The sequence below is a fragment of the Brachyhypopomus gauderio genome, chromosome 4, assembly GCF_052324685.1.
Source record: "Brachyhypopomus gauderio isolate BG-103 chromosome 4, BGAUD_0.2, whole genome shotgun sequence".
NCBI classification, from domain to species: Eukaryota; Metazoa; Chordata; class Actinopteri; order Gymnotiformes; family Hypopomidae; genus Brachyhypopomus; species Brachyhypopomus gauderio.
This window is the reverse complement of record NC_135214.1, coordinates 33,166,826-33,238,914: the sequence shown is the minus strand read 5'-3', so window position 1 is coordinate 33,238,914 and position 72,089 is coordinate 33,166,826. Positions and strand designations below refer to the sequence as shown.

At 44.8% G+C, this 72,089-nt stretch overlaps 1 protein-coding gene across 1 annotated transcript; it reads right to left on the bottom strand.

The window, feature by feature from the left end:
• Nucleotides 1-24,288: 24,288 nt before the first annotated feature.
• Nucleotides 24,289-71,637, bottom strand: tbc1d22b (TBC1 domain family, member 22B). The gene is made up of 14 exons (XM_077001281.1): nucleotides 71,316-71,637; nucleotides 64,299-64,377; nucleotides 55,843-55,899; nucleotides 55,147-55,505; nucleotides 54,771-54,938; nucleotides 51,400-51,470; nucleotides 44,636-44,764; nucleotides 43,160-43,225; nucleotides 40,154-40,268; nucleotides 36,301-36,407; nucleotides 33,782-33,857; nucleotides 30,970-31,097; nucleotides 25,614-25,709; nucleotides 24,289-24,808 (listed from the first exon to the last, which is right to left on the bottom strand). The coding sequence occupies exons 1-14, from the start codon at nucleotides 71,635-71,637 to the stop codon at nucleotides 24,680-24,682; spliced, it is 1,902 nt and encodes a 633-aa protein (XP_076857396.1). The 3' UTR covers nucleotides 24,289-24,679.
• Between the last annotated feature and the right edge of the window lie 452 nt (nucleotides 71,638-72,089).

Here is a 72,089-nt window from a genome sequence, read left to right as displayed (position 1 = left end):
CCGGATTTTCTGGGACAAGCTGTTTTTTTTTCTGATCTCCGCTGCATACCGTCAGCCCGCATCAGCTGGCCCAGTCCGCGGCCCGGTCCAACTCGTTCATGTGTTTACAGGCTCAGTCCGCGGCCGCGCAGGTTAGTCTGACTGGAGCGGGGGAGGTAATAACACCGTTAAACAGCAGCGTGACTACGGGCCGGGGCCGCAGTGCGCGGCAGTGGCTCCTCCACGGGCCGAGTTAAACCACCGGCGGCCCACTAACCCATCGGCCCACCGGGGAAATCCCCGGTAGTAATGTATGCCAGTCCGCCCCTGTGTGTGTGTATTTTGCTTGCTTCAAGAGTATTATCACAAGTCTCATCTTTCTGTCTGTCCGTTTGTTTTCATTATATTTTTTCTCTCGCAAAACGCGAAATCTCTGTGGGCTCTGTATGGACATCCTGCACGGTTGGGTTCACCTCTCTAATATGCACCGACAGCCTTCAAATTGTTTAATACTGGTAATGAGGACAGAGAGAGAGAGAGAGACAGAGCCAAAGACAGATGTAGAGAGAGTTGGGGGGGGAGTGTAAATTCCTTTAATTCTACACAAAAAACACAAAAACCCTTTAACACTTCCATGACTGAAATTTTTAGATCGTGAGGATATGACCCCTCCCTCTTATCTACCATCAGTGGGCACGTTTCCAGCCTCCAAGCACCTAAACCCAGAGATCAAGCCAAGAGTGTAACACCAGGAGTGAGCAGTAAGAACACACAAGCTAATCAACGCTGGCAGTACACAATAAAGGAAAGCAGATCTGTCTACAGAAAAGTTTCAGGCTCTTATAGTTTAAGATCCTGCAGCAGAAAGAGCCTCAGACCGTCTGCATATTGAAAAGATTAAACCCGTTTGTTTCTTTCCAAATGGAAATCTTCACTCAGCTTATTTTTCTTTTTTGAAGTCACATGACAAAGCAAAGGACAAGAATCACTGTTTGTGTGATCATTTGCATCAATTGACAGATGGATGGACACACACACACACGCACACACACACACACACACACACACACACACACGCACACACACACACACACACACACACACACACACACACACACACACGCACACACACGCACACACACGCACACTAAAAAGGAGCTATGAATAAATACATCCCTATATTTTTCACTTCACTGAGCATTTTTCATCCCCTGATTGTATAGCTGAGCTACTTCCAGACCTGCTGCTCATCCTACAGACACCTGTACACACCCACTGACACCTACAGACACCACACCTGTACACACCCACTGACACCTACAGACACCTGTACACACCCACTGACACCTACAGACACCACGCCTGTACACACCCACTGACACCTACAGACACCACACCTGTACACACCCACTGACACCTACAGACACCACGTCTGTACACACCCACTGACACCTACAGACACCACGCCTGTACACACCCACTGACACCTACAGACACCACGCCTGTACACACCCACTGACACCTACAGACACCATGCCTGTACACACCTACTGATGCCTACAGACACCACGCCTGTACACACCCACTGATGCCTACAGACACCACGCCTGTACACACCCACTGATGCCTATAGACACCACGCCTGTACACACCCACTAACACCTACAGACACCACGCCTGTACACACCCACTCACACCTACAGACACCACACCTGTACACACCCACTGACACCTACAGACACCACACCTGTACACACCTACTAAGACCTGCCTAGCCCAGGAAGCTTAACACATGACACAGTCAACAATGGTTCTCTCGAAGGAAATGTCACCTTTGAACTGTGCCCAGGCCACTGAGCATCCACTGACCACAGCAGAAGTGAGAGTTCATAGCCATGTGGCAGAAAGATGTCCTTTAGCCCATGGTACTCTGTCTGTCTCTGTCCCTGTAAAGACAATATGAAACCATGCTCTATCCTGGGCCTTAGTGCTTGGATTACTGACTTACAAACAGTCAATTATAACAATAATCAAGAACGATTTGGGTAGGGGGCAATTTGGAAAGACTTTGCTGGATAGACTGTATTTTGTTTTAATATGATTACTTCAGGTGGTGATTATCTTTCATTTTGTTAAGTTTTGCTTCACCTTAACTTCAGTGAATTGCCAATAGGGAAAACTGACATGTGTCAATGTAATCGGAAATTAAAAAATTGTCCTGGGAGCTTGTGCTAATAAACTCATGATGTTCCCTGGGCTCCTATGATGAATGCAGCTGCGTTTGGTGTGGACACTGGGAGTGTGTAAGAGCTTAGCCAAGCCATTCAGTGGCATCCAGAGCATTTTTCGTGTATTGGATTCTGGGTAGAGTTAGCGTTATGCACAAAGCAACAAACTGCCACTGTGAATGGCCAAAGATAAGATCACCGATTGTGGGTGTGGGTGTGGGTGTGTGTGTGGGTGAATGTGTGTGTGTATGGGTGTGGGTTTGGGTGGGTGTGTGTGTGTGGGTGTGTGTGTGCTAATAAATCCTGTCTTCTCCTTCTGCATCCAATGCTTCATTCTCAGCCTCTTGTCACTTAGGAAGAGGACGAGATCTTTGCAGGCCGTGTATATCACGGCTCTTTGTGTTAGCCTGGACGCGCGCGCATGGCGTGGAAGGTTTCTCCGCTCTTACACAGCTGCCATCAAACATTTAACACATTTACATTCAATCATAAGAAGCAAAACACCTCAACATCTCAGTTCTAATATGGTTCCCTGAATGTCCTGTTAGCTGCCTGTACCATGAGTGACATGTGTATCGACTTCTACTGACTTCGTTTTGATCACAGAGCAGATATTAGCAGCACACTTTTAATTACTTAAAAAAATTATTTTGTGGAACACACCATTGAAGGTGGAGGAGAATGACTGAACTAACATCCTGCAGGACTTCCAGATACAGACTGACAAATGGCTAACCAACTGGACATGGTAGTGAAGGACAAACATCAGAAGAGGGCCCTAGTGATAGAAGTAGCAAACCCAAGTGACAGAAACATCAGAAACAAGGAACACGAAAATCTCAAGAAACACCACACACTGCAAAAAGCGCTAGAAATGTGGATGGTGAAGGCAGCAGTGGTTCCCATGGTAATCGGGGCACTAAGGGCTGTGACTCCCAGACCGGGAGAGGGACTCCAACATCGCAGAATAACAACCAAGATCTCTACTGAAAAGAGTCCGAGGAACAGCTCAGACACCACACAGGGCCTGAACTTGAAGAAAAAAGGGTGTGTGTGTGTGTGTGTGTGTGTGTGTGTGTGTGTGTGCGCGCGCGTGTGTGGGGTGGGGAGATTAAAAGTCCTCACCAGGATTTTGCTCAAGCTTGCTAGATTTTCTAATTAGCAATCCAGGTAAAATTAGTGGAATCAACACAATCCAGGAAGCCTGAGCAAAATTCTGGTGAGGACTTTTAATCGCGGCACCTGGAATTGACAGCACTAATATATATATATATTAGTATATATATATATAGTGGGGAACCGTCAGGGCCCTCTACGCCCTCTCAGAGGCCCTAAAATATTCTTAAAACATAAATATATATAATATAATTTATCCAATTTTAATTTATCTACTTACAGTTTGACAATCGACATCTAAACAATTACAAAAATATAAGCAAATAAATTCATGCGTGTCTATTCAATCTGTGGTTGAAGGTGAGGGGTTAAGTGGAAGCCTGTGAGACTGTGTCTCCCCCTATCAGGACTGTGATGCCCGCTGTTTGTTTACAGAGGGCCTGGCAGTTATAATTCAGCGCAATACCAGTTTCAAATGACAGTAAAATTGACCAATCATATCTTCCCTCCTAGTGGGCGGGCTTAACTGTATGATAATTTCCGCCCGCTGTGGCGGAAAAAAAAAATATATATATATATATATATATATATATTGGTGAACACACACACACACACACACACACACGCGCACACACACACACACGTATACATATATACATACACCTGATTAAATGCATGTTCTTAATAGTAAAAAAAGACAAAAAAGACTTTATAAGGTATTATACTTAAGGTATTATACTTCATTAATTCATTTTAAACACACACACACATACACACACACACAATTTTCGATTCTACCTATTTAAAATTCTCATCAGTTCCTCGCTCTAAAAGTGCTCTACATGTGTGTGAGTGTCTTCACTGGAGAAGCATCATAGGTGCTGCATCAGGAAGCTGGTTAACAGAACACAGAGCATGCAAAGATCAACAGATATAGCATAGTTACTATAGTTACTATATATAGCATAGTTACTCCAAATAATATAAAATTTGTTGATTAGAGTACAACAGCACAGTTCTTTAATTGTTTTGGCATCACACACACACGGGCCACTTTTTCAGGTACACCTGTTCCACTGATTATTAATGCAAAAATATAATTAACCAATCACATTGCAGCAACTGAATGCATATAGGCATGTAGCCTATGTAGACGTTCAAGCGCTATAATGGGGGACAAAGAGCATATTTAAGTGACTGTGAACATGGTCGTTGGTAGTAGATGAGTTACTCCATGTGTCTCAGTAACTGCTCATCTGCTGGGATGTTCCCATACAACCATCTCCAGGGTTTATAGAGAGTGGTCTGAAAAAGAGAACACATCCAGTGTGCTGCAGCTCTCTGGGCAAAAATGCATTGTTGATGTCAGAGGTCAGAGGAGAATGGCTGGACTGGTTCAAGCTGATAGAAAAGCAACAGCAATTCCAGTAACAACTCATTACAACGGAGGTGTGCAGGAGAGCATCTCCAACACTCACAGCATGTTGAATTGTGAAGCAGATGGACTACAGCAGAAGACCACACCGGGTGCCACTCCTGTCAGCTAACTGGCAACCGAGACTACAATTCACATAGACTCCCCAAAAATTGGATACAAGAAGATTGGGGAAATGTTGCCTGTACTGATGAGTTGCAGTTCCTGATGTGACATTTGGATGGTAGCATCAGAATCTGGTGTAAACAATATGAAGGCATGGATCCATTCAGCCTTGCATCAACAGTTCAGGTTTGTGGTGGTGTAATGGTGGTGGTGGTATACCGGTGGTGGTGGTGGTGGTGTAATGATGGTGGTGGTTTAATAGTGGTAGTATACTGGTGTTGGTGGTGTAATGGTGGTTTAATGATGGTGGCTTGTGTAATGATGCAGGGGATATTTTTTTGCCACATTGTGGACTCCTTAACCCCAAGCAAGCATTGTTTAAAAGTCACATCCTACCTGAGACCATTCCCTTTACTCAAACTGGTTTCTTGAACACGACAATAGGTTCACTGTACACAAATGGCCTCCACAATCACCAGATCTCATTCCAGTAAATCCACTTTTGGGATGTGGTGGATCAGGAGATCCACATTGTGGATGTGTAGTCAACAAATCTGTAGCAACTGCACAGAGTCGTCAGTCAATATGGGCCAAAACCTCTGGGGACGTTTTGGGAAGCATTGAAGTGAGAGAGAGAGAGAGAGAGAGTCAACATAACACAGTCAAAGGAGTGATCAGTGAAAGGTTTCCAGAGAAACAGGATGTTTCAGCCACAGGTAATGAAGAACCTCTGTCCAAAATGTCCTGTTTCTCTGGAAACCTTGGGTACTTCACTAAAATCACACACACACACACACACACACACACACACACACACACACACACACACACACACACACACAACTATTTCACATCACCCGCCCTTTTTTGAAACATATTTTCATAAATGAAACCAGTAGAAACAAGACTACCATCAGTGAATTACCTTTCCAGTACACAGAATTTACTGAAAAAGGACCACTAGCCCATTGTTACTATGACAACAGGTGTACCTAATCAGCTGGCAAGTTGTTTTATATTTCCTTGAAGAAGAAGAAAGAGAAATTCTTTCATCTGTCCACTGGACGCGACCCACAACAGACGGTGCCTTAGTAGGTCACGTCCACACTCCCTACCAGGTGACCCTCATAAAGCACCGTTGCCTGGATACATGTCCTGGTGTGGCATGACAACAAGAACCTGGATAACTAAAGCTCCAACACTTCTAGAAGAAACTCTATAACAGGACCTGCAGGACATGAATGCATGTCCTGTTCTTTCTGCTTAACTCTAATGGTTGTTGTGGAAATCCTAGTGAACGATAAGACTGACAAGCAGGACTCTGAAGCTGAACCGTGACATAATTATGCAGTGATGGGCAAAGTCCATCTGAGTCCATGCCAGCGGCCCCTGTTCACAGTGTACATACAATTACCCGACGACTGTACTTAGTAGTGTACGCAGGAGAGGAGTTGGTGATTTAGCTGGTCTGGTTAGCACTGGCCCTCAGCTGGAGCGTTGGAGGGGTTTTCACGTCCCTCTTCCGTTTGGTCTAAACACCTGCCTCAGTTCTCCGGGTCATTACTAAGCTTTTTATGAACTAGCGCAGATTAATCCAGACATTCTAATATGAGCCATTTTAGCAAACTGAAGAGAATCTAGTTTTGTAGTGCAGATGTAAATGGAATTCAGCCCAATCTGTGGAACTTTAGATTTTTAACTGAACAGACCCTGAACACACAGTCCTGCAGGCTTTCACCAGTCTGCACAGGTAAATTAGCAACATTTGCCAATGTAAAATGTTTAGGAACTCTCATCATATGGCTCATATCTTTTATGATATTTATTGCCCAGCAATTTATAGAGCTATAATAACATTAATTCCACATTTATATAGCATGTATATTTAAACAACTAAAGCAGGTTTGTAGATTGCAGCAACTGACAAATGCCCTGAGAACATTTGCTACATGCTATAAATGTAGATGTAAATGTATATAACCATAATAACAATCTAATCCTATTAAAGCCCCGTATACTTCTTTGCAAACGTGCAATGTGTTTTCCTCGCACTGTTGTAGGTTGTACACTGTTGCAATTACCTGCAAAGAGCACAAACCTGTCTCAACAAAAATGATTGCAGTGAGTAGCCTGTGTATGACATGTTGAGAGGAGAGGAAGGGGGAGGGGGGAGGGAGAGCAGGAGAATAGAGGAGAAGGAAAAGGAGGAGAGGAGAAAGAGCAGGAGGAGAAAGGCTGGACCTAACAGCCTTCGTCATTCAAGCTGTTAGGTTCAGCAGAATCAGATAATTCATCCCAAAGCACAGGAAGCACATAGGCCAACATTAATCCCTAAAGTACAGGTAGTATACAGGCCAACATTAATCCCTAAAGTACAGGTAGTATACAGACCAACATCTAACCCTGAAGTACAGGTAGTATACAGGCCAATAATTATCCTCAAAGCACAGGTAGTATACAGGCCAGCATTAATCTCTAAAGCACAGGTAGTATAAAGGCCAACATTAATCCCTAAAGCACAGGTAGTATAAAGGCCAATAATTATCCTCAAAGCACAGGTAGTATACAGGCCAACATTAATCATCAAAGCACAGGTAGTATACAGGCACTACACAGCTGTTTATAAAGCCAACCTCACAACGCCTCCACTCTTACAGTGTGGGGCAGCGCTGATTCATATCATCAGTACAACCAGCAAAAGAACTCTTGTTGGTGAAGATTAAATTAATATGTAAAGCCCCTCACTGATCCCATACCAGGGCACCGAGCCTGCCTCCATCATGGACCTGATGTGATCTGTTGCTTTTCCAATGTGCCATGGAGAGATAATGTTTCAGAAAGTGCTGGAACTGTGCTGGACAGATCCAGATAAAATGGCCATCACTTCACTCTGGGAGAAGGATGGGGCTCCTCCACAGACAAGACTTCCTACATATCACATCCCAATACACACTGATGCGTGTACCCTCCACACACACACACACACACACACACACACACACACACACACACACACACACACACACACACACACACACACTCCTTGGAGTAGTACTCAAAAAATGAACATTTTTGCACATTTTCATATTCTGATTTATATTTCACCTGATGTAATTCATCAATAAATATTAAAGACCAACATGATCTGAAATATCACACTCCAAACACACGCACACACACGTGCTTAAAACAGTAAGCCTTCCACAAACCCTCCTTGAGTCTTGATCTGACATTCTCCAGCCCAGCAGAGCTGTAGTTGATCCTTGTGCTGTTTGCACCACCGACACCACTGCGGGGCGGTTCGACAGCGCCTCCGCACTGCAGGACTCTGTGGTCCTTCGTGTTTTAGCTGCACACTTATTTTACCGCAAGTCTCTTCATTTACAAATCCCATAGCAGGTGGAGAGAGAGAGAGAGAGAGAGGGAGAGAGAGAGAGAGAGAGAGAGAGAGAGAGAGAGAGAGAGAGAGAGAGAGAGAGAGAGAGAGAGAGAGAGAGTGTGTGTGTACTGGGAGTCAACATGAACATTCCTGGTTTTGGAACAGTGAAACGTGCGCGGATCCTAGCGTGTAATTGCGTCTGTTCGGGGCATGACTCTGTGCGCGTGTCTCCAGCCTCGTGCTCCTCTCGTTCCAGAATGTTCTCTCGTGCCCGCGGGCTTGTTTTATTCAGGCATCTCGGTGACGGCTCAGTCACCGCTGATGGCCACAACAGCGCGGTGGAGCAGGTTGGAGACACGCCCTCTCAGCTCAGTTTCTGAGCTGCAGCCAATGGGGAGTCTTTTCTTAGACCAGCCTTCCCACTCCCAGTAACAGCGGGCGTCTCACGCGCAACAAAACGGACCCACGTTGCAGCTTTTTAATTATTCAAAGCTACACGCGTCTCCAAAACTATTACAGCGCATCAACGACAGCGAGAAAATTAAGGCGTGGAGCCTGCCGTGCGCGCGATCAAATCCCACACTTATCTGCCACTGCCAGGACCAATACCAGAGCGCCAAATGAAAAGTGTGGAGGTTGCTAAGCAACGTGCCGATCGCGGCGATAAAGACGCGCTGCAGCAGCCAGCGAGGACCCGAACTCTGTTCGCGCGCGCGCGACACGGCAAAGCCCCCGCGAGCCACGGGTCTTCATCGCGCACAGGCGGTCACGTGGCAAGAGAGCCGCGCGGAAAACGCTCGAGGCTCCGAGCGTCGTCTGTGGTGACGTGATTAGCGCTGTTTCTGCGGCGGGTACGTGGAGCCTCAAGGCGCCTCCATCCTAACGAGGTTGCAGAGTGGTTGTATGCTAGAACAGTTTTAAAATAACACATTTAATTGTGGGTCTATCTTAAGTTATGGCAGTTCTTTATCCAAAAACATATTTGAGCGTTTTTTATCAAATCAATAATCTAACTAGTTTTTATGTGGTGTTTGACTGGGCCACCAGTGGATCCGATGTCATGAACTCTCCTTACAACTAAAAACCGAGAGCTACGCTGCTGCGAAATCCACCCACTCAAACTCCAGCAAAAGGAAAATGGAACAGTTCTATGAAAAATCTTATTTTTCAGAAATTTGCCCTTGCCCAAGATGTAGTTGAGCGAAGGAGTAAGTGAAAATCTGAGTCAAGACAGAATTGGTGATGGTGCGTGATTCCTCTTCCAAGGGATGCAGGAGTCTGTGGCAAGCAGACTGTAAATAACTGATGTGAGCTGTAAAAGGAGAAATACTTTAATCAAAGTTGAGGAATATACCTACAAGTAAAAATAACTGAAAGAGAACTGTTGATGTCAATATGTTCACATCTGCAACACTGTTATCCAGAGCACCTCATATATTTATCAGACAGTTTGTGCTCCTTGGGAAGTGAACCCATACCCTTGGGGTTGCCAGCACCTTGCATTATCCCCTGTATCACGTGAGCTGCAGGAGCACGCCTGCCTAAATGATGCCCTTGCATCACAGTCACAGATTTACCCTCCTGACAGAGTATGTATGGCTTCATGGTCAATATTAGGCCTACTGTGTGTAACTATGATTATATTTTGGGGGATGTCCATTTTACAGTATGTCATACAATGTCAGAAACCACAAATGGAAGTGTGTATTTGAGATTACATGGCAATTTGACACATGATGCAAGTGTGTGTTGATTTTGGCATGCAGTTTTCATGAAACCTCTTTTCAGGATACACCCTGAGTGTGTGTGTGTTGTGTGTGTGTGAGAGAGAGAGAGAGAGAGAGAGAGAGAGAGAGAGAGAGAGAGAGAGAGAGAGAGAGAGAGAGAGAGAGAGAGAGAGCCTCATAGGTACAGTGCAAATCTAAGGGGCAAAATGTGAACAATTGTGCTGCATTGTGATTGAATGTGATGCATTTGTGATATTTTCAGAGGCTTAGCTTCATCCATTTTTACTATTTTGGATAGTGTCATGCTTAAGTGTACTGAAGTGTACTTAAGCAAGTCTATCTGGCATAGAATATAAAAGCGTATCTTGTTGGATAAGGGGAGAACTGTAAATGAGATTTTTCAGAAAACCATCCCATTAATTCCATAAAATGGACTGTCCTATTGATGCCGGGGGAAGGCTCTGTTCTATAGGGTGACGCTGTACTGTGTCTGCATTGCCACGGGAATGGCAAAGAGGTTTCACAGGAACTGAGGAACAAGGCTTAAAAAGACGTTGTACTGCTTAAACTAAGGAACCATAGTGGCAGATGATTTTAAAAGATCCACTTTACAGACAATTTAGCTCACGTGCAAACTGCTGACGATACTATTATTCATCTTATTAAATATGAATATAAGGATATGAGTTTTGGACGATGCGTCTGTATTTGAACTCTGCACTGTAAGTGTGTGTACACACAGATCAGTGCAACTCAGCACACAGTCTGCCTTTCCTTCCTTCTCATTCACAGCCTTTCAAACATGGTGCTCAACCAGATCAGGGAACTAATGCATAATAGAGGAAATAATCAGTGTCTGCCGGAGCCGCTGACAATTTATTATCATGCATTCTTATATATTGTCTTTGGTGTATTAATCAGTACTCACTCGGGTCTTCTGAAACCAACACACACACACACACACACACACACACACACACACACACACACACGGAGGGGGGTGACAAACAGAGAGCAGCTGGGAGTGTGAAGTTAGGAAGGAGAGTTGCAGCGAAGCAGAATCACATCAGCTCTAATACCGACTAAATAATGAGCCAAGACAAGTGCAGGAGAGCTAATCTTCCTGCCTCAAAGAGAGCACTGCAGAGTGGAGCGAGGGAGCTGGTGAGGTGGTGAAGTGAGAGAAACGAGAGAGCGAAGGCGTGTGTGGTGAGAGATGAGAGAGAGAGAATGAGAGAGAGACGGAGAGAGAGAGAGAGAGTCTGGGAGAGAGAGAATGAGAGAGAGAAGGGGAGAGAGAGAGAGAAGGGGAAAGAGAGAGAAGAGAGAGAGAGAAGGGAGAGAGTGTGAGTGAGAGAGAGAGAGAAGGGGAGAGAGAGTGAGAATGAGTGAGAGTGAATACAGATAAAATGTAATGGGTGTGATTTCCAAATCCTCTGCCTGAGTAACACAGCCCCAACAGTCATGATTTGACACAAATGTGCTGAATATCCACAGAAGTGTTAGCACTCTCTCCACTGTGCATTTGGACACTGGACATCCATCAAGAGACACCAGCTGATCACTGAGCTGGTGTTGTGCCCACCGAGGCAAGGAGCTCAGACATCTAATGCACACCTCCTCAAACACACACACAGCACTCCAACATGGACGACATTACAGGAGCTCAGACATCTAATACACACCTTCTCAAACACACACAGCACTCCAACATGGACGACATTACACAATCAATGAATTATTCACCAACACAGCAAGATAAACCAGGAATTTAATTAAAAAGTGTAAACTGTTTAACTTTCATCCAACCAAACACAAATGAACACTGTAAGAAGGAATTAAACTCTGAGGTTTCTGCTCTAAACAAATGATCAGCGTTGGACTAAAATAAACTCATATAAGAAAAGGCTTTATTTAAGCTTATTTTGACCTGCAATTCCGTGCATATGTAAGTGAGCACTAGAGATCTTCATTAACATGGCCCATTATAATGTCCTCTTTAAGGGACCTGCCTTATATGGGGTTAACATCATAATACAGGTGTAGATGTCACATTAAAGAGCTAAAAGTTAGACTGATGGGGTCATGGAGGTCAATAGTGTAACAAGGGAGGTGGGGTAATGGATATAACAAAGGGGTTAAAGAACACGACATGAATGGTGTCCAAGGTCTGGGTGTTGCGGTAGAGCTGCTATCAGCCAGGGGAGGGTGACGTCGCATAGAGAGCTATTCATTAACCACAGGCTTCCAAATGGAATCAATAATACGCCTTTCCAATTACACGGCGAAAGATCCATAGGAAACTCATGCTGTATTTAAACGCTTTAGTATCGACTGCCCTGGAAGCTCACGGCAAGACTCACCTTGTGCTGAGTGGGGAACCTGCTGGGAATTTGCCGGCTGCTTCATACCGTGCTACACACGAGGAGGAAGGTGACCCAAATGCAGCAATCGTGTCCCTCAGCAAAGCCAAGATCACTAGTCTCAACATATGTGTTTTCCAAAAAAACTGTTAAATAGGAAATTGTAGTAAATAGTGAGCAATAGATGTACACATCTGCTCACAGTGTGATTAAGTAGCAGACGCACGCATGTACGGGCTCATTTGCACACATGCATGCACGCACGCACACACACACACACACACACACACACACACACACACACACACACACACACACACAAAGTTGCTTACATCATCCCTCCGTGTGGACAGAGACAAAGTGAGGCAAGTGGGCAATGGCTGTTATCTGCCTGCGTCTGATTCACTTGCATGTGTGCTGCTCTGTGTGCGACGACAGCTCCATGTGTGTTCGTTATAAATAGCCCCGCCGGGGCCCAACGCACAAGCCGTTAGGAGTTTTCGCCCCCTCGCCTCCTTCTGAGCAAGCTTCCCACGGAATAATAACTCCCATGATGCCTTGTTACAGACCACGCCTCCCTCCACCACCAGCACCACCTTGGGGAGGGTAATGAAATATGTCTGCTGTGATGTATGGGTGCCGGAGAAGCTGGCCTGGAAAATTGAATCACGCTAACTTAATTTGCAGTCAGGGCAATCAGATTACTGGTTTTGGCTGGAGTATTTTGGCCCCCACTGACGATGAATTCATCTTGGTGTAGGGGCTGTCAGAGGCTGCTAAGGCCTGGACACTCTTCAACGGCGTGGGGGTGGGGTACCTGTGCCCACCATGGGGTGCTGGTCAAACATGTTGCCAGGCATACAGAGACCAGCCAATAGCAGAACAAGAAAAGAAAAGGTTCATTTGTAGCGTAATAGGCTTCTGTTTAGGGTTTGCCAGGTTAACTTCTGGAGAAGCCCGATATTATGTCAATTTTCCAACTCTGAACCCTGCCAATCCAGGCACAGTCAACTTAACGAAAGGAGAAAACAGAGGAAGAGAGAAAAAGAAAGCCTGAACAGGCTTTGGTGTAAGAAAATGAAAAACAAGTGATATGATAAGAGGTTTCCCTAAATAATCAGGGAATGAACAGAGAAAGTGGAAATTAGAGAGAGAGAGAGTGAGAGAGAGAGAGAGAGAGTATGTGTGTGTGTGTGTGAGAGAGAGAGAGAGAGAGAGAGAGAGAGAGAGAGAGAGAGAGAGAGAGAGAGAGAGAGAGAGAGAGAGAGAGAGAGAGAGAGAGAGAGACACCCAGGCTGCTGACATTGGTGCCGCTGTTTGAAGAAAGGAAATCAATCAGGGTGACAGGCTGAGTTGCTCCTCAAACACTCTACCTCACTTAGTCCTGCCACATCATCCATCTGCACACATCTGAGACACACACACTTACACACACACACACACACACACACACATACACACACACACGCGCACACTCATGCAGGCACGTTTGTTTTTCACAAAAACACACATTCCCATGCACTTATGCATACATGTACATAAAAACATAATCTATATCCAAAGAAACTCTACTCTATGTTTACCATTCCTGCTATGCCTGACCTGATGGAGTCAATATAACTTCTAGAAACTTTATTTCCAAATCTTTTGTTTGGCTCTACAAATTGTGGCTCAAACCACTGTAGTGCCTTTGACACGTAAGCCTAACTTTACATGGTGAACACATTTTCACTGTCTTAGAAATTACTTTTTTAATATATATGTGAACTGAGAAAACAAATGACATACACTCTCTTCATCTTAGCATTTCCAATATATATATTTGACCCATGTCTGCTCTCTCTGTTACATTTAATTCAGAAGCTCAGGATAAATCCCTGAAATCGCTTGTGTTAAATGCTTTAAGACCTGGTCTTCAGAACCACCCAGCCTTCATCACACCATTTAAAGGTAAAATACAAGCATTCTGTTCGTTTAAGGATTGGAAGGTAAGACATATGTAATGTTAATGCACATTGTAATGGAAACATAATAGCTTAAGACAGGCAGTGAAGGCTGAGTCATTAGTTATTTGAAAATGGAAAAAAGCACCATTAATGATATTTGATAGGGGACATTGCAGCAATAAAGAGAATGGGGAGTGGGGGGTGGTGGAAATATAACTAAAAAATCTATAAAAATGTTTTCTTTCTGTGTCCAAAATGTCAGTTTGACAAATATAAGGTTAAACAAGGATTATGACAATGTATGTTATTCACATTATTAAAAATACCATTACTACAACACACAGCAATGGGGGGAAAAAAGTGAGAATATAAGAAATGGCAAATAAACAAACAAAAAAATTCAATAAATGGGTTTATTGAGTTCTTGCTTTGTGAGCTCCATGCTGTCAGACAGCTGCTGTGTTTCTGAGGTTGTTTATTTGAACCCTGACGTGGAGACGGTAGGCTTGAGAAGAACAAAGACTGAGGAGGGGGAACACTTAGGAAGAGGGCAAAATGGAGATCCTTGTGGAAGACACGTCAAGCAGATGCAGAGAACTGCACTCGGAGGTGAAGAACTGGAGGTATGTGCTGACCTTCTCTGAACTGGATATGGCGCACCAGGGACTCAGATGGGCTGAGTGGCGATTCCAGCTCAATCAGTGCAGTGGTCTCAGCTTAACTGATCCATTTCATTTCACTAGTTGGTGAACGATAGTGTCACTGAGGATACGCAGAGGTGACAGGGATGATGGGAAGTATCCGTCGACTAGGAAATGAAGAGGATGGCTTTGAGGACTGTGGAGGTCGCAGGTCGGATGTGAGTAGAGGAGGAGGGTGAAGCAAAGCTCCTAACGAGTTCACCTGACAGGAACAGAGTCTTGTAAAATGCACAGAGATACCGAAGTAACCTCCATGTAGACCAGTAAGTGGTGAATCCATTCACTAGGGCGCTCTGGACTTACTGAACGAGGCTGGGGGTAAAACGCCACAAGGAGAGGAGCGGGAGGGCACTAGTGCTTTGGATTTCTAGAAATGGAGATGAGAGAGTCGGTAATGGCACCAGGAGGGGCCTGGCTAGGTTATGGCTCCGACACTGAACTGGTGTTTGAAGGAGTGTAAAGTGAGGTGAGTTATGAGAGCGAGGGGTGTGGAGTGACCTATAATGATCACCTGAATGACTGCAGTGGTGTTGGAGTAAATGTGGACAGTATTTCCTGTGAATTTGTTCCCTGTAAGAAACAGAAAATGTTTCAGTAGGAAGTGGAGAAGGAGGCGTTTCAGACCAAGCAATTCAGCCAAAGCTATTTCATAACTCCATTTGTCGGAACAAGTCCGTCTACATGAAAAAGCTAATCTGGTCTCTTCCTCTGTTCTCCACAATAAATAATTCCCAATTATATTTTTCTTTCTTTTTTTGTGAACTAGATGGAAAATGAAGGGATTAAAGGAGCTTTTGGGACGTACTCTGTGATTATAATGGCAATGCAGACAACCTCCTCCTCTAATATAATAATTACAAACTACTGTGGTGTTTGGTAGGTGAGGGAGCAATTGGTACTTAGCTAAATATTATAGGTATCTTATTAATTAATAGCGACAATAAAATTTTGATGGCTGCAGTGAAACTGTATAAAGTATGACGGCGTTATTAATTTTCAGGTTAATTTTCAGGACGGCGTTATTAACTTTCAGTAAAGTTCAGGTAGTGAATTGCTCGACAATTGTCTGATAATCTAATTAAACAAATTTGCCACTGTAATCAATGCTGAAACAGTTGCCTGGTGGGACTCCATCGCCACCATGTCAGATCTTATTCGATCAATGCGTTGAACTTTAATGCTGCTCATTAATTGGTTAATTGTAAAGTGGCTTCTAAGCAAACACTTAACCATCAAGGAATGCTGTGATACTACTAAGACTAATTACTTACCCAGAGCGTTTATGCAAGACCGTTTATGCATTGGAGCAGATGCCACAGCGACTGCTGATTTGCTCATCCAGAGAGAGCAGAGGTAAAAGCAAACAGACTTGAATCTGCAGTGTTTGCATTATCTGTAATGAGGAAACATTCCAAACTACCTATGCTTTCACAGCAGGCCTCATCTGACCGGACACAGCACCAAGATCGTCTGGGGTTACACCTTTTGGACCATGTGTCATTAGTGTTTGGTTATTTGTGGGAGTCTAGTTATTGTTTAACACAGTTTTAAAGTAAAGAAAGTTAGACAATTGACTTGCATAAAATTCTCTAGTTTCCAAACTTAAAATGGTAAGATAACAGAAAGTAGAGGATTTGTGGACTGTACATTTTAAAGCAACTAGGTAACAAAGTTTAAAACCTTTTAGGGATGTTCACTGTATGTGTGTGTGAAGCAACTTTGTTTATAGATGATTAAACTAACAAACAACACTGTATTCTCTATTCCATTATTCTATCTTAAGCAAGAAAGACACATTTAGAAATAATCCCATAATGCACTGTTCTTCACTTCCTGCAGTTCTGTCCCATTTCCCGCCTATACGTGTAAAGCTGTAGGGTGTTCCAGCGTCTTTCATTTGCTCCAACAGCGGTGCTCACGAGCGACTCTCAGAAATCCGATTTCAGAAAGGAAACAGACGTCCATGATGCCAATTACCCATGATGCACCGCGGTACTGCGACGGCCCGAAAATGGAGGGAAAATTTGTGTGATCTTTATCATGATTGATGTGGCGTTCTTGGTTGTACGTCTGAAAAGGTTTTTGAAAAATCACTATTTAACTTGCTGTAGTAACATTAGCGTTTATAAGTCAAGCAGTAGATCATTGATAGATTTGCCTTATAACAGTTTATAACGGAAAGCCTTCGTTAATATCACACTATACTATCAAAGACTTGTATGATCATTACACTGCACTGAATTTACATTAATTTACGTGACAATGACACAATCACGTTTTAATTTAGCTTTTACTGTTATTTAAATGCAAGCACCGGAACAGGACATCATTTAGAAATACATCTCTACATAGACTGTTTCTTCTGTGTATGCTGCTTAATGTAATCTAGTTATGTCTAGTTAATTCACGGCTTAATGTACTAATGAATTCATGTACACATTTCCCCATATGTGTTTTTGCTTTAACTGCGGAGAAGAAGCATATTGTTTGTGTTTTGTTACGGTTACACAGAAAATCTGGGCAGACGTACAAGCATCACGTTACACGTCAGAAAATCACTCGTCATGGCAACCGTTCCTACCAGCATAGTGGCAAAATACGTCACACGGAGCAGCAGTGACGTATGAAGGGTCCCAGATCTGCTCTGAAGACTTTTATGCTTGTAGCTCCTTCAGTCAGCTGTCGACAGTGTCGTATTCACTAAAGTGTATTCACTGTCGCAAGTTTCCGCACTCACAGCTTCCCAGGCAGAGTGGCGATGTTCTGCTTCAGTTGGTCCAGCGTAGTAGGCTTTCTGTCGCGAATTTTCCGCTTGATGATGGCCCAAAGGTTTTCAATGACATTGAGGTCAGGCGAGTTGGCCGGCCATGCCAAAACTTCAAGCTGTTTTTTAGTGAACCAATCTTTGGTCGACTTTGCCGCATGAACCGGTGCAAGATCCTGTTGAAATATGAAGTCTTCTTCACCGAACTGTTCCTCAACAGTCGGAATCAGGAACGTTTCCAGAACATCTTGATATACGGCAGCATTTACAGTCTTCTTGAGGAAGCAGAGTTTCCCTACTGTAAAACCGATGCTGAACAAGAAACAAATGGAGAAACGGCTGAAGTGGGCCAAAGAACACTGCGAGTGGACTGCTGAAGACTGGCAGAAAATGGTCTTCAGTGACGAATCACGCTTCTGCATCTCCTTCGGTTACCAAGGTCCTCGTGTCTGGCGTCGTGGTGGCGAAACCTACAACCACGAGTGCGTGAAAAGATCCGTCAAGTTTCCCCAGAGCGTTATGGTCTGGGGATGCATGTCCGCTCGAGGTGTAGGGGAAACTCTGCTTCCTCAAGAAGACTGTAAATGCTGCCGTATATCAAGATGTTCTGGAAACGTTCCTGATTCCGACTGTTGAGGAACAGTTCGGCGAAGAAGACTTTATTATTCTAATTCAATAAAACAACAGTGTCACAGTTAAATGGTCTAAATGGGCCTTTTGGAAAGCTCAGCTGAGCAAATTTTTTTACAGGTAACGAGTTCTGTGATTAGTCTAATGAGTAGGACAGGTGCGGTGAACACCTGATTTGCTTTCTGCACAAAAAATGCATTCAAAGAATTTCATGTTTGCACTATTTCAGATTATTCTAATTCGTTGACCAGCACCTGTATAAGAGAGATCCATTACTAAGTCCTGATTCAGCTAGTTGAATGGTACTACCATGCAGTCAATGACATGTCAATGAACGTTCCCCCAGATCTACTGTCTTGCAGTAGATTCTCTCCAAGGTTAATTCTTCACTACAAAAAATTTTATAATAATAAAAAACCTTCATAAAACATACATCTAGCACTATTCACTCTAAAAAGCCCATCTGCTGTTTCCTGATCCACAGTCATCCCAAATCAGCTCTCTTGCCCAACTGAGTTTTAGGAAGCAGGTTTTAAGCAATTTCCACTGGTGGCACTGATCAATATTTCAGCGGGATGGGCCTGTGCTGCTCTCCTGATGACGGATGTGCGGTGTGGGTGGATGATGCTGGTGCTCTCCTGTCTGCGCAGCTGAAGACCGAAGACAAATCTGCTCGTCGCAAAGCCGTGGATCGGAGAAACCAGGAGCAATAATATTTAGACAAATCACAACAGGCCACCTGCGCAGAAGACGAGGGTTGGGGTGTGTGTGTAAGTGTGTGTAAGAGTGTGAGTAAGAGCAGGGCAGAGATAAAGATGAGGTGTGGAGAATGGGACAAGGAAGATACACTAAATAAAAGAGAGAGATAGAGATGGAGAGAGAGAATAGTTGCATTAATTTATGAAAGCGCTGGGACAGTGGGATTATTTTTCATTCTCCTCTAAACTTAAATCTTCAGTAAATGCATTTTCTTGGCTGATGGTACCTAGGTGGCTCTTTCAGAATAGATCCCCCAAAGCACAAACCAGTGGTTGATATTCAGAGGAGCGAAACATTTTTCATAATTCAAAATAGCCTGTTTAAAATACACTCCCCTGTCACCAGTGACGAGGACAGAAATGCACAGAACCTCCAAACATTTTTCTCCTGTCAGTCAAACCCCTCCCCCCTCCCCACACCCCCCTCCTCCCACAACAAAGCAAGTCCCCTCCGACACGAAGACACACTTCCCATCTCTGCTTTCTCCAGGCTGTACCAGATTCTTTATAGGCTTCCTGTCACCTCACATCTGAATGATGTTGACATCATCAGCCCGTGTCCTTAGGTCCTCTGCATGGCTGCTAGTGTCCTCAGCTCTAACAAAGCTAGTAAAAATAACTCCTGGCTCACAATGATGCGCTTATTATTAGCCCCTACGACACCAGACACATCTACAAACCAGCAGCGTCCTGAAATGCTAACACACTTCAGAAGGTGCTCAAATTAACATTTGAGAGCAGGTGTAGGTGTGGTCAGCTGGCGGCCTGATGCTGTGGGCAGAGAGCAGGATATGGGGTCATTAACCCCGCCCTAATTGATTAACGAGAACAGGGCATGGCCAATCGTCAGCCAGTTGTTGAGTTACTATGCCCACATATGCACACACATCCTGCCAAACAAAAAGTTATGCTCGCACACACACACACACACACACCTGAATGAACCAAGCATGTACCCTGAACATTGAACACACAACAAACAACATGGTACCAATAGTTTAATATTAACAGAAAAGTACACATACAGCACATAACTGTAATGTTTTAAGGCTAAAACAGCGTTGCCTACTGAAGCATTGATTTAGCAGGGAAAGAGTAATGATTGGAGGAATTTGGCATATTCCATAAAGATGAAACCAATTAAAAAGAAACCCAAAGCAAAGCCTGCCAAGCCCCTGTACACAGTAGAAGGCCTCACGCTGCTCTCTCGCCAGTGTTTGTCTCGTCCATATAGCTGTTCATCACAGCTGTGGAACATGATTGCTAATTGGAGACCTGCAGTCTTGCTCAGAAGTGCTTTAAACACGAGATCTCGTTAAAGGGATGTGCTACAAAATTTCAGTCCCAGCGTGGCAAACAGCAAATGCAATCAAAAATGGTACAAGCTACACAGTCTATAGTACTGTTCACACACGACAATGGCAAAATAATCATAAAAAAAATAATAAACCAACAAGCCCAAACTCATGTTTCTGATGAAACAGAGAGCAACTAGGATGGAGAAGCAGAATTAGGCACCGTGTCAGTTTGCCAACCCAGGGCTATTTGATCTGAAACTTTAGTGTGTTTTGAAATGCTGATTAACAAAAAAAACATATCCCTGACAAACAGAACAAACAAATGCTTAAAGTGGAAGGAGCCTGTAAAAAGAAAGGTTAGTAATAAAGAGGAACACAGGACAAGTCACAAGGAGACAAATACCTCAGGATGTCTAGGACATGGCTATAAATAGAAGCAAGGCCTGCACCAGCAGGCCACCAGAACTCCTCCTTTCTCTCAATTTTCCTTTAGAAAAACAAAGAGAAACTCAAAATGCCAACTCCGGCCAGCAGAAAGACCTCATTCTCTCTGCCTCAATCGACCATTAACTACAGGAGCGCTTTGGAGACCTTTGTAGAAACTTAAAATGTCTTCATGCATCAGAGTAGCCCAGATATAGTACCATCTCACAGTAGTGAGATTATTTTTATATAGTAGTCCGTTAAAAAAAAGTTACATTTTGCACACTGTAAGATTTAGATTAGTCTTGGCTTGTGAATTTATGAATAATCAAATCACTCAAAACCATGCGCTGATCACGTCCTCCGTTTCAAGGCTTGGTTAAAATCACGTGGGTGTGGAAGAATCTGAGAGTCTAGTCCTGTAGGATTGCTGTGGATGTCCCTCTGACAACTCACCTCACTCAACTCCTGAGTCATCATCAAAGAGAAAAAAAACACTGCAGTTCGGTGACCCTCAGGACCCTGACTTCAAGAAGCCTTCTTACGGAAACACCAGCGATCGCCAGGTTTAAAACGTGACCAACACCTTAGATTTGCTAAAACTTGAAAACTGAGCACTCATGAATACAATCAGATGACACCATATGGATGACACCGTAGCTGCAACCCCCACGGCAGGCACACGGGAAAACAACTGGCACGGACAAAGAAAACCCACTCAGTCAAACTAGCACTCTTTTCCCAGGTTAGAACAGCTTCCTGCTTTTAGAGATTTCATAACCAAAGAGCTCTGACAACCACCTATTATCTGTCCAATTGCCGTATTCTCTCCAGTACTTGGGTGACCCACTCTTTCTCTGCTCAGAGAGCAACTCCTCTACTGGTTTGCACACAGGAAGACCAGTCGTTTGGAAGACCAGTCGTTGCTGACGACTACAGGTCCTGCCCAGGCCGTTCTTGCCCATTATGCTCATGTAGTAATTCATTCTGACATGTCAAACAGCCATTAGCAGACATCTGAATGCAGAGATGCAACAAGCTCCCTCCCCAGCAGGGGGCGGTATGACTACTGCTGGTTATGCCCCTGCCTGTCAGTTCAGTGGATCCTACTTCATTCTGAGGAACATTGGTTCTGTTGAATAGTCAGGAGTTGCTCACAACTGGACGAACGTTGGCCTGAACAGAAAGCCAATTAAAACCAAGGACAACACTCCAGGTTCAAAACACAGCTTATACTGTAAGGGCTTCACAGTACACGCATTGTAACAGAGCTAACACTGCAGAAACGCTAGCAGAGGACCTGCCACTGTCTGAGCAGTGCTTTGGAGAGACTGTACTTCTCTCTCACACACACACACACACACACACACACACACACACTACACACGCCCCCCCCCTCCCCACTAAAGCAAGGCCAATATAACATCATTACTTTTAACCAACCCTGACAGTTCTCTCTATTCATATACACTCCATTTACTTCAATAATTAAAAGTAGAAAGACACTTATTCATTAATTATTAAAACTATCAATGGGATTGGGAAACCAATTGCTTGGTTACTTGACGTGAACAGAGCCCTCTCAGAAAACATTACTGTCAGTAAGAATTGAATAGAACCCCCGAACTGTATTGAAAACTAGAGTATAGGGCACAGTAATATCTTAAGATATTTAGTTCATTCACAGCATACCTATATATGCCAGGGGAAACACACTCAAATTGAAAAATGTATCTACAAGATTAATTACCACCTATGGTATGCCCATGTTTACAAACATACTATATAATTCAACTTTGGTTTAATAAATAAAAAAAAAGATTAGATGATTAGATGTATCTGGTTACATGTGGGATTCCTTTTTTCCTTTGTATGCTCATGGAAGATAGTGCAAGTCTAACTTTTATATTTTATACTGATCTGAAATCAGTTTTAGATACACCCTTATTATTAAGGTTAGGCTCTAGGTCAATGGGAAGGGGTCTTAGGTCAGTGAAAAGACTCTATCTACAGCTAGTTTAGGACATCAACCAGAAACGGACTTTGTGCTGCACTAATCATTTCTACATCCACACAGTTCAGTTAGATTGACTCAGTAGATCTTTCACACCAGCTGGTGTGATTAGTCCCTTCAGCTGCGTACTGCAACCTCATAGTGGACTGATTCATTCGCTACAAAGGTATTATTAATATTTCACCACAGAAGTCGACACTGTGACATTAACACAGTGGTTGATTCACAAATGAAACCCCCATATTCAAGTTTTATATTTGTGCAAAAGGAGGAGGAGGGTGGGGGTGTCAGAACAAAGAATTCTTCAAAATCATTCTTGATTGTTAAAATTCACAGTCTGGTAGAATCAACAGGGCCTGATGACCAAAGTGCAGTGAGTCCTGGTGAATCCTGATCCCACGACACCCAGGAACCGTGGCCCCTCACCACAAACGACCCCACTGGGCAGTCAAGGTGCCCCGCCCACCTTTACCTGTGCTCAGAGAAGACGAAAGGGAGCAGAATGACAGGGACACTGTGGACAGAAGACATCACGCGTGTCATGGAGACACCTCGTCTGGAAAACGCAAAATGCTCTACTTCAGAGAAACCAGAAGTGGAAGGAGATATGATGCAAGAACTTAAAAAACATAAAACCAAAGTATTTTGCATAAAGCAGCCCAGTGTGCCACATGTTCCCTTCTCTTCCTCTCATTATTACTTTGAAACGTTTGTGTAGAAATACGCTTCCGAGGTGGATTTGGCTCTTCTCTGCTGCAGAAGTTACGTACAGGCGACCAGAAGTGCCTTCCAGCCGTGCAGAGCAGAAACTTTGTTCAGGATCTCGACGCCCAGTGGAGGAGCAGCAGTTGGAGTCAAGTTGCCCCCCCGGCCAGAAGACAGTGAGAGGAAGGGAGGAATGGGGGGTAGAGGAGTGAGGGGGTGGGAGGGAGAGAGGGATGGGGGTAGAGGAGTGAGGGGGTGGGAGGGAGAGAGGGATGGGGTAGAGGAGTGAGGGGTGGGAGGGAGAGAGGGATGGGGGTAGAGGAGTGAGGGGGTGGGAGGGAGAGAGGGATGGGGTAGAGGAGTGAGGGGGTGGGAGGGAGAGAGGGATGGGGTAGAGGAGTGAGGGGTGGGAGGGAGAGAGGGATGGGGGTAGAGGAGTGAGGGGGTGGGAGGGAGAGAGGGATGGGGGTAGAGAAGTGAGGGGGTGGGAGGGAGAGAGGGATGGGGGTAGAGGAGTGAGGGGGTGGGAGGGAGAGAGGGATGGGGGTAGAGGAGTGAGGGGTGGGAGGGAGAGAGGGATGGGGGTAGAGGAGTGAGGGGGTGGGAGGGAGAGAGGGATGGGGGTAGAGGAGTGAGGGGTGGGAGGGAGAGAGGGATGGGGGTAGAGGAGTGATGGGGTGGGAGAGAGAGAGGGATGGGGTAGAGGAGTGAGGGGGTGGGAGGGAGAGAGGGATGGGGGTAGAGGAGTGAGGGGGTGGGAGGGAGAGAGGGATGGGGTAGAGGAGTGAGGGGGTGGGAGGGAGAGAGGGATGGGGGTAGAGGAGTGAGGGGGTGGGAGGGAGAGAGGGATGGGGTAGAGGAGTGAGGGGGGTGGGAGGGAGAGAGGGATGGGGTAGAGGAGTGAGGGGGTGGGAGGGAGAGAGGGATGGGGGTAGAGGAGTGAGGGGGTGGGAGGGAGAGAGGGATAAGGGAGTCAGTGAGTGAGGGAGTGAAAGGGCAAAGGAAAAAGGGGGAGAGAGAAAGAGAGGGGTATTTGGGGCCTCATGGGTGGGTTCGTTGGTGAGCAGAGGTGACCAGCCGGGCTGGAGTGACTCTGCTCTGGAAGTCCTTATCTTTTGTAGTGGCTAGGAGCATCTGCAAACATATATTTGAGTCTGTAGGCTTCAGCCAGGAGCAGGCCCACCTCCTCGTTGCCCCAGTGTATCGTGGGAAGGTTCTGCAGGAGCATTAGCAGGCCCTGGAAGAGGGAACAGTACGGTTTCAACACGCACAGCCTGGATGCTGCATGGGTAAAGCAGGCCAGTCCACATGCTAGCAAGGTTCATATTTTCAGTCCAGAAATGAAAAGTATTAAAGGCCCCCAAAATTTGGCAATGGATTTTTTATATTTCTTCAAACCCTGAAGTTAGAATACAAAGATCCCTTGGCACATGGTTAGCATCTGTCTCAAGTTCTTAAGATGCTGTGTGTGTGTGTGTGTGTGTGTGTGTGTGTGTGTGTGTGTGCCTATTAACCATTAAAGTCTGCTCTGAATGGAAGATGAAGGAAAGAGATGAAGAGAATGAGAGTGCAAAAGGAGACACTAAAACAGAAAAGAGGGAGAGAGAAATAGAGAGAAATAAGTCAGAGCAGAAGCAAGATTGGAGGAGGGGGTGAGAGTTTTGGAGGAGGTGTTCAGCTGAGGAGGCGCTAAAGAGAGGATAGAAGGAGGAACATGAAGAGCAGGAGAACAGGAGAGCTCTGAGGTTCAGGGATCTCCGAGCTGGGCCAAGGCAGCGGGCTGTGAAATGCAGCCTGGCCCAGCTCAGGACCAATCACAGCCCTCAGCTCAGACGGACCGATGGCTGTGATTGGTCCAGCCCATGGCCAATCACAGCCCTCAGCACAGACCTCAGATGGCCCCGGGAGTTCAGCCTGTAGGTGTGTACAGCATGATGCTGGCATAAAAGACACAGAGATTTGATGCACCAAGTGACAGAGACGGACACACACACACACACACACACACACACACACACACACACACACACAATCACGAGTACCTGAAAGTCCAACATGGAGAGAATCTCTTTGCGCCACTTGATGAGGAAGGCTGCGCAGACGTACAGGTGGAAATGAGAGAAGCCTTCTGGCTCAGCCTGTTACACACACGCACACACACACACACACACACACACACACACACACACACACACACACACACACACACACACACACGGAGAGTGCTTTAACAAAAAAGGTCACAGTTCTGTGGTATCATAGTCATCTTACAGGTGTATGCAGTACTGTGTGTGCATGTGTTGGGTGTTACTTCTTTAACGCACTCTTGTTATGGCTCATTACAGCTTATTTACCAGCAATGGTATTCAGATATAGTGAGAGTATAATGTCAGCTAGGGCCACACATCCACTATTATTAAAGACTTCACTACTGCAGCCTGTTCTGTCTCAACAGACAGGCCCCCAGCGGACAGACACACACACACACACACACACACACACACACACACACACACACACACACACACACACACACACACACACACACACACACACACACACACACACACACACACACACACACACACACACACACTCTGTTGGATACAGTGCAGTACTTCCAGTCACTTGAGGGGTGGTGCTATAAATAGGTTTGTTCTTGTTTTGCTGTTTGCTTTTTGCATTCTGTTTTCTTCTCCCCAAGCAGTGAGTGTAAGAAACAGAGAAAGAGAGAGAGAGAAAGAGATAAAGAGAGAAAGAGAGAAAAAGAGCGAGAGCGAGTGAGCAGTGCAGCAGGGAGAGAAAGAGCACGGCAGAACGAAAGCAGAGCATGAAACAAGAGAAACATGTTTTGAATGTCAGAGGAAAAGAGCAACGTACTAGCAGCAGGTCAGAAAGACCAAGAGAGAGTGAAGAAAGATGAATCAGCTAAGCTAAGGCAGAAAGAGATAGAATGAGAGAGAGAGAGAGAGAGAGAGAGAGAGAGAGAGAGAGAGAGAGAGAGAGAGAGAGAGAGAGAGAGAGAGAGAGAGAGAGAGAGAGAGCGCATCCACCCAGGTATCCCACTCTGGTGAAGAGGCAGGCAGGTATGTGGGGAGGAATCCTGATCTGAACCCCTCGTTCTGTGATGGAGCACAAGATGGAGGCGCAGACAGACACGCACTTTTACCATCTGTCTTCTGTCTTTGCTGTCCCCCTTCATTCAAGTTTAGTGTGCGGCGCTAATTGATCTTGTGGGGGCAGCCCCAATGTGCAATTTTAACAGACAGAGGAAGAGCGGGGGGGGATGGGGGGGGGGGTCCCGAGTCTCTCCCTGTAATCAGCACACCAACAAAACCCAATTCTGTAGAACAAAACTCTGTTCCAAGCAGGCAGTGCTGTTCAAAACAGCAACATGTAAATCAGAGGTTTTTATTTCTCTGTGTCTTTGCAGTCGTTGTGAGAGGTCATATCAACACATCCAAAAGATAACAGTACACACATTTACACACATCCCTTTGTGTATTCTTCAAAAAATGAGTTGGGAGGAACTGCTGGGCAGACGTTGGCATGGAGCGAGAGAGGGAATGGACAAACGGGGGGAGAGAGAGAGAGAGAGAGAGAGAGAGAGAGAGAGAGAGAGAGAGAGAGAGAGAGAGAGAGAGAGAGAGAGAGAGAGAGAGAGAGAGAGAGAGATTGTGTGTCACACATCCAAACACAGAGTGCTAGAAGAAGGAAGTCAGAGTCCTAACATTAAAATGAGAGTGCAGGGTTGCTCATCTTAACCAAGGCCCTTTCAGATGGACAGTCGTCCCAGTAGAAGACAGTCTATCAGTAAGGAGATCAGAATCTCCTAGTGTCTAGCAGTGTAGCTCTGCCCTCTGACCCACTGGGTCTTTCCTGCTCGGCATCCGTTTTGAACCTCCGCGGTTTGATGGCAGCGCTGCTAATACAGTGACTGTGTCCCAGAAAGGCGGCTAAGGGTGGACCAAAAATCGGATGCATCCAAAACATGGAAAATCATTTGAGTCTGAGAGTACTGACATTTACACCCATTTGTACCCATCAAGACACCCCTCTGTCTCTTGTGAGGGTCACATGCTGCATAATGAATGACAGAATGATGTTGATGTAGTGCCTTTCAAGGATTCCAAGGTCGCTTTACAATTAACACATAAAACTTGTACATCAAGTCACACGCCGATGAGAAGCGGCAGCCAATCACAGCGTACTTTGATCCAGAAACCTCCGTCCCCTGGGGGACTGAATGAGGTGTAGGGAGGAGAGAGAGGACAACACACAGGACAGAGGACCATCCATCACTGGGCATGCAGACATACAGTCTCAGTCTCACTCACACACACACACGCACCCATGCACACACACACCCCTTTATTAGGGTAGACATCACTGGGCATGCAGACACACACCATCATTCACACTCACCAGGAGAATTTAGGAGGAAAGCCAATTAACCTAACCTCCATGTTTCTGGATTGTGGGAGGAAACCAGAAACCCCGGAGGAAACCCCCACAGACATGGAGAACATAGAAACTCCACCCAGACAGTCCCTGACTGAAAGCGTAAGTGCTGGGTTAGGAATAGCAGCATGTAGCTACATACCCAGGCTGTATATGGCTTAGACCAATCCCATGCACTATTAGCAGGTGTGCGTATGTGTACACACAGACACAGCATTCACAGAGACGTACACAACAGATGCAGGCATCTCTTGTACTGTGGCTACAGCAGGTGGTTCCTGAAACTGGTTGTTAAAGGTATGGGAGCTCACTACGGCATTACAGCAGATGCAGGCTACCGACAGACGCCTCAAATCCTGCCCCGCAAACACGTCTGACAGGGGACCGACAGCGTCTCAGACAGTGAAGATGACCCGCGCATTATCGGGTCAGGTTTCTATGCCATCAACGACACGTACATGTGAGTGGTGCATAGGACAGGCCAGCGGCATCGTGGGGGAGGAGGGTCTCTCTCTCACTCCCACATCGTCTGTGTACAACGCACCTGTCTGGACACAGGCTGTCTGGGTCTGGTCTTCTAGATTGAAGATGCCTTTTCTCACCCCACAGGCAGGCAGTCTGCTGGACAGGTCTGCCCAAAAGACGTTCCCAGCTCACTTCATGCACACACATGACCTGCTACGCCCAGTCACGTCTGAAATTAACACTTTGCTCTGAGAATTTATAAACTGCCAATATGCAGCCAACGTTCACTGTAGAATAGTGAATAATGTCTATCCACCCTGCCCTGTATCCACTGTCTACCATCTGGTTTACTTTCCTGACTGTGAAATAATTGTTCATCTGATCTACTGTATAGAGCCTGTAATCTAATCTATACAGACTGTACAGCGTATTAATTGTGTTGTGTACAGTTCAAGGCCTGCATCAAGGCGTGTGTGTTCTGTCTGGTTTGATTGTTCATGTCAAATGTAGCACTGCATCCTGGAGAAAGGCAGCTTGACTCGCCTCTCAACGCATCTGTGGGGAGAAGGAATGACAGAGGTGTGACTAAAACAGCCAATGGGCCGACCAGCCAGATCAACACACACCGCTCACGCAATGAGCCAGCCAATCACGTCCACATCTACTGCACGCTTCCTGAACCAGCCAATCACGTCCACATCTACCGCACGCTTCCTGAACCAGCCAATCACGTCCAGATCTACCGCACGCTTCCTGAACCAGACAATCAGGTCCATATCTACCGCACACTTCCTGAACCAGCCAATCACGTCCATATCTACTGCACATGCTGCTCGATAACCACGTTTTTTTGCTTAGGTCTTCGCTTCTGTGCTTTGTTTACACATCCGTTCATCCAATATCAGCCGTGTCAGGAGGGTGAAGCCATATGTATAAAAAAAGAAAGAAAGAAAAAATTTAATAGGGGGTAAAGAAACAAAAAGAAACTGAGTGTGGAGAAAGGGACATATCAAGTGTTGTTGAGACACACCAGAAGAAAAATGCAGTATTCAAATGAACACAGAACCTGTGCTCGAGGACAAGCCTTTTACTTCGATTTTGTTTGTGTGTGTGTTTTGCTTTTAACCACTTATAAAAGGTTTCTCCAACACCATTATATTATATAAAACATCTAAGTAGAGATTTTCATTGTGTGAGGTCCAGTTTCTCAGGGTTCTATTTCACCAAGAAATTAACTGAACTGAAATTACTCTGAGGACCAATTACAATGCAAAGAACAAAATTGATCAGCTCTGAATACAGAACCCATAGCTAGAGGCAAGGATCGGTCTACAGATTCATCTGTGGCGTCTTGCCCAGAGCATGCTGACATCTTGGCACTGGAATCCAGTGGTGATTTGTTAACTGTACCAACCAGCGACGTCCACCCATGAGATTATTAGGGAACTCTCCCCATTGTACCTCCTGAATTGATTAATATGTACCTCACCCCATCGAGAACTGATTATTAGGCACATTCCTAGCAGTAACGTGCTAGCCAAAACCGGCTACCAGAGAGAAGAGTGGTAGAGAGCCTTTTCTCCTCACGCCTCCAAGCTGTGGGACTCCCTCCCTAGTGTCTCCAGGGTTCCTCGTGATCCTGGTACATCTGACAAGTGGGTTAAGATGTATCTGCTCACATCAGCTTTTAATTAACCTGTGACTTCTGTATTATATTTTCCTGTGTAATAGTTTATCGTGTGAATTTCATACATATATATTTTATCACATGTTTTTGCTCTTCTTTGATTTATAATTTAGAAAGTTTTCTAAAAATAAGAATGATTTATCTTAATTAAGAGTTATCTGAATTTACTCGGTTATTCATTTTCGGTAAAGGGACTGTGTAAACCGTGTTTGTGTCATGGTACCGTCTCCCTGTGGACAAGTACGCAGACGTCTGGCTGTTTTTCGCGTGTGTATTGTTTGTTTGTCCGCGCCTCTCTTGGGTGGTGTGTGTAGGACATTAGCGGCCAGCACCTGAGGGTTATTTTTTAAGCCTGTTGTGTTACATTGGCTCTCTGGTTCATGCTTGTGCACGTTTGTTTCATGTGGGTGGTGGAGGAGGTGGTGGAGGGGTGGGGGTGGTGGTGGTGGTGATGGAGGGGTGGAGGAGGTGGTGGAGGGGTGTGGGTGGTGGTGGAGGTGATGGTGGAGGTGGTGGGGTGGGGGTGGTGGAGGGGTGGAGGAGGTGGTGGAGGTGATGGTGGTGGGGTGGGGGTGGTGGTGGTGGTGATGGTGGAGGTGATGGTGGTGGTGGTGGTAGAGGTGGTGGAGGTGGTGGGGGTGGTGGAGGTGATGGAGGTGGTGGGGGTGGTGGAGGTGGTGGTGGAGGGGTGGTGTGGTGGTGGTGGTGGTGGTGGTGGTGATGGAGGGGTGGAGGTGATGGTGGAGGGGTGTGGGTGGTGGTGGAGGTGATGGAGGTGATGGTACCTGGTAGGTGTCCCACAGGCGGATGGTGCAGCGTAGCGGAAGCTCCCTCATCAGGAGGTTGTTCATCCAGCGGAAGGCAAACTGCAGGTACTCCACCTCACACCTCCTGAAGTGCACGTGCACGTCCTCTGGGTTCAGGACAGAGAGCAGGACACATTTCACACACATCAGGGAATCAGAGACAACCTGAGCTGGTCTCTGAGCTGCAGCAGGACTCTGATCTTTATGAGAAATCCCACTGAATTGGGATCTACAGGTGACATCAGTTTCTAGCTCTACCCGTCCCGCTGCATTTAGACTGCGGCCTTGCAGTATAATCACCCTAGTGGGGAAATGGAGCGGGAGGCCAGGAGCATTGAGAACAGGCACATTTAATACACAGAACGCTTCCCTTCAGTGGCGGAGCGGAGCGGCATTGTGAGCGCCACCGTATCCACGGCGCTCCTGATGGATATTGACAGAAGTCTGAGGCAGCTCCATGAGAGAAGAAGAACCAAACCCATATGCATCAGAATGATAATGGACACTTTTCTACACAGCCCAAGCAATATAAACCTCTTATATATTAAAAAATCCAACTAAAAAAATTCAAAAGAGGTTTTCCTGTTGAATGATCTCGGTATATATGCTAAGTTTTGCATCACAAGGGATCCCGAACAGTCAGCATATATAAAGCAAATAAGCCCTTTAACATTTAATCTTAAATTTAAATTCTCTCTGAAATCTCATCTCTTGGGCTGTATGAATCTCTCTCCCTCCGAGACTGCGAGTCATTAAATTTTCCGGCTTTCTCTTTCCTGTCGGGATGCCCCTGCTTCACGCGCCCTCCTGCGACCTTTCACACCAGCATCGTGAGGGCATATAGACAAATCAATCACTCCACTCATCTCCCTGACAACGCCACGGAGCCGGGCCCGTAGTGGCTCAGAACGAGGACTCTGACTCTGCTCGGCCAGACGGATCGCGTAGGCTCCTCCCCCTCCTCAGGTCTAAAACACTGGCCAATGTTCAGTCTAACGATCCTGTCCTAAGCTTTTACCACAGAACAGAGTCTAGCCGGCCACCAACAACACCTACATCCTTTTAATGAGCCTCCTCACACTTACTCACACACAGAGTTTATGGTGCACGTCACGACACTGCAGCCCTACGTGAGCTAGCAGGTGTTTGGGTGCTCAACACAAACTTTTGGGAACACGGTACATAAATGAAGTTGTTATTAGAGTGGCTTAAGTAAGCATCGGACAGCAAGACTTTAATCAGGCACTAATCATGTCCCAGTCCTAGAAATGTAAAACACCGGGACCCAAATAAGAGCCCTGCTGATAGAACTGGAGCTCAAATTTTTGCCATAAAGTTTCGCAGCATGACAATGAAGCCATGAGTAGATAGAGATGAGAAGCAGAAGCTGACCTCAGATCAGTGTTACTGCTTTACAATGAAATCACAATTTCAGATCAGAACTTCAGTTACACAAGATCAGAAATGTAATGTTTTCCAGAATAGAGTAGGCATATGCTATTAACAATGTCTTTTAGAAATGTTTGTTTCTGAAGGTTCTCATACTAGGTATTTCAAAAGGTTCATCTTCTGCAGTATAAAACAGAGCAATAAACAATATGTGCAAATCTAAGCAATTCAAAGCTTTTCAAATGTCATTGGGCACTGTTAAAGTCTAATAAATCAGACTTCTTTTCAAAGAGGAGTGAATATTAATGAACTTATTCGTTCACATTAGACACAAATGTTGTGGCAGTAATTATAGATGAGTCAGTGGGTAAACAGGAACCGTATGTACATATCAGCGGTGGGCAGTAACAAATACCATGTAATTACGGTTACTATACTTAACACAGTACTGTACCTATTATTTCAAGCATATAGAAACATTTCTATTTTTATATATTCTTAACTTTCACTCTTCTAAACTCCATATATTAAATACAGATGAAAGTCCTCGAATGCCAGACCGGACTAGACTGGACTGATAACACCGTATCATCGTTTCCAGGTGGGGGCGGGGCCAACGCAGCCATGGTGCCAGACTCACCGGAGACGGAGACAGAGAGGAGGAGACACCATGTCCAGGAGACACCATGTCCAGGAGACGCATGGGACGCTTTAGAAGTGACTTCGTCTGCTTGTTGCACCCATACACAACCTAGTTAGCTCACTAGCCACCACAACTGTACACGTCTGATCTTCTACAAGTCTTTTTATGTTCAACATCTGGGTGCTTAGCGCACTGTTGAAAAACACGCGACACGCCATAACAAGCAAGATCAGACATCTCTGGATAATCAGAGAGATGGACTTGTAGAGGCTCTGGAGGGAATGAAGTACAACTGTATTTGTGTAGGTAGGAAGCGAGGATTCATTTCTTTACAGCGGGCTACGCGGATGTTTTACACAAGTCCTTTCAGCAGCGCAGCAACCGCTAGATGACACACTTCTGGACTCTGGGTGAGGCTTCAAAGGCACCGTTCTACCTGATTTTGCTAATAATGAGCAAATGTGATCATAATGGACCCGGTATCATTGCCAGTTGGTGAATGATTGGAGAACTTCCCCAGTGCTAGTGTGGGTATTATGACTTCAACCACAGTCTTGGGTGTACGCAGGTTTGGGCATTGGAGCGCTTTACATTATACCATACACCTCAGGTCTTTAGCTCAGCACAGTGACGATCAGGCATCTGGATCTGGTTAACGGACAATGACAGCCTTCGATCACCATCACCCACTTCAGGGGAGTTTTGGCGGAGCCCCTTTAAGGCTTGGATCAGAAGGTTCTAGAAGGATTCTGGCCTCACCGTCAATCCTACTGACGAGCTCCTCCAGGGCTTTCACTTTGGTCTGAATTCCAGGCTGAGCAAATGTGTAATTATCCTGCAAGAGCAAAACACACACATCAGTAACTGTGATGGACACACTGACTCACTAAACTGGCTACTGGCTTTTAATGTCGGACTGCTCGGGAACACTGATCTTAATTGTCCGGGACCGTTCAGGGTACTCACACACTCACTCTCTCATACCCTCACTCTCTCATACACTCACATAATCATACACTCACATACTCATAGACTCACATACTCATAGACTCACATACTCATAGACTCACATACTCATAGACTCACTCTCTCATACACTCACTCTCTCATACACTCACTCTCTCATACACTCATAGACTCACTCTCTCACATACACTCACTCTCACACACACTCATAGACTCACTCTCTCATAGACTCACTCTCTCATACACTCACTCTCTCATACACTCATAGACTCACTCTCTCACATACACTCACTCTCACACACACTCATAGACTCACTCTCACAGACTCACTCTCTCACACACTCATAGACTCACTCTCACACTCACTCTCACACTCTTTCACATAAACTCACTCTCTCACACATTCAGACTCATTCACTCTCACACACACTCTCACACACACTCACTCCCCATCAGCATCTCTTTCTCTTCCTTACATTCTGACCATCCTATTCTCATCTTCTTACTCTTCTTACAGTCTCACCCTCACACTCACACACACACGCACCCCAACATTTACATTCTCAGCAGCTCATTTTCAGTCTCTCTCTTATGCACACACTCGTACTGACAGATCCACTAGCAGAGCCAACAGTTACTGTACCTCACCATCCGCTGAAGCCCCCAAACCAACCCTGGGTGAACATCACCTCTTACACACAAACCAACCCTGGGTGAACATCACCTCTTACACACAAACCAACCCTGGGTGAACATCACCTCTTACACACAAACCAACCCTGGGTGAACATCACCTCTTACACACAAACCAACCCTGGGTGAACATCACCTCTTACACACAAACCAACCCTGAGTGAACATCACCTCTTACACACAAACCAACCCTGGGTGAACATCACCTCTTACACACAAACCAACCCTGGGTGAACATCACCTCTTACACACAAATCAACCCTGGGTGAACATCACCTCTTACACACAAACCAACCCTGGGTGAACATCACCTCTTACACACAAACCAACCCTGGGTGAACATCACCTCTTACACACAAACCAACCCTGAGTGAACATCACCTCTTACACACAAACCAACCCTGGGTGAACATCACCTCTTACACACAAACCAACCCTGGGTGAACATCACCTCTTACACACAAACCAACCCTGGGTGAACATCACCTCTTACACACAAACCAACCCTGGGTGAACATCACCTCTTACACACAAACCAACCCTGGGTGAACATCACCTCTTACACACAAACCAACCCTGGGTGAACATCACCTCTTACACACCTCCCTGTGGCAGAACCACTAAAGAGCAGCACCAGCAGGCCACCAAGCCTAACTGCTCCTCCATGCCGAGGTTCCCGAGTTCCCGGGACCAAAACAGGTCCGATCTGCCATCCTACCTCTGGAGACCCCTGGGTCCTGACGCCCAAACACGCCCTCCTTGCTTACAACATACGTTTGCACACTGTGTAATTGCACTTTCTGTAATTACATGGTCTGCAAACAGTGGTGCAAGTTGCAGAATTATTCACCCGTTATCCGCTAGCACACGCGGCTCCTTCTCCTCTACGCACGCTAAACACTCTCAAGGCTGCTTCCTGTGACACGCAACACCAAACAAGCCCTGACGCTTGTGCTACGTGGTGCCAATTGGAGGCGACTGAGCTTGATTCTCTCTGCCTGTAGGGGGCAGTGGAGGTCAGAGAGGGCCACCGGTTGTGTGTCAAGCTGTGGCTCTAGTCTTATCCTGACGGAGAGCTGGGTGGAGGAAAGGGGGGGGGGGGTCGTGGTGTATGGAGGGGCCCAGAGGGGGAGAGTGTGCGATGCAAGCTCGGGCCTGCGTGCTGGCCAATGGCACAGATCAGGAGACCCAGGCGAACGTTCACATCCTTCTTCAGAGTGTGCCTGGAACAATTTACCATCACACACACACACACACACACACACACACACACACACACACACACACACACACACACACAGCATGTCCTCCAGGGTGTGTGTGTGGCTCATACACCACCACATTCCCTTTCAACCATTCTGTGCTGAAATGTTTTGTCCTCAAGGCCGAACCACACCGAATCCTGCTGGCTGTGTTTCCTTCACACCGATTCTCTGTGGAGAAGTTGTGTTTACTCGCTGTCTTGTGCAGGAAGTGAGGAGCTAACCATGTCAGAATGAAGACGTAATGTCACTGTGATAGACCGCAGGAAATATAACGTCCAAACTGAGGACAGGCATGCTCACACAAATACAGACACGCACACACACGCACACACAGACAGACAGACAGACACACACCTGTATTCCATCGAGCAGCTTACTCATACACCAGAAGCTGTCAGCTTCAATGTTGCGTTGTGTCTCTAAAGGCAGAGCAGCCATTTCAAAGTTCTCCACATCCTCCTCTGTAAGACAAACACACACACACACCATTCAAGAGATCACAGATAACACGTAGATTAAGTGCTTTAGCTAGTTAGTGTTTCCTCAGGGTGTGTGTTGTGAGCTCCCCCAACAGTAGGTTGTCACTGTACCCAGCAGCAGTGTTGGGCTCTGTAGCCCCATTCATTACCCCTCCCTCTGCCTCTCATACCCCATCTCTCTCTCCCTCTGCCTCTAGTACCCTACCTCTCTCTCCCTCTGCCTCTAGTACCCTACCTCTCTCTCCCTCTGCCTCTAGTACCCTGCCTCTCTCTCCCTCTGCCTCTAGTACCCTACCTCTCTCTCCCTCTGCCTCTAGTACCCTACCTCTCTCTCTCCCTCTGCCTCTCGTACCCTACTTCTTCCTCTAGTACCCTACCTCTCTCTCCCTCTGCCTCTAGTACACTACATCTCTCTCCCTCTGCCTCTAGTACACTACATCTCTCTCCCTCTGCCTCTAGTACACTACCTCTCTCTCCCTCTGCCTCTAATACACTACCTCTCTCTCCCTCTGCCTCTAGTACCCTACCTACCTCTCCCTGCCTCTCGTACCCTACCTCTCTCTCCCTCTGCCTCTCTTGTACCCCATCTCTCTCTCCCTCTGCCTCTCTCGTACCCTACCTCTCTCTCCCTCTGCCTCTCTCGTACCCTACCTCTCTCTCCCTCTGCCTCTCTCGTACCCTACATCTCTCCCTCTGCCTCTCTCGTACCCTACCTCTCTCTCAATCTGCCTCTAGTACACTACCTCTCTCTCAATCTGCCTCTAGTACACTACCTCTCTCTCCATCTGCCTCTAGTACACTACCTCTCTCTCCATCTGCCTCTAGTACACAACCTCTCTCTCCATCTGCCTCTATACACAACCTCTCTCGTCCATCTGCCTCTAGACAACCTCTCTCTACTCCTTCTACCAACCTTCTAGCCCCGCTGCTAACTGTGCCCGTACAACATCTGCACCACTAAGCAGTAAGTCACATTCAAAGAGGAGAGAGAGAGCACGGACGAGAGAGGAGATGAGGGGGAGACGGAGAGGGAGAGGAGGTAGAGGTGGGGGTGAAGAGAGAACAAATATAAGCAAACTACAGCAGAATAGCAGAAGAGAAATGTGGATGCTGGGAGACCCTTCAGTCGGTCCTGATTGTCAGTGCTGTTGCTTCTCTCAGAGGTGGGCTGAACCGGGCAAAACTGGGCGGACTGGGCAAATCTAAAGTTCACTCTACAGCTCCGCATCCAACGCCTGGAGCTGCTAGCAGCTCTCGGTCCCAATGCTTCTCTCATCTGTAACCACATGTAGGGGCTTGAACTCCCCATAGACGCTTTTTTGGAATCCGACCACGCACCGAGCATGTGCAAGACAGAGGCTCGTTACAGGACCCCGCCCCCTCTGACGCGGCAAGATCGGCCAATCCCTGCCCTGCAGCACAGGCTTCTGGGGCAACGGGGGTGATGAGGAGAGGGCAGAGAGGGGAAGGGGCCAATGAAACAAGGGATTATGGGAGGGGCAGAAGGGAGAAAGAGATCATCATCGCTGGCCACCTGAATGCATGACACACCCCTGTGAGTTCAGACCATTAACCCTGACCCTCTCCGTCTCCGAGAGTCCCAGTCCTCACCACGGCGATGGACACGGAGGACTGCAGCTGCGTGCACAGTACCAAACGCCATAAAAACAGAGAATATTCTGTTTGAAAGTACAAAGTGAGGTTAGCACTCAGAATGCCGCAGGAGCTCAGAGCACTAGGGGCATCGGGTTATTTATCTAGAGTCTTGACAAGCTAGAGTCACAAACTCGAGAGGAATCTATAATGGTGCGATACATGAGAGAGCCAGGAGACCAGGAGACAGTGGTGGGGAAATGATACCACAGACATTAAAACATTCAGCACCAACATGGACACACGCTGACTAATCAAGTACTGCTGTTAAAACAAACCCACCCTTTAATGATGTGTGTGTGTGTGAGAGAGAGAGAGAGAGAGTGTGTCTATTGTACTATTCTGATGTGCTACCTAGGTGTCAAACTGAGCATGATGGTCTGTCCTTTGGAAGCGGAGTCCCTCACACACACACACACACACACATTTACTCTTTCAGTCTTTCCACTTCAAATGCTTTAGCTTATCAATATCAGTACTTTAAATGAAAGGCCGGTGTGACTCCTGAGCCTGCAGGCCCCTTTTTAAAGCACTTCACTACCTGCTATTGAACTCAGAAGAGCCAATACTCCACACACACACACACACACACACACACACACACACACACACACACACACACACACACACACACACACACACACACACTATTTCTGCGGAGGATCTGTGTGAAGGCAGCTGCACGTCAGGCAGGCCCAGAAAGCCACTGGGCCATGCAGCCTGTAACACGGAGCCCCAGCCACGTTCTCCAGGCAGGTGGGATGACAGCTCTGCTGGGAAGGAGGGAGTCACGGTGGGCTGGCCAGCGGAGACAGCGTCCGCCTCACCCGTGTCCATGTCACCCCGACCGCCAGACGCGGACCTGCTGTTCCAGAGACGGCTTCTGGACAAGCCTCCGACGTACACGGGGGGGGGGGGGGAGGAGGGCCGTGATTGGTCGAGATGCCGGCCGGCGTGTGCTCCCGCGCATGGAACACCCGCGTGAGTCTCGGCAAATATTTAAACCTGGACAGATCGATGAAGCTCGTTCAGCGTGAGCTATTGCCTCTGTCTCTCTTACAGCCTTACACACACACACACACACACACACACACACACACACACACACACACACACACACACACACACACACACACAGCCAAACAAATTAGCAGCATAAAGGCCCAAACAGAAGGGAGTGAAGAGGCAGGATGAAAAACCTGCTTTTATTCAGCAGAGAGCTTAAGAAAGAAAGAGAGAGAGAGAGAGAGGGGGGGGACACAGAGAGAGAGTGGGTTAGAGAGAGAGGGCGAAAGAGCGTCAGTCTGTGGAAGAGAGGGAGTGGGAGAGAGAGAGAGAGAGAGAGAGAGAGAGAGAGAGAGAGAGAGAGAGAGAGAGAGTGGGACAGACTAACGAGGAAAGCACAAGAGAAAGAGAAGAGAGAAAGAGAAGAGAGAAAGGGCTGAAATCGATCAGTGCTGTGGCTAATCTGAGGGGATCTGAGGGGATGTCCCGACGCCCTCAGACAGGCAACACTGCAGGGCTGATGAGCACCGCTAACGGATCAATGGGTGGCTTTTTTGTCCTCTTGTAATCCTTAACTATCTAGAAGTAATTAACCTTCACAGCAGAGGAGCTGAATGAAGGGAGGGGCTAGAGAATAGTAATGAGAAAAGGCCCTGCTCCCCCCCCCCGCTGATTGGTCAGCGGCCCTGCCAGTCAAACACCAGACACATTAATGAAGAGGAGGGGGCAGCGCCTTGGTCAGAGTCCGCAGTCTGTGGAGTTTTTCCTGGCCAGGAGGAGGTTGCAGGCGTCCCCCCCCTCCCAGCTCTGGCAACAGCACATGTAGTTTCACGCAATTCATCAGTAGCCTCCAGGGGGGGCTGGTGAGCGTGCCACACTGTGGTTCATAAGGACCAGAGCACAGGGCATCTAGTGAATTGTTCTTCTGGCTGCCGGCAGCCCAAATCATTTTATTTCTAGCCAACACAACCTGTTTTAGTGCTCTTCATTGAAATGTAGTTAGCCAACACAACCTGTTTTAGTGCTCTTCATTGAAATGTAGTGACACAGTGCAAAACGCACACACTCACCTACAAACTCGGAGAGGAAGACGACGAAGAAGGGTGTGACGAGGTCGTTGATGCCTTGGACATAGCCACTGGCTGGGTGTCGGATGGCCCAGATAAACAAAATCCTCTCAAAGACCTGCACACAACAAACACACAACAGCCCCTTAAACACCCGGCAGGAAGGGGCAGGAAGGCAACAGATTTGGGGCTTTTAATACCAACTGCAACATTGTAAGTGCTCCAGGTAAAAGCTTTACGCAGATATAACCAAACCAAAATGGGCAAAACAGGAAAACCCAAATCAGGGCAGCACCCGAGAGAGCCAGTACTGACACCAGAACTGACACCAGAACTGACACTTGCATAGGATATCCAATTTAAATAGTACTTTTAAATTTTAAATGTAAATAGTACTTTTACGTATGCTTAGCTGAGTGGGCTGAAACTTCCCAAGTTTTGAAAATGTCATGACACAACCAGGGCTCCCCCTGTTGGGCGATCTGCAACATCACATAAAAGCAACTCCATTACAACAGTCACTGAAAATGATTTAAAAACTGCGTATATATTCTGACATTATCTGATACAACACCCTCTTAGATTTCACACTTCTCGTGTTCACAAAATAAAAAGTTCACAGCCGATTACGTCAAGGTTGTAGATGCAGCTGCAACCTGGATGATCTCTGCTAGGTTTCTGTCCCTCAGGTTACGGAGTGAAGTTGTTAAACATGGATCAAAGTGTAAAGTGTTGAAAATTTCAAGGTAACAGATGAGTGGAGACACGAGGACCTGTTTACATGTGCGAAGGTGCACGAGGCAGCTAACGCCCTTAATGAACACTGACATTTATGAGCCACCAATTAGCAGATCCCAAATCTTATGCCACAGCCACTTTCACACAATTTTCCAAAGATTAAAGTGTTCATAAAATGCTGAGAAAGGCAAGTTTGGAGATTTTAATAAACAGCCCCATTTGGAGGAGTAGAGGGTGGAGGAGTCGAGGGTGGAGGAGTAGAGGGTGGAGAGAGTAGTGGGTGGAGAGAGTACAGGGTGGAGAGAGTACAGGGTGGAGGAGTAGAGGGTGGAGGAGTAGAGGGTGGAGCGAGTAGTGGGTGGAGAGAGTAGGGGTGGAGAGAGTACAGGGTGGAGAGAGTACAGGGTGGAGGAGTAGAGGGTGGAGGAGTAGAGGGTGGAGCGAGTAGTGGGTGGAGAGAGTAGGGGTGGAGAGAGTACAGGGTGGAGAGAGTAGAGGGTGGAGCGAGTAGAGGGTGGAGCGAGTAGTGGGTGGAGCAGTAGTGGGTGGAGCAGTAGAGGGTGGAGCGAGTAGAGGGTGGAGCGAGTAGAGGGTGGAGAGAGTAGAGGGTGGAGAGAATACAGGGTGGAGCAGTAGAGGGTGGAGAGAGTAGAGGGTGGAGCAGTAGAGGGTGGAGAGAGTAGAGGGTGGAGAGAGTAGAGGGTGGAGCAGTAGAGGGTGGAGAGAGTAGAGGGTGGAGAGAGTAGAGGGTGGAGAGAGTAGAGGGTGGAGCAGTAGAGGGTGGAGAGAGTAGAGGGTGGAGAGAATACAGGGTGGAGCAGTAGAGGGTGGAGAGAGTAGAGGGTGGAGAGAGTAGAGGGTGGAGCAGTAGAGGGTGGAGAGAGTAGAGGGTGGAGAGAGTAGAGGGTGGAGCAGTAGAGGGTGGAGAGAGTAGAGGGTGGAGAGAATACAGGGTGGAGCAGTAGAGGGTGGAGAGAGTAGAGGGTGGAGAGAGTAGAGGGTGGAGCAGTAGAGGGTGGAGAGAGTAGAGGGTGGAGAGAGTAGAGGGTGGAGCAGTAGAGGGTGGAGAGAGTAGAGGGTGGAGAGAATACAGGGTGGAGCAGTAGAGGGTGGAGAGAATACAGGGTGGAGCAGTAGAGGGTGGAGAGAGTAGAGGGTGGAGCAGTAGAGGGTGGAGAGAGTAGAGGGTGGAGAGAGTAGAGGGTGGAGCAGTAGAGGGTGGAGAGAGTAGAGGGTGGAGAGAATACAGGGTGGAGCAGTAGAGGGTGGAGAGAATACAGGGTGGAGCAGTAGTGGGTGGAGCAGTAGAGGGTGGAGAGAGTAGAGGGTGGAGAGAATACAGGGTGGAGCAGTAGAGGGTGGAGAGAGTAGAGGGTGGAGCAGTAGAGGGTGGAGAGAGTAGAGGGTGGAGAGAATACAGGGTGGAGCAGTAGAGGGTGGAGAGAGTAGAGGGTGGAGAGAGTAGAGGGTGGAGCAGTAGAGGGTGGAGCAGTAGAGGGTGGAGAGAGTAGAGGGTGGAGCGAGTAGTGGGTGGAGCAGTAGTGGGTGGAGCAGTAGAGGGTGGAGCGAGTAGAGGGTGGAGAGAGTAGAGGGTGGAGAGAGTAGAGGGTGGAGAGAATACAGGGTGGAGCAGTAGAGGGTGGAGAGAGTAGAGGGTGGAGAGAGTAGAGGGTGGAGCAGTAGAGGGTGGAGAGAGTAGAGGGTGGAGAGAGTAGAGGGTGGAGCAGTAGAGGGTGGAGAGAGTAGAGGGTGGAGAGAATACAGGGTGGAGCAGTAGAGGGTGGAGAGAATACAGGGTGGAGCAGTAGAGGGTGGAGAGAGTAGAGGGTGGAGAGAGTAGAGGGTGGAGCAGTAGAGGGTGGAGAGAGTAGAGGGTGGAGAGAGTAGAGGGTGGAGCAGTAGAGGGTGGAGAGAGTAGAGGGTGGAGAGAGTAGAGGGTGGAGAGAATACAGGGTGGAGCAGTAGAGGGTGGAGAGAATACAGGGTGGAGCAGTAGTGGGTGGAGCAGTAGTGGGTGGAGCAGTAGAGGGTGGAGAGAGTAGAGGGTGGAGAGAATACAGGGTGGAGCAGTAGAGGGTGGAGAGAGTAGAGGGTGGAGCAGTAGAGGGTGGAGAGAGTAGAGGGTGGAGAGAATACAGGGTGGAGCAGTAGAGGGTGGAGAGAGTAGAGGGTGGAGAGAGTAGAGGGTGGAGCAGTAGAGGGTGGAGCAGTAGAGGGTGGAGAGAGTAGAGGGTGGAGAGAGTAGAGGGTGGAGCAGTAGAGGGCACCCACCTCCTGTACCAGTGGCTGCTGGAACAAAGGAATCAGTGGATTTGTCCTGGGGATATCAATATGAATCTAGGACACACACACACACACACACACACACACACACACACACACACACACACACACACACACACACACACACACACACACACACACACACACACACACACACACACACACACACACACACACACACACACATAGCGCATCACAAAAACAGAGGTATTCATTGTGAAAATGTGTGAGTGGATCAATAAATTCAGAAAGTGCTAAACAGAGTTACATGCCTTTGTCCTTTACAGTAAGCTCAGGAAATCAATCAAGCCCAAACAGCAGGGTATTGATCGGACTTCATAACGAGCTGAACCCACTCAGAGCTCCATCGCCCAACCAAACAAGAACATGGGTGGCTCCACGTGGAGTAGAAAGGAACTTCCCTCTCTCCTCAACCCCTGCCACCCCAAGAACTCCTTCCATGTTCCCGCTTTCCTCTCTCCTCCGTTCTTCCTCTCTCTCTCCTCCCCGTTCTTCCTCCCTCTCTCCTCCGTTCTTCCTCCCTCTCTCCATGACTCCTGCTGCATTTGCATCACCTCACCACGAATCCCATGCGCTGTTCTTTTTGCAGGGTGGAAAATTCCACATTACCATAAATGCAAATGTTTTGAAAAGAGACGTGGTTCTGCCTTCTCTGAGAGGGACGGGTATGGATTCAGCCTCTCTGAGGTCAGAGAGAGGACGGCAATGTCCGCCGTGTCTGTCTTCGTGCCAACGGCAGCACCCCCACCCCGCTGCCAAGTTGCCGTCAACACTAAAAGGTCAATTAAAGTATTGGCGCAGTCGGCCGGACTGGTCGCTCTGTCCAGCGAGGCAGCGTAACCTCGTAGACGTGACCTCCTAGACGTGACCTCCTAGACGTGACCTCCTGGACGTCCCTGGAAGTCGCCTCCTTGTCCTGCGGCGTTGGGAGCGCATGTTGGACGAGCTCTGTGCGGTAGTGTAGGCCTCGCCATACTCGTTTGGGTAATTATTCGGAAGGATGCAATTGGGAGATGCTAAAAGACAAATATCTACAAATCTGTAAATTGTAAAAAGGGAGGAAAACTCTCTTCATTGCATTACACCACCCCCCACCACTAGGTGGTGTTGATGTGAAATGTGACTCTCCTATTGGTACTAATGGTACCTGAGCTAATGTGTTCCTCAATATTGGGTCTTTGATTGCATTCATCTTTATGATCTTTTCTAAACACAAAGATATAGACTGTGACCGGATGACACTTAAGTACTATCTTAAGGATTATATCCAGACGGTTATTGCTTGGTTCATCACCACTGATTTTTTAAAGGCACACACTACACTATAAAGCTGTTTGTATTTTTCTTCTTTTGCTGTAGGGATTGATTGACAGTTCTTTAACTCCACCCCTCAGGAAGGCCGTTATTCCTGCTGAGAGCCTGAATGCCTGTAGGATCTCTCACCTGCCTATAGGTGTCTCTGTGGTGCTCATCTGTTCGGGAGTGGTAATACTGCTCAATGAAGCCAAAATACTCTTCTCTTTTCCTTTGGAGAACAAGTTCCCTGCGCTCCATATTAGCTGGGAGGTAGCCCTGAGAGAGAGAGAGAGAGAGAGAGAGAGAGAGAGAGAGAGAGAGAGAGAGAGAGAGAGAGAGAGAGAGAGAGAGAGAGAGAGAGAGAGAGAAAGAGAGAGAGAGAGGGAGGGAGTGTGTGTGAGAGTGAGAGCGTGTGTGTGTGTGTGTGTGTGTGTGTGAGAGTGAAAGAAAGAGTGTTTGTGTGTGTGTGTGTGAGAGAGAGAGAGAAAATACAAGTGAACATGTCAAAATCAAACCAAATACTGAAAGAGCAATGACTTCAAATTCCATTCAAATTCTCATCCTCAAGAAAAAATAAAACATCACCATAAGAGAACCAGTACTGAGAGAACTGAGAATATATACTGAGGAGAATGACCACTCCGTAACAAAAGCCCATAATGAATGAAAGTGAATGGAGCTAAACATGAAAAATGTACATTTTTCAACTTTGCAAAGTAAAAGTATGTATTACACATAAAATAAGAAATAAAATCTGTACATTTCCTTATTTGTAGGTTTTGGACAGTAGAACACTAGCATTTCTGCTACCAAGTACCAGTGAGCTGCTGCTCAAACCTTTTGGCTGTAAAGATGTGAGAAACTTTGATGTTTTTGTTTTAAACCATTTAATTCCATTCACCCTCTGGCATTTAGCAGTCCTTTTTAAAGCAACAGGGACAGGAAGTAGCTAGTCTTCTCATAAAACATTTCTTAACAGTTCTAAACCACTTCTTCATGGCATCTCTCGTCCTCTCTTTTGCTCTAATCTCTTTCGTTCTAATGAGTTTTCACAAGCCCTGCTGCCAAGCACTGGAGATGTATAAATAATGACTGGAGTTTGGAATCACTTCACACCAACAACTCTCCCGCAAAACACCTCAAGTACATATGAAGAGCGTGTGTGTGTGTGTGGTCTCCGCCCACTCGAGAGGGGGTGTGGCCAACATGTGTGCCGTCCGCCCACTTGAATATGTGTGATGGGCACGAGCGTCTGGTTCAACACTTCTCTGAATCGCTACTGAACATTTCACTCCATTGTAAATGGCAGTAATTGGAAGGCAACCCTCCCTTAAGCTTATAAGTGCGTAATAAGGATTTCATGGCTAATCCTTTTGAAAATGCTACACAATGCAGGCAAGGCAAGTAGGCGGGGCATAAGGGAGCCAGGGCAGGTGGGGATTTATTTATGCCCCACCCCTGAGCAAGCTCTGAAATCACTACGCCTGCAGGATTTGGTTTAAACATGTACGCAGGCCAACACATACACACAGACAAACACTTTCCACTTTAATGAACCATGCGTAAACAGTCATGAAGCACTAATGGGGGGGCACAGAGAAAAAAGGATATAATTATCCAATTGTAGTGGTCAAAGTAGAGACAGTCAAAATTGAGGTGAAGTGCACAAGGTTTCCAGAGAACAAGATGTTTTTGACACAGGTGCTTCATCAGCGGCGTAAGCAAAGTGCTTCTGCAAGGTGAAAGTAGTTTAAGTTAGAAAAAGTAGCTGTTTAAAATCATAACATTTACTCCATGGGGGACGTTTCTCCTTACGTTTCTGCCATACCACGAACTGGCTATAAAAACATACGCAATGCAACGGCAATGTGATGTCCATTAGTATTAAAATGCTTGTGTTAAAATGCCTTGTCACTAGAAATGATGACTAATCTCTATTTCTAATGGTCTTCTCTTGGCTTTGCCAATGTAAAGCTTTTGCAAGAAATAGAACACACAATTCCTCATTATCAATGAGTGATAATTTATCCTTTTTTGAAAGATACAGGTGCATCTCAATAAATCAGAATATCATCAAAAAGTTTTATTTCAGTAGTTCAATACAAAAAGTGAAGCACATATATATAGATTCATGACAGAGTGATCTATTTCAAGTGTTTAATTCTGTCATAATTCATTATCTCTGAAAATGTAAGTAATAATAATAAAAAATAATAATACATTTTATTTAAAGCGCCTTTCATAAACACCCAAGGACACTGTACAGATAAAATGGGAGAAAGGTCAGGTACAGCAGTAAATAATATAAAACAATTAAGAAATATTAAAAGCAGTCCGAAACAGGAGTTTTTTCAGTTCAGATTTGAAAGTCTTGAGTGAAGTGCAGGAACGCAGGGAAATGGGTAGCGAATTCCAAAGCTTTGGGCCAACAACGCTGAAGGCTCGTTCACCGAACCCTTGTAGCCGGACTGGGGGAACAACCAAGAGGTGAGCATCAGCGGAACGGAGAGAACATGCAGGACAGTAGCGTGAAACTAGCGAGGACAGGTAAGGAGGGGCCAGGTTCTGTAGTGAACGGAAGACCAAGAGTAATGTCTTGTACTGAATGCGGTATTGGATGGGTAGCCAGTGAAGCGATATCAGTTTTGGGGTGATGTGCTCAGATGATTTAGACCGTGTCAGGACCCTGGCAGCAGAATTGCACATGCTGGAGCTTCTTGATTTTACTGGCCGGCAGTCCAGCCAACAGAGCATTGCAGTAGTCCAGACGACTCGTAACAAAAGCATGAACAAGAGTTTCAGCCACAGAGTCAGTGAGTGAAGGGCGGAGTTTAGCGATGTTTCTTAGATGGAAGAAAGCAGTTTTAGTAATGTTATTGATATGGGCTTCCAATGTGAGCTGAGTCCAAGATAACACCCAGATTACGGACAGTAGGTGATGTGGATGTCAGACTTGCTATTATTTAGATTAATTAACACAAAACACCTGCAAATGCTTCCTAAGTGTTTAAAATGGCCCCTTAGTCTGGTTCAGTAGGCTACACAATCATGGAGAAGACTGCTGACTTGAAAGATGTCCAGAAGGCATTGACACACTTCACAAGGAGGGTAAGACAGAAAAGGTCATTGATAAAAAGCCGGCTGGTCACAGAGTGCTGTATCCAAGCATATTAATGGAAAGTTGAGTGGAAGGGAACACTGTGGTAGGAAAAGGTGCACAAGTTGAGTGGAAGGGAACACTGTGGTAGGAAAAGGTGCACAAGTTGAGTGGAAGGGAACACTGTGGTAGGAAAAGGTGCACAAGTTGAGTGGAAGGGAACACTGTGGTAGGAAAAGGTGCACAAGCAACCAGGATAACCGCAGCCTTGAAAGGATTGTCAAGAAAAGGCCATTCAAACATTTGGGGGAGATTCACAAGGAGTGGACTGCTGCTGTAGTCAGTGCTTCAAGAGCCGCCACACACAGACGTATCCAGAACATGGGCTACAACTCCCACATCCCTGGTGTCAAGACACTCATGACCAAGAGACAACGCCAGAAGTGTCTTACCTGGGCCAAGGAGAACAAGAACTGGACTGTTGCTCAGTCGTCCAAGGTGTTGTTTTCAGATGAATGTAAATTTTGCATTTCATTTGTAAATCAAGGTTCCTGAGTCTGGAGGAAGAGAGGAGAGGCACAGAATCCAATATGCTTGAGGTCTAGTGTGAAGTTTCCACAGTCAGTGATGGTTTGGGGAGCCGTGTCATCTGCTGCTGTAGGTCCACTGTGTTATATCAAGACCAAAGTCAGCGCAGCCATCTACCAGGACATTTTGGAGCACCTCAGGCTTCCCTCTGCTGACAAGCTTTTTGGAGATGGAAATTTTGTTTTCTAGCTGGACTTGGCACCTGTCCACACTGCCAAAAATACTAATATCTGGTTTAATAACCACAGTAGCACTGTACTTGATTGGCCAGCAAACTCGCCTGACCTAAACCCCATAGAGAATCTGTGGGGTATTGTTAAGAGGAAGATGAGAGACACCAGACCCAACAATGCAAACGAGCTGAAGGCTGCTACCAAGACAACTTGGGCTTCCATAACACCTCAGCAGTACCACAGTCTGATCGCCTCCATGCCACGCCGCACTGATGCAGTAATTTGTGCAAAAGTTTTCAGTGGATTTACTGTACATACTTTTCAGCAGGCCAACATTTCCGAATTAAAAATCTTTTTTTCAGTTAGTCATATATAATATTCAAATTTTCTGAGATAATGACTGTTGGGTTTTCATTGGCTGTAAGCCATAATCCTCAACATTAACAGAAATAAACACTTGAAACAGATCACCGTCATGAATATATTCATTTCACATTTTGTATTGAATTACTGAAACAAATGAACTTCTTGATATTTTAATTTATTGAGATACACCTGTATTTTATTGCCCATGTTGATATTTTAACATCTACAATGCAGAAATTCATTGCAGCACAGATTCAAACAGGTTATGAAATAATTCTACATTTACATGCTGTGAACAGCCTGTCCGTGACCCAAAGATGCTTTGTAGGACGAAGGTTTGTGTCTTGTGAAGGCCAGGGAAGAAAAGAAAACTTTGTGAGTTTTCTGAAACCAATCCATGATCATACAAACCCTGTGTTATGGTGCACCGATATCCTGAACGTGTCCTTCTGGGTAAACAGCTGCCATGAAGGGATGAACTTGGTTGGTCACAATGCTTAGATAAACTCTACTGTCCAAAACATCCATCCACCGGCATAAGAGGACATAATAGTGCCAAGAAAACACCCCCCACACCATTACTGCATCTCCACTGCATTGTTAACAAATTCATCATGAATTGCTCCCATCCGCACATTGCATCAGAAATCTGTATTCATCCGTCCAGCTGATGTTTTTCCACTGTCCACTGATCCGAATTTTGCAATTTTGCCCAATGGACCCATGACCACTTCCCTTAGACAGCAATGACACTTGAACTGGGTCGTCTGCTGTTCCGGCCCATCTGTGCTGAGGAGCGATGAGTTGTGAAATAACTGAAGCACAAGTGTAGCATTCGAGTATAATTTGCTTAATGATTGTGCAGCGCCAGTTCGTCAGCACGATTCTAGACGTCCTGTTTGGTGGATGAGATCTTTACATTCACAGGATCTCCTTGGCTACATGTTCTTAGTTGATCATTTTCTTTGAACTCTCAACACTGTTGCACGAGGAAACCCCACAAGGTTGCCAGGTCTTGACATATCGGCCCCATCTAGTCTAGCGCAATTAACGATGTTTCATTTGAAGTAGCTCAGATTAGTCGATTTTCCACCATTCTAATATGGATTCACACTGAAACTGATCCACGAAAAACTTAGAGAAACCACAGACCACTGACTCCTTTACCAACGTGCTGCCAGTCCTTTACATGTTTAACAACACATGGTGTCGTGCGTTTTAGTTAACAATGGCTTCCACTTTATCACACAGAAGCCTGATTTGTACTGTTGGCCATCCAACAAATTTACAAGTGCTTTGCGATCTCCTCACAGAAAACACCATAGCCAATACAATAGGTTAGAATCCAAGATACCACTGAACTAGGACACTGCCAGAGTGCTAAGAGCTAAAAGGGCTCAGTTACACAATCATAGTGCAAAACAATATGAGTGCAGGATTAGTGTTCATTTAAAACGCTCCACAAACAGTGGAGTATTCAGGCTGCGTTTGAAGATGATAAGGGACTCTGTGGCTCAGACAGCCAGTGAAAGGTTCTTCCACCACCTGGGATCCAGTGTAGTGTGTTGTTTGTGCTCCATCAACTTGACGGGGTAAACTCGCTGTTCGTCTTCTATGAGACGTGGATGGTATTTGAAGCTAAGCCGTAGTGGAGGCTGGAGGAACGGATGGGGCTTTGAATACTGCCGCAAGCACTGCACACAAGTGCTAGATCTGCAGATACTACAAGCAGATACTGGAAGCCAGTGAAGGAACCAGAGAAAATGGAGTAACATGAGTGAACTTTAGTGAACTTTGGATGACCGAAGATCAACTGTTGCTGCTTCATTCTGGATCAATTGCAGAGGCCTGATGGCCTGTTGAGAAAGTGCAAGTAGAAAATTGCCTTGATACGACAAAAAAGCTTTGATACTACAAAAGGCTGGCAGCTTCCAGAGAGAAAAAAGGTTGAATTCTTTGCAAACTGAAAAGGAGAAACCTACATGACCAGGTCAGGTCTGAAACATGAATCAAGATTTTAGTTTTTTTTTTTGCATGACCAATGGGTTCTTTCATAGCTCCCTGACTAATGCCTGTGGTGCACAGATGCCCAACTCTAGGAGGGTTCAGGGTTCTGCCAAGCTTTTCATTTCAATACTGTTGTAGTCCAGGAGACACTCAAAGCCTTAGATATTGCTCTGATCTGTGTCTTGATCCACAGCAACCTTGCATTAATGGGCTTGTTTTGTTTTCCTGATTATGTAATGTAAATTGGGAGACCTTACAAACCCAGGTGAACACCTTTCCAAACTATGTCCAGTCAATTCAAACTGCTGGACGAACACCAACTGAGTTCTTGATACAGGTGAAATATCTGAAGCACACAGGGTTTTCCTGACCACAGTGCGGAGTGTCTCAACAAATGCTCTGAATGCTTTTGTGTAAAATGGTAATTATATCCATTCAAAATCAACAATAGCGTTTACAGCAAAGGATCTGAATACTTTGAATCTATTGTGTTTATTTACAATGCATTTGATGAAACCCTCACCTACCACACTCAAGATGCACCTACTGATCTACACTCACTTATTAGGAGCACTTTTCATGTGGTGCTCTTTTAGGGGTGCATTTAAAAGAGATTTGTCAAAAAGCTTCAGTAGGCTCAGAGGCCGGTGTGAGGATGGACACACTAGTATTGCACTTACTGACAAAAGTCTCCAAGTGACAGGACGCACTTCCCGTGGGATTCCAGACCAGCTATGTTTCCGCAAGTCTTCTGTTGGGCCATCACACACACACACACACACACACACACACACACACACACACACACACACACACACACACACACACACACACACACACACACACAAACACAAACACAAACACAAAATTAATTGGTGGAGATATGCATCAGAGAGCACAAACAGGGGACACCTTGGTTATCAATAACATGCAGAGATCAATACTTTATAACAACATATATTAAATCACGGCACAGGCAATTCGATCGGGCATGATAAAATATTTACACGGTGATCAAAATAAAACTGGCCGCTCAGCCACTTTTGTAGGATATGGCCCATTTTATTTACAACGTCCTTCCTCGTTTCATTTCAATGTCAATAAACAATTATTTTTAATTAGCAAATGCAATCACACCTTGCACTGTCTGGCCAGTTTGATCTACAGTCATTCCACTGAGATAGTTAAGGCATTGCGACACATCGATCCTTAAAAGGTAATTGCTGTGCTGTGGACAATTATGCTAGTATTCAAAATTCATCCCCGAAGCTTGGCGACTCAAATCAACGCCCAAAAAAGGCTTTTCTCCACGTATTTACAGATGGCTTCCATCATCTGTGGAGGAGTGTTGAAAAACAACATATTGTGAAGAAGCACTTCACAAGTGCTAGATTGTGGCGTGTAAAAATTATGGTGACGTGCTGAACGTTGTGTTAAGGTTGGAGTGGAGCACGTACAATAAAAGTTTCTGAGCATTTTAAATGTTCAGTTGTGGCAGACTAAGCTTGTCAAAGTCAAAGCCGATTAAAGAAAACGCAGAACAAGTCTAATGATAATGATAAAAAAAAGTCCCAAATATTCTAATGAGGCTGCAGTTACCATGGCGCTCCTGCGACTCACCTGGTGGAGCAGTGAGATCACCAAAGGTTATTGGTTCAGTTCCCAGGGAGTCAGGAAGACATGCTGACTGCAGTTAAGTGGAGAACAGCGACAGCTAAACCCAAAGTCTGGTGAGAGGGCCACGGTTCTCTGCTGAGGTGGTGCAAGGTGAGGAGCAACAACCTTGAGCACACAGCCAATGAAAGGGTCCGAAGTGCATTACTGTCATATCTGCATTAACGGTACCCCCCCCCCCCCCCCCCCCCATCTGCATTGCTATTGCTGACAAGGGCACATTATGCAGCCGGCATGTTTTAAATGATGAAATTCTTCTTGCAGTGGGGTGAAGGCACATACGGTGAACCGATACGTTTACAAACATTACGGTTTATGAAGATGTGTGCAAAAGTTTCTGGAAAAAAGCAGCAAATTTATCACAAATATCACACAGTGAAAGAGTACAATGAGACTCAGAGGTCAACCTCATAAAAGTGAAAAGTTTAATACTGAATGATCCTTTTAACAAATTACTGAATGAATCTAAATCCTGCCGAAAAAGATACTGCTTTAATGATGCAGGAGTGTGCTGGCTTGCAAGGTGCTATGAGAAAGCTTCCCTACTGAAACAAACACCTCCTTCTCTTCCGTTTTCACAGGTCATACTCCCCCTGCTGGCCCTCTGAAGAATCACTCCGGCAAAGACATCGGCACCATGGTAACCATGGTTACGCATGCTAAATTCCAAATCCATCTGCCTTACCAAAATATTCAGTGCAGTTTCACATAAGGGTTTTATTTTCCTCAAAAGATGACAGGTGGGCAATTTAATTAATGTTCCTGATTAATAGGCAGACACAGAGGGAGTGGTACCTTAAAAAGCAAAACAAAATACTCAATTGCAACCCTCAGGGTTTTCAGAAGCAATTATGTAAAGCTGTTTTTCCCTGTGAACACAGCTGAACTCAGTGTGAAGCATATGGCAAGATTGCAGCGTCAACTGTGGTGTGGTATGAGGGTGTTGGGCGCTCGCCAAACATCAAACAAAGACTGACAAACAGACAGCTGAGACAAGTCGTGAAGAAAAAATAAAACTCCAGCTCTTGAAAAGTCTCCACATTCACGCCGCACAAAACGGGCAAAAGATACAGACCACGTTTCCATGACAACGGGGGTCCTCACACCCTACCGTGATGCTACCTGATCACCATTGCAATGGAGGCCCAAGGTGAGGATGGAATCGAATGCAAGTTTCTTTAATCAGGTCGTCACATCTTGTGCAGACTGGTCGGTAACAGTGCGTCCACACCCCTAACACCCCCACCGGATCTGAGACGCGTTTACAGATCCCTGATGGCAGAGCGAGGAGATGGTGCCATGGTTGGAGAACAGAAGGTTCTCCCAGCATGACCCCAGGAAGCCTGAAATAACACTGCGTCTGTTTCAACACTCCTGCCATCACAGACACGCGTACCTGGCACACACGTTCCGCTGGGAGAATGAAAAATGCGTCGGAAGAGAGAAGAAAAAAAAAAAAACGTTCAAACTTCAAACACAGAATCTTTGTAGCTCTCAGCGCTTCTTGCTGTAGTTCCTGTGAGCAGTTCCCAATATCCCTAGAGCTGTGAATCTTAGCTGCAGTCCCGGGGGACCAATTCACTGCCAGGTTCAGTGATGTCTTAACACTTTTCAGAAAAATATCAAACCATTGATAAGTATAATAAGAGAAAATGGTAAATTCTGTGGTACAGTAGCTCCCTGCGGACTGCAACCTGTCTCGTGAAGCAGAGTTTAGTGCTTAGCCAGCTACCATCAAGTTTAATTTGATCTAGCCCTGCTCTCATAGAGGTGGAGCACTTCCTGCTGCGCTCTGGGATGAAGAAAAATGCGTTAGAAATGGCACTGAATTTATTACATTACAGCAACTTCTATTATAGGTTAAGGAGAACTGCTTGGAAAAAGTTGTTGGATGACTGTAGCCATCAGATTTCCCAGGTTCCCAAATTTAAACGTACACAGGATTCTGTGGAAAATGGCCTGATCAATCCTTAAAAATCCTGGGCTTTTATTTGAGGAGAAATTGGAAAATCAAAATCTAAGTCACCCCTAATTTGGCTTTTAGTCACAAACATCACAGGTTTGACTGTGGACTAATAAAGACAGTGGTCAACACCCTCAAGGTACGAGAGATGAGCAGGTGTATTAGGATTTGTGAAACTAAAACCTTTAGTCACCCTGGAGTAAAATGTTACTTCAAGATCACCTTAGTACCATATTACAAGAAACATCTTAGCATCATTGCTTCTCAACTAAAGTCAAAGGGGCTTCCAGACTCTACTGCTAACGGACTACAGCTAAATTTAACGTCAAGTCATTCATTTCAGGCTCACAACCCCCCTTCCCCCCACCTCATTTTCACTTATTATTGATGTTTTTGCTTGGTTTTCTCACTCACCTAGATCTGTGTTGGGACTGGCTAGCAATTGCCTGAACTTATCCAGTCGGGTCTTCTCTCGCACGGTCATGGGCGGGGCTCCTGACGCGTTCTGATCGGAAATGCGGGCGACCAAGGGGATGATGGGCCGTGCGGGGAGAGACTGCTGCTTCTGCAGAGTCCCGCGTACTGCGGGGAGACAGCAGGACATCCATCAGCACATTGGCACAACGACCCCATCAAGAAGCAATGTGCACAGGACACTGTATTTACCAGGGCACTGCTTAACATACATATAGTGTACAGTTTACATATAGGGAACAGCTTACCTGTAACTGTATTTGTGTATATTACGAAGTGCAGATATAGTATGGTGGTGTGCATATTGCCTTCATACCTGTATTACTGTTTAGCTGGGCATCACTACTTGACTTCACAACTCTGCCATTGACCAGCTCGCTGTCCACGTTCAGCTGATCCTGACAGATATCAGTGCTTACTGGCTCCAGCCTGTCCAGTGGGGGTGGCTGTGGTTCCCTGGCGGTTGAATGATTGGAGGCATTGAGACGAGTCGTTTGAGGCGAGGAGTGTGATTGGGTGGGAACAGAAGTGGGCAGTGCCGGAGCGAGGAAGTCATCGACTTCCACATCGTCGATGTCCCAGGCATCGTTGGTGCTCCGCGCAAACTCGTGGAAAGTAGATGGCTTCTTTGATTTCAAGTTCACAGTGTTTGTCTTTGGAGTGTCTTTAAGAAGCCTGAATAGTTGGAAAGATAAAATATGAGATATAAACAATTTTATTAGAGATTAAGTAAAAAAAAAAACCTTTATCTTCCAACCAAATCGAAGGAGAAATAATGAGAGGGTGTGGGGGCAATGCTTGACTTGGACAGGTGATTTGGTCAATGGACAACACACTGGTGTACGCCAACACACTGGTGTACATCAACGATACTGGGATACACCAACACTGGGATACACCAACAACACTGGAATACACCACAGGAACAACTGAGAAGGGAGGACGTGGTGGGTGTAGGGGGGCAGTCATCCATGAAGGGATCAGTGTCCATGCACAGAGCTGGAGCACTTACGAGCAAAGCACCCGTGGGTCCACGGGAGGATACCGCGCCCCATAGATGGGCTGCAAACTGACACACACACACACACACACACACACACACACACACACACACACACACACACAGGCAGGAAGAAAAGGAAAAATTCCCACTGATTAAGGCAAGTTTGTTTTAGTCCTCTGCTTTAGAAAAAGATAAGAATGTAAAAATATGTAAAATTAAAGAACATAAAATACATAGATACTACTACTAATAATAATAATAATGGTGAGCAAAGTCCAGAAACCCAGTGCTTGATTGGAATGTATTCTATTAAAGAACGTAATTTTAAATATACGAATGTACATTTGTATAAAAGGCAACAGTTCTTTCCTTATGTGCTGCATAATTAGCTATGAAAAAACCAGCACATTTTGGGGGGTTTAAAAATAGCATACATGCATACATACATATTTTATGATTTAATCAATATTTTTAAATGTACATATTTATGTGTATACTGAGCCAATTAAACTGATTGTCAAAATACAGGTTTAGTCAGTGATAAACCAGAAAAAACATCAGAGAGAAATTTGATGGATAATCTGAAAATTTATTTCAAGTAATATTTTAATATTAAAAATTGTTTATGTAGTTTGTTCTGCCCTTTATCCATTTTAACTGAAATTAGCTCAATAATCCATATGTAGTTCCACTGTGTCCACTGAGAAATCATGAACAATTTAATGTTTCAACAGCTTCTGAAATTATCCTTTATTGGGGTGTCAAATGAAATGAGGAAAAGCACTGTAAGAAACACTCTTAGAAAGTTAGTCGTTTGTTTTTTTGTATTCAACATAAAAATACAAATAACCCACCTAAGTAATTTAGTTAATTCATGTGTGCAAATGCATTACAGACATTTTACATATCTGCTCCAATTTCCCCTAATTTACACAGACGCCCAGCAGGTAGTAAGAAGTATCATATATTCACAGTTCTCAGCTGTAACGATAGGTTACGTTCCTCAGCTCACTTCAGTGTGGGTGTTTGGTGTGTGTTGATGGTACATGAGCACCTGGAAATGACGGAAGCTTCTCTTCCAGAAATGTAAAACACGCCTTGAAGCAGAGACACAGGTCTCAGGATGAAGGTGATGGACTGCCTGTCATTTGAGGGGTTTTCCCCCAAACGTCCTTTGTGTGCCAAATTGAGTAGAATAAAATGTATAAAAGTGGAAGTCTCCAAAAACAGAAATGCTTAGATTGTGTATATGTATGTATAAATAAACAATAACAAATGTTCTTCACTCTCTCTCTCTCTCTCACACACACACACACACACACACACACACACAGGCCAGAAACCTCTTTCACCAGACTTTCTGGGAACATGAGCACAGACCTTTAATTACATCCTTAAGCTCAGCGAGGCTCAGCAAGCTTAAGTCTTGTGCTGTAATGTGCTGTTGGCACTACTGCGATGACTCGATGATCAGAGCATTTTATCCAGAGATCCTGTGATACTGCTTAACAGGAGTGAACCGTTTCTGGCCCCAGGTAAAGAAGACAAATGCAACATCACTGCACTGCATCAAGGCACCCAAAAGCCTTTCAAATACCAACATATTAGCACATTCTGAGGAGAGCACACAAACATTCTGGCAAAAGCAAACTAAGCCTTTGATAAAACCACTTTGTAATGAGACTCTTGTTAATTTTAAATATTAAAGACAATTAACCCTCTTAATACATGAATAAAAACGGGATAGTCCTTAGTCATCATTAATTTCATGTTTATTCTGGGCCATCTACGCAGCAAATGTATTTTCCTCTAGGCAGTCTACCAGAGGGAGGCATAATCTTCACCACATATTTGTATCCTGTAGCACACACACACACACACACACACACACACACACACACACACACACACACACACACACACACACACACACACACACACACACACACACACACACACGTGCTCTTTGTGAACTACTACTATTATTAAAATATGGATGAATTAATTCCTTGGTTTTACTATGACCTGGATCTGTCCTGCTAAGCTAACCCAGGAACATGTGTGTCGGGAAGGTTTCCTTCTTTGGTACCATTGTGCAAGCCACCGACGTTCATCTTCCAGTACAATAAATGTGCAGAGAGGTGACCTCTAGAGGGTGAATCCATTAACACCCATGTGAAAAGCTAAGGACTGATCAAGTCCTCAACTCTGTGGCTCTGCCATCTGCCATCTGTTGTAACCACCATTACACTAAAATTACACACACGTGTAGCAAAAAATACATATTAGGCATCAGTCCTGAATCTTAAACGTACCTGGGCAATATATATGTGGACTATTAATACTACAATACATTAAAATATTATACACACTGTGAGGGAAATTTGCTAATGTCATTTAAGATCACATAAGAACATTATGATTTAGTACATAGAAAAACTGTGAATAAGGTTGATCAGTGATTTGGTTCAGTGATTCATTTGTAATCACGTCCTTGTTTGTGTGTACACATTCTCCTGACGCCGGTTAGAGACAGAAAGTACTATGTGATGTCTGTCATCTCTCTGCTGACCATCAGCTCTTTCTGTGTTCTGCTAGAAACAGGAAAGGTCCATATTAGGAGGAATGCACATGTGAGATGAAAGATGTCTACTGTGCATTCTCCCCCTCAGGTTCTCAGTGTGCCCAGATGTACTGTAAATATGTGATAACAACGGAATAAAGGAGATTGGACTGCCCTCTCTCCTCAGAGTTCTTGTTCTAGACGAGACTCTCGTGAGTCCTCATCTATTTTCAGGAAATTTCCACAACACACACAATCAAAAAAAATTGGAAATCAAAATGTATGATTTTTAAATAATTTATTTGTATGTTACTGCTGCAAATAAGTATTTGAACACCTGCCAATCTGCAAAAATTCTGTCCCTCAAATACCTGTTAGTCTGACACCTCCACTCCACTTATTATTCTAAATTAAAAGCACCTGTTTGAGGCCGTTAGCTGCATAAAGACACCTGTCCACCCCACACAATCAGTAAGACTCCAACTACTAACATGGCATAGACCACAACGCTGTCCAAAGACAACACAAGGGCTACAGGGCAATAGCCAAGCAGCTTGGTGAAAAAAAGATCAACTGTTAGAACAATTATTAGACAATGGAAGGAGCTAAACTTGACTGTCTCAGACTGGGGCTCCATGCAAGATCTCACCCTGTGGCGTAGCAACGATCCTTAGAAAGGTGAGGAATCAGCCCAGAACTACACGGGAGGAGCTGAGCTGGTCAATGACCTGAAGAGAGCTGGCACCACCGTTTCCAAGGTTACTGTGAGTAATATACTAAGTCATAGTTTAAAGTCATGTATGGCACAGAAGGTTCCCCTGCTTCAATCACAGGTCCAGGTCCGTCTTAAGTTTGAACATGACCATTTGGATGATCCAGAGGAGTCATGGGAGAAAGTTCTGTGGTCAGATGTTTTGGTCTTAATTCTTAATTCCACTCGCTGTGTTTGGAGGACATAAAATGACTAGTACTATCCCATGTTCTAGAGTGGCCTAGCCAGTCTCTAGACCTAAACCCTATAGAAAATCCATGTTTCTCAGCAACCTGGATTAAATCTGTGTGGAGGAATGGGCCAAAATCCCTGCTGCAGTGTGTACAAACCTGGTGGAAAAACTACAGAAAACATTTGACCTCTGTAATTGCAAGCAAAGGCTACTGTACCAAATATTAACATTGATTTTCACAGGTGTTCAAATACTTGCAGCAGTAACACACAAATAATTTTAAAAATCATACATTGTGAATTCCGGATGTTTTTTTTTTTTTTAAGATCATGTCTCTCACAGTTGACTTGCACTCAAGATGAAAATTTAGATGAAGACAATTGCAGGTGGGTGAATATTTTCAAGATGTGCCCTCAGTTTGCCAGATCTGGAATGCAGTTTATATAGTTTGCATGCAACTTCATCTCAGCACTGCACGGAATGTAAATCACAGCCTCTGTGGCAGAGTTGTGACCTCTGACATCGTTACCACACGGGCGTTGATGTTGTCCACACGGTTCAGGTTGACCTACAACACATTTGTCAACCAAGGAAAGTTGTGTGTCTCCTGTCAGTCATGCGGAGCAGTAAATGTGGCGGTTGATGTCAAAATAAATAAAGAAAACTTGTGAGAGTATGCAATCTGGTGCTGCTTTACCTGCCACGATCCAAGATCCATTTTCTCAGTGTAATGACCGGAGTTTTTTAACAGTCCGATTATATGATTGATTTTGACAGCAGTACTGGACATATAAGAAAATTACTATGAAGCCAGTCATCCACCATCACTTCAGAACAGCAAAACAGGGATTGGTTTAATCAAAAGTTTGCTTTTGACTCTTAAATCAAAACTCTTAAGTCTAATGCAGTGGTTCCCAAAGTGGGGGGCGCGCCCCCTAGGTGGGGCGCGGAGCTATTGCAGGGGGGGCGCGGAGCTTGAAAGTAAAACGTGCACATGTGTCAATATTAGGGATGCACCGATTCCGATATTAATATCTTAAAAAATTCTATATCTGGTATCAGTGACAATGTGACCGATCCATTAAAACAGATCTATTCAGTCTAATTCTATGCTTGTAACGCTTTTCGGAGTTACACTCCGACACGGACAGAAAACTTGGACAGTTAACAGGCGAGTGAAACACGAAGCAGAGAAGAGGTGAATCACTCACTCGTACTCGCGCTGGTGCTATTCCACTTAGTCCGTTTATGTGCTGGTTGACCAAAATAAACCTGGGCTCCATCATTACTTGACTGTTCATACATGAACTGGTGAGTTGTCCAAAGCTCATTGAATGCGTTACTTACAGAAATAAAATAAAGATAAAATAAAGAGCAGTGGTTTTCTACGGCAGAAAGCTAAATAACAACAATATTCCATACGCGCGCTCAACTCGCTCCCTTAAAGAGACAGTACACATATTTCTGGCCGTTACATGCTTTGTGCTCTGCGTGATGTCAACGCTAGCAAACTAGCCGCATAGGTATTGCTGTTTCTCTTTCATCTCCTTATTTATTTTAAATGATATTTAGAATTCTTGAACCATTTCAAAGGTTTCTTGCAGTTTATTTTTTTCATGTTTGACCAAAGATGTGAACCTATTGTTTTTGTCTGTTTCAGGTTCTTTGGTATTTAACATTCAATGTTATATTCATAATTGCCCTGACTGAACAAATGCAAGTTGTGCTGTTTTTACATGTTTTTATGTGTGTTTAAGTGTGCTATACTGGTGCAGAGTTTTCAATAAACTTGTAATTCAGTATGTCTGTGTTTAAAAAAAAAAATGTTTTAAGTCGATTCAGCACTGTTTTATCAGATCGGTATCGGATCAGTATCGGCCGATACCAAGCCTCAGATAGATATGAATGGGTATCGGAAGTGAAAAACGTGAATCGGTGCATCCCTAGTCAATGGGGGGGGGGGGCGCAAAAATATTCTCATCTACTAAAGGGGGGCACGGCAGAAAAAGTTTGGGAACCACTGGTCTAATGTGTGATGTTTAGATTAGTTATATGGCATGTCCAACTGCTATTTAATTGAACACAAAAAATGTTTTTCTTTTAATTAAAAGAAAAGAATCTTCCCTGCTGATAACCACCACCTGTCATCCAAGTAATGTTGGTTTTATGTCATATCTTATCTGAACAAGATAGATACACACAACATTGAGCTACTTAATGCAGCAGATGCTAAATTTCTCACTGTGTCCTAGTACAAAAAAGAATCTGTGTAAAAAAAATAAATAAAAAAAAGCCTCGTCTGGCTCTGCCTCATCCTCCTCAATCTATTCACAAGCTTGCGCCATAACCAAATCAAAACAGCCAATCAAAGCCAGGAGGCGTGTCTGATGGGGTGTCAATCACTGCATGTGCGAGGAGGATAAACAACCATCAAAGAAAGAACTGCCCCACCTCTCCGTTGCCAGCAACAGTTTACATGACAAAACTGAGTAAACAGAAGTTTAGTAATGAAGCAAAGCAAGCTAAAACAAATGAATTATACTGAGCCCGAAATAAAATAATAAAAGCATCTGTCTTTTTTTTTTTTTTTTTTTGAATTTTCAAATAAATAAATAAAGCCAAGATGCTACTGGTTACAGTAACACTCCATTACAAACTCTTAACATTAGCCTAGCTTGTTTCACCACAGTAAGGTTAGTACTGGCATACTACTGGTTAGTGTTGTTTTTTGTAAGTGGTTTATAGCTTATTTAGCATTATTCATGACCGTCTCTTAACAAACAAACATCTAAGCACTAATAAATCAAGAAGAAATAAAGCAGTAATTTACTGAATACTGTTGTCAAAGATTAATTTCTGTTTATTTACTGGCCAGCACATTTGACAATCCACAAGGTGCACAGCAGCGCCACCTATAGGTGGTGGTTTTGGAGGCGGGTCAGAGAGCGGTAGAAAGGGAAGAGCCTGGTAGTTGTACTCGTTCAGATTCACAAGCTCACTCTATTGTCAGTCTTACTAAATGCAGCTTTAAAGTCATTTACTTTGCAACAGACTCCATACACTGTGATCCAACACATTTCACACAATCAGCCACACTACCAACTCAGCAGAAGACCCTGAGAAAATATACTGGTAAGACTTTAAGCATCACTTTTATGTGGACTGTTAATATTACCTAATCTGTAAAAAAATGTTAGTTAGAGGAATCTTAATATAAATATATATACATGTGTATCTCATCTTACAACCTTGTAGAACATTTACATTTCTGTAAGTTATTCTCCAGTTTGCCCAACAGCAACCAAGTCTCATTTTCACAATAGCCCCACCCTGAGGACCAATCATTGAAAGGGAGAGTGTCTCATGAACACGCACGCTACAACAGAACCGCACTCACCGTCTGTGACACACACATACACGCACGCACATACACAAACCACAACACAGCCATTGTGCTGTTAGAAAACAGCTTGTGTAAAATTTTCAACTAATAAAGGATCCCAAGTTACCTTGTAGGGTAGGTGGAGGACAAGCCAAGTATTTCAGGTGTCAGTCACCTGGTTAAGCACAGGTTACCCAGTGGGATCCAGTACAAGACAGTGATTGTCAACACTGTGAACACATTCACTTCACTGTGAACAGACATTTCAAATGAGTAAAGTGCCAAGCTGCATTTTTCATTCTCTAAAACGCAGATACCAAGAGCCCTTCATGAACTGGACCAGGTATTCAAACTCGAACAAGTAGGATCAGGGACAGCTTTTCCCCCCCAAGAGCAATCACTGCACTGAACAACATGTAAATAACAATAACGTAATTTCTCAAACCCATGAGCAATACAACAGGTGTGCAATACTTTTCCTACGTGCAATATTATGTAACATATACTGTAAATAGCTTATGTGCAATATTCAAAACATTTATCATAGAAATAATCTACCAAAACTATTTTGGAAATGTGGCACTACTTTTAATCTTGTCATTTTATATTCATTTTCTGTATTTATTAGTCCCAACAAGCACCTTGGAGTAGAATCAAATTTCATTGTAATGCAAATTGTAATGACAATAAAGGCAATTCCAATACAGGACAACAGCTGGCGTGAGCAGCACACATCATGTAGTTCAACAAAGAAAAAATTATGCAAAATCTGCAAGAGTCACTGCCTAAAACACGGTTGGAGTCTAAATTGGTTCCAGAGGAAAAGAAAGCAAGTCTGAGGACAAGCCTGTGAAATATAGGATTACACACACACACACACAAAAAAACTGCCAAGGTGCATGAAACATGATACAACTATGCGTATCCTTCATAGGGAAGTACCTAGAAGTACCCTTGTCAGTAGATTAGACTCTCTTTGTGGCAGTTGACACTTCCTCTTTTAAATAGAACTGAGACAGTAGAGAAACCACAAAACTTTCTTTCTGGTTATCATCAAGCATTACACAAGATCTATCTCTGCCATCACAACCCCAAGTGCATCAAACTGATTCCACCAAGTTAGTTTATGTAGTTTGCTCATATTACTCCATGATATAATAAAACCCTGAACTTTTCAACCTGCTTCCTCTGATACCATATGGGCACATGTTACAATATTTTCATATTGAGCTACCATGTAACTTAGGTTCCTCGACTGTCTTCAGGTTGGTTTAAAGAGCACTTTAATTCAGCTGTTTATTTTGCAATGAAAGTTAATCCCAACGTCGACCGGCGTGTGAGCCCATTATAATACCGTTGGGTGGCTGCTGTAGTGTTGGGATTACACTAACACACCTAGCTAGCTATCCACGCTAACTAGCCAGCAAGATGGTGTGAGAGACATGAGCGACAGAGCCTCCGTATGGACGGTTTCGAGCGACTGTCAGTGATGAAAAATGTATTCCGAACCGCACAGTTAAAGGCAACATCACAACGAGGAAAGGTGTCATTCACAGCCACACAGGTGTAAACTCACCTGCCGGGAACCTTGGCGCTCTTCCTTCCAAAATGAATTTTGTTTTCGGGTGGCCATAGCTGGAGAAAGACAATTTCTTCTCAAATAAATATAAAACTGGACCCTACGGCAAAGACATGAATCAGAACGATGGTAAAACAATCGACACGTATTACTTGCGTTTTTTGTCCGGATATGTTATAATCTTTTAATGAATCAATCCTGTTAGTTTATTAACATAAGATCCTTCAAGATGGAGGCCGCCATCTTGGAACAACATCCCGTCCATTCGCGATTGGATGAAGGGCGTAACAGGTGCAATACTGGCGTCCAAATGGGCGTAGAGGAAATGTACGATGAGGCGGGTTCTACGTGAATGTGCTTAGCTAATCACTTGGGTAACCTATATGGACTGAATCACCGTTCATCATGAAGAATAACCTTATATGCGAATAGTTAAATTATTCACATCACCAGTAGGGATGTCATACTGTAGTAACAGAAGAAAATGATTTCTTAAACGCTTATATTCCGGTCTAACTGGCAGAAATATTTTGTAACTACAAGTGGACCTTATGGAAACAAAGTATGACATTCCTTAGAGCTAAATTCTTCGTCTCTTCTTTTTTTCTATATGCTGCCACTCGTGCAACTGACAAAAGAGAACAGATGTGGTTTCAGTTTCGATAGGAAGAATAGAAATTTCCTTAGACGTCTCCTTGTTTGAACCAAAACTAATGGTGATTTAAAAAATAAGATTTTATTAAGACAAGACATTCAAATTAAACCAATAGTGGGAAATCTGAGCATACTTTTAAATTCAGTTTTTAAGTATACTTTGATCACTTGATAAATGTTTTTGTCTTACACAATTTAACAATTGTAACTGATTGTGTACTGGGCTGCCAGTAAAAAAAAAAAACAAAACAAAAATCTTTAATAAGTTGCAGCTTGTTTAGAATACTGCCAGGGTGTTAACATGAACGTATTACACCAAAGCCCCCATCAGACATGCACGGTAACCCTGACCTTTTCTGAACATTACCCCAAGGGTAGTGAGAACACAAATATCCAAATCAGTTGTACTGGAAATTACAGGCTTTATTCTGCCAGCCCCCAGTACAAAGTCTGGGAAATGTCCAAGTCAGTGTGATAAAACCCTTTCAAAGTTTGTAAACAAAGATGACAATGCATGTGGATTTTCAATAAAGGAAGTGGAGATCTGTGATACTGATCCCCAGAGGTAATTAAATTTCTTTATCAGCTAATTTAAATTAATAAAAGATTATATATCAAGATGTTTTAAGTGTCAAACATTATTCTACCTCATTACTCACAGAATGATAATGCATACACACAGATGTTTGGATTTAATTACACGCTTCAAAAATAAGTCTTTGGTTGCCTTTTTAGGTCCCCATCAAGTAAGTTACAATGGTCAGCTTGCACCATCTGTTCTCTGACAGTTTCTAATGATTCAGTAGGCACATTAGCAAACAGCTTATTTGCAAATTCTTACTACTTGAACCTTGTTATAAAAGCTAACATTGGCATTTAGCTGTTCAACCCTAACCACAACAAGGGTCAACAGTACAGTTCACCTTATATGAATGTGTATCTTTACTTGGAATGTACATTAACCAGCTGGGCTTAGGAGAAAAGGAATCAGTCAATGCAAAAATAAACTGTATGATCCCAAGAGCAAGACAAGTGTAAACAAAACAATCATGCAATACTTATAGTACTGTAATGTATCTTCAGTGACTGAGGTATCCACAAGAACAACTCGGTACTACACTGATGAGCTTCATGGTTAATCAATATTAAAGAAATTTCAACATTCAAGGTCAGAGTTACGTCAAATGAAATGCAGTCACAGATTATTTACAGGTTATTTATTTTTTATTATCTAATTTTATTATCTAATCATCTGTAAGGAATAGCAAGAAGAGGACTCTTACATTTTCCACTTAATTGTTATTGTTTACATTGCACTATAGTTGTGTGTGTAAGGAGTCTTGCTCTAACTCTCTTTTATTTGAATCCACACTGATAAAGAAATTCCACAAAACACTTGGTAAAGTTGGGCTGTTTACTTTGCACAAATAGGACAATAAAGATTGCCCATTCAAATTTATCAAAGTTTCAACAAATTTCCTCTGAAAAGAAACCCCCCCCCCCACACCCCCTCAACAAAACAGAACAAGATGCAAAAATCTCTCTGACTCTCCTCTCTCTGTCACTCAAAACTCCCTCCTCACAAGACTGTCCTAACTATCGCATATGTACACAATTATAAAGTAACAATCATAATCACTATTCCCAATTATTACAAACATATGAGATCTTTTCCTACTTCCAATTCCAATTATATTCTGTCCAATTATATTTTAGCAATGAACAACATTTAGGCTGCCGCAGTAGATATGCAGACAATGTTATTCCAATTTAGTCATGCCCAGTGATTATCCCCCTCCCCACATGTTACCATGGAGAGCTGCAGGGCAAAACAAGCCTGCTGCAATATATGACGAGCTGGTTAAGCCATTTTTTACTGAGTGACAGTAGATTTCTACAGAGAGTAAGATACATCTCTAGCTTTATGAATATTCATCTAGACCAGTTCAACAATCAATGAGACTGAAGACAAAAAATTTAGCAAAGATTTCAGTTGGTAAATCATACTATATATACATATATACAGATATATACACATATAACAGTCCATCCAGGATTTAACAGCTTTGTGATCACAAGAATAAATATAATTCCAGGACGCACTGCGTTGTGATAGCTTTCACTATTTTGGCAATTGCAATCTTTTTGCAGAAACCTGTTAATTCTCTAAAAAATTTTGCAAGAAATGTAATGTAATCCTATTCAGATCCCTTGTTATCAAGCCTGGCTTAATTAAATCCACTAGCACACTCATCTTCACAGCCCATTTTGTCCAAATAATGATTTGAGATTTCTTTTACAACTGTTTAAAAGCAAGCACTGAAACTCGTTTTTCTTGCATGCTGTGGTTAGTGTATACGCTATACGTGTCTCGCTGTGTTAATCTGGCTAGTGTGTATCCACTAGTGTATTATGGACTGTGTGTGTCTTGTGTGTTAATTCTGGCTAGTGTGTATCCACTAGTGTATTATGGACTGTGTGTGTCTTGTGTGTTAATCTGGCTAGTGTGTGTCCACTAGTGTATTATGGACTGTGTGTGTCTTGTGTGTTAATCTGGCCAGTGTGTGTCCACTAGTGTATTATGGACCGTGCGTGTCTTGTGTGTTAATCTGGCTAGTGTGTGTCCACTAGTGTATTATGGACTGTGCGTGTCTTGTGTGTTAATCTGGCTAGTGTGTGTCCACTAGTGTATTATGGACTGTGCGTGTCTTGTGCTGTTAATCTGGCTAGTGTGTGTCCACTAGTGTATTATGGACTGTGTGTGTCTTGTGTGTTAATCTGGCTAGTGTGTGTCCACTAGTGTATTATGGACCGTAGTGCGTGTCTTGTGTGTTACTCTGGCTAGTGTGTGTCCACTAGTGTATTATGGACCGTGCGTGTCTTGTGTGTTAATCTGGCTAGTGTGTGTCCACTAGTGTATTATGGACCGTGCGTGTCTTGTGTGTTAATCTGGCTAGTGTGTGGTCCACTAGTGTATTATGGACCGTGCGTGTCTTGTGTGTTAATCTGGCTAGTGTGTGTCCACTAGTGTATTATGGACCGTGTGTGTCTTGTGTGTTAATCTGGCTAGTGTGTGTCCACTAGTGTATTATGGACCGTGTGTGAATCTGGCTAGTGTGTGTCCACTAGTGTATTATGGACCGTGCGTGTCTTGTGTGTTAATCTGGCTAGTGTGTGTCCACTAGTGTATTATGGACCGTGCGTGTCTTGTGTGTTAATCTGGCTAGTGTGTGTCCACTAGTGTATTATGGACCGTGCGTGTCTTGTGTGTTAATCTGGCTAGTGTGTGTCCACTAGTGTATTATGGACCGTGCGTGTCTTGTGTGTTAATCTGGCTAGTGTGTGTCCACTAGTGTATTATGGACCGTGTGTGTCTTGTGTGTTAATCTGGCTAGTGTGTGTCCACTAGTGTATTATGGACCGTGTGTGTCTTGTGTGTTAATCTGGCTAGTGTGTGTCCACTAGTGTATTATGGACCGTGCGTGTCTTGTGTGTTAATCTGGCTAGTGTGTGTCCACTAGTGTATTATGGACTGTGCGTGTCTTGTGTGTTAATCTGGCTAGTGTGTGTCCACTAGTGTATTATGGACCGTGTGTGTCTTGTGTGTTAATCTGGCTAGTGTGTGTCCACTAGTGTATTATGGACCGTGCGTGTCTTGTGTGTTAATCTGGCTAGTGTGTGTCCACTAGTGTATTATGGACCGTGCGTGTCTTGTGTGTTAATCTGGCTAGTGTGTGTCCACTAGTGTATTATGGACCGTGCGTGTCTTGTGTGTTAATCTGGCTAGTGTGTGTCCACTAGTGTATTATGGACCGTGCGTGTCTTGTGTGTTAATCTGGCTAGTGTGTGTCCACTAGTGTATTATGGACCGTGCGTGTCTTGTGTGTTAATCTGGCTAGTGTGTGTCCACTAGTGTATTATGGACCGTGTGTGTCTTGTGTGTTAATCTGGCTAGTGTGTGTCCACTAGTGTATTATGGACCGTGTGTGTCTTGTGTGTTAATCTGGCTAGTGTGTATCCACTAGTGTATTATGGACCGTGTGTGTCTTGTGTGTTAATCTGGCTAGTGTGTGTCCACTAGTGTATTATGGACCGTGTGTGTCTTGTGTGTTAATCTGGCTAGTGTGTATCCACTAGTGTATTATGGACTGTGTGTGTCTTGTGTGTTAATCTGGCTAGTGTGTATCCACTAGTGTATTATGGACTGTGTGTGTCTTGTGTGTTAATCTGGCTAGTGTGTATCCACTAGTGAATTATGGACTGTGTGTGTCTTGTGTGTTAATCTGGCTAGTGTGTATCCACTAGTGAATTATGGACTGTGTGTGTCTTGAGGCAGAAGTGTGAAAGCCTTTACTGCATGTCGCTAAAAGGCTACAATCAAAATCAAGAATCTAATTAAAATGGACATTTTCAGTCAAATTAGACAAGGTTTTTTTTTACAATATCACATGATTCACAAATGTATTTGGCCTAGAATTCAAGTTTAGCTCATCTTTCCAGAAGAAAGATGAATTGTTATATCCAGAATTAGACATTATTTCAACTTTTTGAGTCACACTCTGAACCTGAAACATGTTTTTTTTACCTGGCTTCATACAAAACGCATGTGAGTCAAACACATCCTATTTAAAATAAAAATCATGAAATTTGTTAATTTGCACCGATATTCTTAGTAGATGGCATCTCATTTGTTGGGCGCTTCAGTTTTGAAATGTCACACATTTCACACCTGCTGTTTGTGAGGTCCACTAAATCTACCTGACTTCCATGGTGAAGTCCTAACTTAGTTCAGCTATCGGATTGTCCGTTACAGCATTACGTCGCGAGCCTTGATTTAAATGTTTCTTTCTTTAATTTAAACGTTTCGCGTGCACCCGTATGGCAGACAGACACGATCCCCCCTTCAAGTACAAGTAGGCCTGAGTGATGTTGGCTGCTTTTAATTGATATTGAACTGAGCTACATGGTTATATATTCTAAACCAGGCAGGGTCACAACGAAATAAATACAATAATAGCTGATGTAATTAGAAGGTAACTCGCCTAAAAAGTTAGTCATTAGCTATAAAAACACGACACGCCTTACCATCAGTCGCTCCTTTACAGCTGTAGTCATCGTACGTCGCCTACCAGAAAAACCAACATGACATTTTGTGAGGTTCATTAACTCAAACACTAGATGGCAGCATGGGACTTGAAAAAGAAAAACGTTTTCACCCCTACGCCATGATTTTGACTATTATATGACCAGTTGAAGCTAGATCGTGATAGGATAAATAAATAGCAGTTCAAACAGAAAACACCTAGAATGCATTAAAAAGGAAATGCTTTGTATTTTCTTATCCATTAATTGGTGATTATTCACATACAACTGCAAATATCAGTCCAAATTAAGAGAGATGACAGGCTTTCAGGCATGTAAACATCATCCAAATCAAACAAATAAAATAAAAACATCAAATGAATAAAACGTCCAGAGGATGTGTTGGTAGCAATGAAGAAAACATTCAGAGGATGTGTTGGTAGCAGATGTGATTTCCAAGAGATGTTATGGGAATATCTCCTATGGTGCTGTTCACAGGAAAAGCTCTTACTCAGGAACACACACTTACACAATAAATTTACTGTTATCCAACACTGATTCCAGCTAAGCTAATGCGACTGCCTCATGTTCTGCTGATCAGAAGAACAACACAGCAGTAATTAGCTAATGTTGGCTTTACCACATTTGAACTTTTCTGTTGGACAAACAGTTACCCCTAAGAGGTGTGTGTCTGTCATGCCTGAACTTTGACTAGAGTGAATTCCAGTCACAGATACATTGCTGAGATTCTTTTTGAACCTGACTTGTTAATGAGTGTCTCCACTCCCACCCGGTAGTATTATCTCTCAGTGGGGACTAGGGATGGTTTGTGGTGTGTGTGTGTGTGTGTGTGTGTGTGTGTGTGTGTGTGTGTGTGTGTGTGTGTGTGTGTGTGTTGGGGGGGGGGGGGGGGGGGGGTGTGGTCCGCGTCCTTCATGAGATTCTGGCATTTCTGGAATGTTTCTTTTTTCCCACTAATTCCCTCGTGGGCTTGTGTTAGTGCTTTAGTTTCTCTCAAATGTTTGTATGTGTGTGTGTGTGTGTGTGTGTGTGTGTGTGTGTGTGTGTGTGTGTGTGTGTGTGTGTGTGTGTGTGTGTGTGTGTGTTGAGTGTGTGTGTGTGTGCACGTGACACATTCCTGGAAGAGGGTATCAAGAAACACAACTTGTACTTTTGCCACAGCTGTCAGCTGCCCTGCAGTGTGGACAGAAAGGTCCGGACAAGGTCCGCTGTAGGCAGGTCATCTTCCACGCCGAGAACCAGACGAGCCCTCCGCACTTCCCGTGTAGTCCACAGGAGGCATGTGATTGGGAACAGGCAGTGCTTCTCTGGAATTTCTCTGGAAGTGTTCTTCAGATATAGCTAATTCAGAATGGACACTGTCTCTCTGTGCACCATATCCCACACGCCTCTTCATCGTGCACTGTTTTTGAGCACTGTACAATACAGCAGAACTCAGTCCGTGCTCGCGAGGAGAAGGTTTGTGTCCTCTCCAAGGTTTGAGAAGCTTGTCATGTGCCTCCTGCAGAGGTCCATTCAGCCCGGTACTGAATGAACGAGCCCCGAGCTTCACAGTCACAGTCTGCTCAGAGACCGGCATCCTGTTATAGCTCAAGGTCCGCCACACTGATCTCTTCCTCCATGTGGTGTATTCATACAGAACGTCCATGCCAAGGACACATGCAGTCTGTGCTTGTGCCGCCCACGGCCAGGAGGAGATGGGGAGGGGAGGAGAAGAGAGGGGAGGGGGAGAGGAGGGAGGGGGGGGAAGAGAGGAGAGGGGAGGAGAGGAGAGGGGAGGGGAGGAGAGGAGAGGGGGGGGGAAGAGAGGGGAGAGGGAGGAGAGGAGAGGGGAGGGGAGGAGAAGGAGAGGGGAGGGGAGGAGAAGAGGGGGGGGGAAGAGAGGGGAGGGGGAGGAGAGGAGAGGGGAGGGGAGGAGAAGAGAGGGGAGGGGGAGGAGAAGAGAGAGGGAGGGGAGGAGAGGGAGAGGGGAGGGGAGGAGAGAGGAGGAGAGAAGAGGGGAGGGGAAGAGCGGCGAGGGGGGGCGGAGAG

Bases quoted from the DNA above. Each gene is read 5' to 3' on its own strand.
- tbc1d22b (XM_077001281.1), bottom strand. From the start codon at position 71,637: ATGCCGGTCTCTGAGCAGACTGTGACTGTGAAGCTCGGGGCTCGTTCA. The intron at 55,506-55,842 runs GTAAGTGCTCCA...CCAACTATTCAG, and splicing joins GACCCACGGGTGCTTTGCTC to GCTTCTTAAAGACACTCCAA. The intron at 44,765-51,399 runs GTAAGTGCAATA...TCTCTCTCTCAG, and splicing joins TCACTTGGAGACTTTTGTCA to GGCTACCTCCCAGCTAATAT.